This window comes from Salmo salar, chromosome 25 (genome assembly GCF_965601325.2).
Source record: "Salmo salar chromosome 25, fSalSal1, whole genome shotgun sequence".
Lineage (NCBI taxonomy): Eukaryota > Metazoa > Chordata > Actinopteri > Salmoniformes > Salmonidae > Salmo > Salmo salar.
Genome location: NC_138315.1, coordinates 29,997,790 through 30,069,878, shown reverse-complemented (window position 1 = coordinate 30,069,878; position 72,089 = coordinate 29,997,790). Strand labels below are relative to the sequence as shown.

General features: G+C 45.1%; 1 protein-coding gene across 6 annotated transcripts; it reads right to left on the bottom strand.

The window, feature by feature from the left end:
• Positions 1 to 12,118: 12,118 nt before the first annotated feature.
• On the bottom strand, positions 12,119 to 42,259 carry LOC106586515 (A-kinase anchoring protein 11). 6 transcript variants are annotated; one of them, XM_014173904.3, is made up of 15 exons: positions 42,150 to 42,235; positions 39,347 to 39,431; positions 38,365 to 38,461; positions 38,126 to 38,236; positions 37,988 to 38,041; positions 37,756 to 37,887; positions 33,895 to 34,141; positions 30,066 to 33,766; positions 29,758 to 29,916; positions 29,328 to 29,653; positions 23,934 to 24,080; positions 22,127 to 22,210; positions 17,231 to 17,277; positions 16,383 to 16,579; positions 12,119 to 16,222 (listed from the first exon to the last, which is right to left on the bottom strand). In XM_014173904.3, exons 3-15 carry the CDS (start codon positions 38,422 to 38,424, stop codon positions 16,049 to 16,051), a joined length of 5,439 nt encoding a protein of 1,812 aa, XP_014029379.3. In that variant the 5' UTR covers positions 38,425 to 38,461; positions 39,347 to 39,431; positions 42,150 to 42,235; the 3' UTR covers positions 12,119 to 16,048. The 6 variants fall into 6 exon arrangements, with proteins under 6 accessions (XP_014029379.3, XP_014029377.3, XP_014029381.3 ...); XM_014173902.3 differs by lacking the exon at positions 39,347 to 39,431 and having other exon boundaries at positions 42,150 to 42,259; XM_014173906.3 differs by lacking the exon at positions 39,347 to 39,431 and having other exon boundaries at positions 33,895 to 34,138; positions 42,150 to 42,259.
• Positions 42,260 to 72,089: the final 29,830 nt, after the last annotated feature.

The window sequence follows — 72,089 nt, the reverse complement described above, 5'->3', positions numbered from 1 at the left end:
GCAGTTCAGGGCAGTCTGGCCACTCCGGCAGTTCAGGGCAGTCTGGCCACTCCGGCAGTTCAGCGCAGTCTGGCCACTCCGGCAGTTCAGCGCAGTCTGACCACTCCGGCAGTTCAGCGCAGTCTGGCCACTCCGGCAGTTCAGCGCAGTCTGACCACTCCGGCAGTTCAGCGCAGTCTGACCTCTCTGGCGACTGTTGACTGGCGGGCAGCTCTGACGATGACTGTTGACTGGCGGGCAGCTCTGACGATGACTGTTGACTGGCGGGCAGCTCTGACGATGACTGTTGACTGGCGGGCAGCTCTGACGATGACTGTTGACTGGCGGGCAGCTCTGACGATGACTGTTGACTGGCGGGCAGCTCTGACGATGACTGTTGACTGGCGGGCAGCTCTGACGATGACTGTTGACTGGCGGGCAGCTCTGACGATGACTGTTGACTGGCGGGCAGCTCTGACGATGACTGTTGACTGGCGGGCAGCTCTGACGATGACTGTTGACTGGCGGGCAGCTCTGACGATGACTGTTGACTGGCGGGCAGATCTGATGAAGACTGTTGACTGGCGAGGCTGGGTTGACGCACTTGTAGCCTGGTGCGTGGTGCTGGTACTGGGCTTACCAGATTATGTACACGCACCTCCAGGCTAGTGCGGGGAGCGGGAACAGGACGAGTCGGACTGGGTTGACGCACTTCCGGGTCCGCACGAGAGACAGGAGCTGGAAACCCAGGGCTATGGAGGCGCACAGCCGGTCTAGATCTTACCTCCTGCACAACCCGCCTTGGCTGGATGGAACTAGTAGCCCTGTACGAGCGGGGTGCTCGTACAGGGCAGACTGGGCTGTGCAGGGGCCTGATGGTAGCCGTGCGTAGAGCGGGAGTTGGGTAGCCTGGTCCTCGGAGGCGTACCGGCGACCAGATGCGCTGCGCAGGCATCCTCCTACCAGGCTGGATGCCCGCTCTAGCACGTCACCTGCGAGGGGCTGGAATAACGCGCACCGGACTGTGCGTGCGTATGGGTGAGATAGTGCGCTCCTCAGCGAAACATAGCGCTCTCCACCCCATACGCTCCTCCATATAACCACGAGTAGCTGGCTTCCGGCTCTTCTTACGCCTAGCCAAACTACCCGTGTGCCCCCCCAAAAATTTTTCTTGGGGGTGCCTCTCGTGCTTCTCCTTCAGCGCGTACTTGGCCTCGTACCACCGCCTCTCTGCCTTGGCTGCCTCAATTTCCCACTGCGGGCGTCGATAATCCCCAGCCTGGTGCCAAGGTCCGGCCCCGTCCAGAACTTCCTCCCAAGTCCACTTCTCCCGCCAGTCCAACTCGAACTCCGTCTGCTCCTTCCTCTGCTGCTTGGTCCTTTGGTGGTGGGTGATTCTGTCACGGCTGTTGTCGGTGAATGAGGACCAAAACGCAGCAGGTACGTGAATGCTCATCTTGATTTTTAATTATCTTCAAAATGAACGTACAAAATAACAAACCACGAACGATCAACAAAAACAGTCTGGTAAGGCACAAGGCGAAACACAGAACAATCACCCACAAATCACACATACAAACACACCCTAATATATGGGACTCTCAATCAAAGGCAGATAGACAACACCTGCCTTCAACTGAGAGTCCCAACCCCAATCAACCAAACATAGAAACACACAACCTAGACTAACCATAGAATTAACTAAACATAAACCAAAACCCGGAAATACTAAATCAAACACCCTTTATACAAACACACCACCCCGAACCACATAAAACAAATACCCCCTGCCACGCCCTGACCAAACTACAAAACAATTAACCTTATATACTGGCCAGGACGTGACAATATGAAAATTGAAATAAATTCATTAGACCCTAATCTATGGATTTCACAACTGGGAATACAGATATGCATCTGTTGGTCACAGAGACCTTTAAAAAAAGTAGGGGAGTGGATCAGAAAACCAGTCAGTATTTGGTGTGACCACCACTTGCCAAATGCAGCGCGACACATCTCCTTTGTATAGAGCTAGTTGGTCAAGCTGTTGATTGTGACCTGTGGAATGTTGTCCCACTCCTTTTCAATGGCTGTGCAAAGTTGCTGGATGTTGGCGGGAACTGGACCAATCTGTCGTACACGTTGATCCAGAGCATCCCAAACATGCTCAATGGGTGACATGTCTAGTGAGTATGCAGGCCATGGAAGAACTGGGACATGTTCTGCTTCCAGGAATTGTGTACAGATCCTTACGACAATGGACCTCAGGATCTCGTTACGATATCCCTGTGCATTGAAATTGCCACCGATAAAATGCAATTGTGTTCGTTGTCCATAGCTTATGCCTGCCCATACTATAACCCCACCACCACAATTTATTTAAATGTATTTTATTTAACCTTTACTTAACACTGTATCATATCTCCAGGGCTGTGGTGTTTGAAGTGACCACAGAGAGGAAGAAGAGGTTAGGTTAAGAGGTTTTGGGAGGGAGATTGATGTCATGTACCGGGCAATCTGTTCACAATGTTGACATCAGCAAACCACTCACCCACACGACGCCATACACGCTGGCTGTCATCTGCCTGGTACAGTTGAAACCGGGATTTAACTGTGAAGAGCACACTTCCCCAGCGTGCCAGTGGCCACTGAAGTTGAGCATTTGGCTACTGAAGTCAGTTACGACACCGAACTGCATTCAGGTCAAGACCATGGTGAGGACGATGAGCTTCCCTGAGACGGTTTGTGACAGTTTGTGCAGTAAATTCATCGGTTGTGCAAACCCACAGTTATCAGCAGCTGTCTGGGTGGCTGGTCTCAGACGATCCCACAAGTGAAGAAGTCGGATGTGGAGGTCCTGGGCTGGCGTGGTTACACATGGTCTGGGGTTGTGAGACCGCTTGGACGAACTGCCAAATTCTTCAAACGACGTTGAAGGTGGCTTATGGTAGAGAAATTAATATTAAATGCTCTGGCAACAGCTCTGGTGGGCATTCCTGCAGTCAGCATGCCAATTGAATGCTCCCTCAACTTGAGACATCTGTTGCATTGTGTAGTGTAACAAAACTGCACATTTTAGAGTGGCCTTTTATTGTCCTCAGCACAAGGTGCACCTGTAATGATCATGCTGTTTAATCAGCTTCTTGATGTGCCACATCTGTCAGGTGGATGGATTATTTAGCAAAGGATAAATGCTCACTAACAGGGATGTAAACAAATTTGTGCACACAATTTGAAAGAAATACGCTTTTTGTGCTTATGGAACATTTCTGGGATCTTTTTATTTCAGCTCATGAAACATGGGACCAACACTTTAAATGTTGCGTTTTATATTTTTGTTCAGTATAGTTTTAGATTGTGGGCGGGTTTATGAGTGGGTGAGTTGGGGTGGTGAATGCAGAACAGTATTAGAGCAGACAGTGGGTTGTGGATGGAATCACAGTCCCCTGGTGGAGATACAAACATGGCATCAGAATCACATTCACTGTTTATTTACTAATGATGTTTCAGTATTAATGCTGCTGGTAGGGTTTCCTACCATGGGACAAAAAGTTTCAAGAGAGCAGTATCACACCATGACCATGACTCCCATCAGGATGTGTATGTGTGTGGAGAAAGAGAGTGTGAGTGTGTGTGTAGGGGAAGCAGCAGTCTACTGCCCTCTGAATGACCTCTGGTTGAGAAATATGATGTCTACAACACACACACACACACACACACACACACACACACACACACACACACACACACACACACACACACACACACACACACACACACACATTTGCCTGCAAAAAAACCAACACGAACACACACCAAGAGAAATGCATCTCAGCTGAAGAATGCTGTGGGTCTGAGGGCTGCCCAGCCTGTAATTATCCTACTGATGTAGTTGTGTGTGTATGGTAAACATCATCTCTGTGATTCGCCTGTCAACATGACATAAACACAGCCGGTCTTTGCTTCACCAGGACCCCTGCATTACATCACTTCTTTCATCTGCCTCTTCATCTCTCCATTTTACTACTCCCTCATCCCTCTCTCCCCTCTGAAGGTTTCCTGCCTGTGTGGATTGGTCACACTGTGCTCCAACTGTAACACTAACAATAGTGAACCCATAAGCTAACTACAGTAACTACAGCAAACATCGATCTAAACTGCTGCCTGTGTCACTATGTTTGGCCAATTGTCATTACCTGCCATAGTATATTACGACTGCTTATGGCAAGTGACAGAACACCTGCTGCTCTGTGTGAACTGTGAGAGAGAAACAAAGAGAGAGAGAAAAAGATATGTGAGAGGCTGATACTGACTGGAGGGATGTGAGGAGGCATGTTCTGTGTGTTTGTAGCTTTGGATTTTTAAGTTGACCTACTTAGTGCCGTTCATCTTCAAACCACATCTCTCTGGTGAAACATTAATTCAGACAATAGGATGTCTGCTGCCAGGCCAGTTCCAGCTCCACTACAGTAACCTGCTCTTCAGAATCTGGGAGGTACAACTCTGGGGCAGGATCAACAATGACATCAATCTCCCTCACAAAACCTCTGAACCTAACCTCTCCTTCCTCTCAGTGGTCACTTCAAACACCACAACCCTGGAGATATATGGCTGTGATGTGTGTGTAATGTACAAGGTGTGTGTGTGTGTTTGGGATGTGCAGGGAATGTGATAGTGGCCTGATGCATGCATGTATTGTATAACATAATGTCCTAGGAGTGTCATCTGAGGAAGATTGTCAAAGGTTAGTGCATAATTTTAGCTGGTTATCTGCTTTTGGTGACGCCTGTCTTTGAATTGACAAAACATTACACACAGCTATTTTCAATGTACTCTCCTAACATAACCTAACTTTATGCTTTCGCCGTAAAGCCTCTTTGAAATCGGACAATGTGGTTGGATTTAGGAGATGTTTATCTTTCAAATGGTGAAAAATAGTTGATTGTTTGAGAAATTGAAATTATTAGATTCTTGCAGTTTTGAATTTCCCACCATGGTCTCTTGACAATAAATCCCAATACCGGGCAGGGATCCTCAACAGGTTAATAAAAAATAAAAAACATACCTTATTTACATAAGTATTCAGACCCTTTGCTATGAGAATCGAAATTAAGCTCAGGTGCATCCTGTTTCTGTTGATCATCTTTGAGATGTTTCTACAACTTGATTGCAGTCCACCTGTGGTAAATTCCGTTGATTGGACATGATTTGGAAAGGCACACATCTGTCTATATAATGGTCCCACAGTTGACAGTGCATGTCAGAGAAAGAACCAAGCCATGAGGTTGAAGGAATTGCCGTAGAGCTCCGAAACAGGATTGCGTCGAAGCACAGATCTGGGGAAGGGTACCAAAAGAATTCTGCAACACTGAAGAACACAGTGGCCTCAATCATTCTTAAATGGAACAAGTTTGAAACCACCAAGACTCTTCCTGGAGCTGGCCACCTGGCCAAACTGAGCAATCGAGGAGAAGGGCCTTGGTCAGGGAGGTGACCAAGAATCCGATGGTCACTATGACAGAGCTCCAGAGTTCATCTGTGGAGATGGGAGAACTGTCCAGAAGGACAACAATTTCTTTAGCACTCTACCAATCAGGCCTTTATGGTAGAGTACCAGCCGGAAGCCACTCCTCAGTAAAAGGCACATGACAGGCCGCTTGGAGTTTGCCAAAAGGACTCTGACCATGGTCTGATGAAACCAAGATCGACCTATTTAGCCTGAATATCAAAACGTCAACCTGGCACCATCCCTACGGTGAAGCATGGTGTTGGCAGAATCATGCTTTGGGGATGTTTTTCAGAGGCAGGGACTGGGAGACTAGTCAGGATCGAGGGAAAGATGAATGGAGCAAAGTACAGAGATCCTTGATAAACAATCAATCAATCAAATGTATTTATAAAGCCCTTTTTACATCAACAGATGTCAAAGTTCTACACAGAAACCCAGCCTAAAACCCCAAACAGCAAGCAATGCAGATGTATAAGCTTGGTGGCTAGGAAGAAACCTAGAGAGGAACCAGTCTCTGAGGGGTGGCTAGTCCTCTTCTGGCTGTGCCGGGTAGCGATAACAGTACATGGCCATTAAGGCCAGATTGTTCTCCAAGACGTTCAAACGTCCATAGATGACCAGCAGGGTCAAATAATAATCACAGTGGTTGTAGAAAGTGCAACTGGTCAGTACATCAGGAGTAAATGTCACTTGGCTTTTCATAGCCGGGCATTCAGAGGTCGAAACAGCAGGTGCAGTAGAGAGAGAAAGATGAAAACAGCAGGTCTAGGACAGGTAGCACGTCCGGTGAACAGGTCAGGGTTCCATAGCTGCAGGCAGAACAGTTGAAACTGGAGCAACAGCACGACCAGGTGGACTGGGGACAGCAAGGAGTGATCAGGCCAGGTAGTCCTGAGGCATGGTCCTAGGGCTCAGGTCCTCCGGGAGGGGAGGGAGAGAATTTGAGGGAGGATACTTAAATTCACACAGGACACCGGATAAGGCAGGAGAATTACACCAGATATAACAGACTGACCCTAGCCCCCCTGCACATAGACTATTACAGCATAAAACTTGCTCCAGAGCACTCAGGACCTCAGACTGGGGCGAAGGTTCACCTTCCAACAGGACAATAACCCTAAGCACACAGCCAAGACAACGCAGGAGTGGCTTCAGGACAAGTCTCTGAATGTCCTTAAGTGGCCCAACCAGAGCCCGGACTTGAACCCAACCGAACATCTCTGGAGAGACCTGAAAATAGCTGTGCAGCAACGCTCCCCACCCAACCTGACAGAGCTTGACAGGATCTGCAGAGAAGAATGGGAGAATGTCCCCAAATACAGTTGTGCCAAGCTTGAAGCGTCATACTCAAGACTCAAGGCTGTAATCACTGCCAAAGCTGCTTCAACAAAGTAATTTGAAAAGGATCTGAATATTTATGTTTCAGTTTATTTATAAAATACATTTAAAAAAATGCTTTGTTATCAGTGGTATTGTGTGTAGATTGAGATTTTAGACTTCTTTTTAATCCATTTTAGAATAAGGCTGTAACGTAACAAAATGTGGAAAAAGGGTCTGAATACTTTCCGAATGCACTGTACCTGTCTATTTGTGGAAAAATCACCCTGATTAACTCTTTAGTCATATCCCATTTGACCTATTTGCTTATGGTCTTGTCTACACCCAGTGATCTTTTTTAAAATAAAATGTAAAAAATAAATTTATTTGGAACGGCAAGCCAGACCAAAATTAAATGGGCCTATTTATATAATGAATATGAATTCAGAGGGCAGAAATGATTAAATATTAACGCATTAGACCTCTCACTAGAAGCTTCAGTCATACAAAAGTTGTACTTAAATCCAAACTGGTTCTCTAGCAGATTAGTCCGAACGTCTCACCCCATGTTCAAGAATGGCCTTTTCCCCTTTATTCAGATTACAACCTCTCACTCGGTTATTTGAATATAAAATAATCTCCAAAATATCTCTATTTTTAAAAATAGCCATATAAAGTTGGTTGCAATTTCAGTTTAATCCACCAGAAAAGACAGAACAAATAATACAACAAATAGTGTGGTTAAACGCAAATGTACTAACTGATAAAAAATTAAAAAATTAAAGTAAATAAAATAAGTATAATCTTTGTAAATTATATCATAAATAGGACTGGTGGAGTTGTCACACATGTTGCTAATAAAAATATGGAAATTACTGCTCTACCCAAAATAACAACCAACTAATTGCAGCATTACCGCAAAAATGGAAGAGGCAAGCAGAAGGGGGAAAATGTAAAGAACTTGTCTGTTGGCCCTGCATTAAAGACCAAACTTGGTTAACTTGTTATGGATAGGGGGCAGTATTTTCACGGCCGGATAAAAAACGTAAAAATCTGATTTTGGTGAGTGCTAAACTTGGTGGGTGTCTAAATAGCTAGCCCTGTGATGCCGGGCTATCTACTGAGAATATTGCAAAATGTGCTTTCACCGAAAAGCTATTTTAAAATCGGACATAGCCAGTGCATAGAGGAGTTCTGTATCTATAATTCTTACAATAATTGTTATGTTTTTTGTGAACGTTTATCGTGAGTAATTTAGTAAATTCACCGGAAGTTTGCGGGGGGTATGCTAGTTCTGAAAGTCACATGCTAATGTAAAAAGCTGGTTTTTGATATAAATATGAACTTGATTGAACAAAACATGCATGTATTGTATAACATAATGTCCTAGGGTTGTCATCTGATGAAGATCATCAAAGGTTAGTGCTGCATTTAGCTGTGGTTTGGGTTTATGTGACATTATATGCTAGCTTGAAAAATGGGTGTCTGATTATTTCTGGCTGGGTACTCTGCTGACATAATCTAATGTTTTGCTTTCGTTGTAAAGCCTTTTTGAAATCGGACAGTGTGGTTAGATTAACGAGAGTCTTGTCTTTAAAATGGTGTAAAATAGTCATTTGTTTGAGAAATTTAAGCAATAGCATTTCTAAGGTATTTGAATAACGCGCCACGGGATTCAACTGGCTGTTGAGTAGGGGGGACGATTTCGTCCCGCCGACCCTAGAGAGGTGAACCTCTTACATCTAGACGTTCCGCTAGCGGAACACCTGCTCCAATATCCAATGATAGGCGTGGCACGAATGACAAATTCCTCAAAAATCCCAAAACTTCAATTTCTCAAACATATGACTATTTTACACCATTTTAAAGACAAGACTCTCCTTTATCTAACCACACTGTCCGATTTCAAAAAGGCTTTACAGCGAAAGCAAAACATTAGATTATGTCAGCAGAGTACCCAGCCAGAAATAATCAGACACCCATTTTTCAATCTAGCATATAATGTCACAAAAAACAAAACCACAGCTAAATGCAGCACTAACCTTTGATGATCTTCATCAGATGACACTCCTAGGACATTATGTTATACAATACATGCATGTTTTGTTCAATCAAGTTCATATTTATATCAAAAACCAGCTTTTTACATTAGCATGTGACGTTCAGAACAAGCATTCCCACCGAACACTTCCGGTGAATTTACTAAATTACTCACGATAAACGTTCACAAAAAACATAACAATTATTTTAAGAATTATAGATACAGAACTCCTTTATGCAATCGCTATGTCCGATTTTAAAATAGCTTTTCGGTGAAAGCACATTTTGCAATATTCTGAGTAGATAGCCTGGCCATCATGGCTAGCTATTTTGACACCCACCAAGTGTGGTACTCACCAAACTCAGATTTACTATAAGAAAAATTGGATTACCTTTGCTGTTCTTTGTCAGAATGCACTCCCAGGACTTCTACTTAAATAACAAATGTTGGTTTGGTTCAAAATAATTCATAGTTATATCCAAATAGCGGCGTTTTGTTCGTGCGTTCAAGACACTATCCGAAGGGTAAAGAAGGGTGACGCGCCCGGCGCGTTTCGTGACAAAAAAATTCTAAATATTCCATTACCGTACTTCGAAGCATGTCAACCGCTGTTTAAAATAAATTTTTATGCAATTTTTCGCGTAAAAAAGCAATACTATTCCGACCGGGAAAGCGTGTTTAGGTTCAAAGACGAAAGAAAATAAAAACATGGGGTCGACTCGTGCACGCGCCTCAGCCCATTGTCCTCTGATAGAGCACTTGCCAAAAGCGCTAATGTTTTTCAGCCAGTGGCTGGAATTACATCATTCAGCTTTTTTCCGCCTTCTGAGAGCCTATGGGAGCCGTAGGAAGTGTCACGTTACAGCAAAGATCCTCACTCTTCAATAAACAGAGTCAAGAAGCGCAAGGAATGGTCAGACAGGCCACTTCCTGTAAGGAATCTTCTCAGGTTTTTGCCTGCCATATAAGTTCTGTTATACTCACAGACACCATTCAAACAGTTTTAGGAACTTTAGGGTGTTTTCTACCCAAAGCCAATAATTATATGCATATTCTAGTTTCTGGGCAGTAGTAATAACCAGATTAAATCGGGTACGTTTTTTTTATCCGGCCGTGTAAATACTGCCCCCTACCCCCAACAGGTTAAAGAAAATTATGACAAATAAAAAAGTATACCAGTTTAATTTAAGGAACAAAAAAATTGACAGCTACAGATTGCAAAATAGTTGAGATTTTCGATGTACCGATTCCATGTTACATGGTTTATGAACTGATAAAAACAACGCCTGATTCAAAACTTAGAATTTTTTGCAACCAATATGTTATATTGGGGATACAACCATCCCATCACCGCAAATTCTGCTGCGAAGAGACAATCATTAGAGCATTTGTTTTGGTGCTGTCCATATGTAGTTTGTTTTTGGTTATAGGTCCAGGAATGGCTGAAGAATTGCAACATTTACCTGGAACTAATGCTGCAGATAGCAGTACTGGGTGATTTGAAAAGTCATAGACAATCAATAACATAATACTTTTAGCAAAAATGTTTATTTAATTTACAATCTGTAGAAACTATGAGAATAGAAAGGTTCTGGACTTTTGTAAAACATCACAGCACAGTTAAAATAGGGCAAATATAAATCCAATATGGATGGTGTTAAGAGAGAGATTGGAGGGGTTGAGTGGAGCTGAAGGGTGGGACAATTTAAAAAAAATTATTTAACCTTTATTTAACTAGGCAAGTCAGTTAAGAACAAATTCGTATTTACAATTACGGCCTAGGAACAGTGGGTTAATTGACTTGTTCAGGGGCAGAACAACAGATTTTTACCTTGTCAGCTCAGGGACTCGATCTAGCAACCTTTCGATTACTGGCCCAATGCTCTAACCACTAGGCTAATAAGATAACTCATGTAAAATATACTGTGTCCATAAAATGTATATAGGTTCAGAACTTTTGTGAAACAGCAGATAAATATGGCAAATAGAAATGGATGGTCTTCAGAAATAGATGGGAGGGGTTGAGGGATAAGAGTAAAAACAAAACTATTGTAAAATACATTGTGTCCGTAAAATGTATTTAGTATGTATACGCGGAAAGTAAAAGCCTAAGTGTTATTGTTCATTAGTTTACTCCAATTCGGGGAGGGGTAGTAGGGTTACTGGGAAAGAATAAAGGGAAATAGATTTAAAAAAAGATGAATAGATGATGTAGCTGGAGTTCCCCTCACAGACACAAAGCCCTGACTTAAACCCCCCTCCTCCTCTCCAGTGGTCTCTCCCCACAACATTGCCGTTTGTTGGTGTAAGGAGGGAAGTGATGTCACTGGCCTGTTGAATCACGGCCGACCCAGGGGTGGATTCCAGACCTGGGCCCAGCCCGTCTGACGTCAGAGGCAGACCACACCAGTCACAGCCTGAGAGTCAGATATCAATAATGTAAATAACAAAATACCGAATACGCACCCGAGAGGGTGAGGCGCTGTCTAACAGAACTTTGTGGTTCCAATAGCTCAGTTGGTTGCACATGCGCCGCTCAGGCCCTGAGGAGTCCGATGCCCATGATCAAATAAGAGCGCACACCCTATAAAATGAGGTGCTGACAGACTATGATAAAGATATGAAAGTCCTCATTGCAGCGCAAGTTCATTCACTTGGTCCCACTTGAAAATCCAGGCTTCTCTGACTGGCAGAGATGTGCCTCTGTTACATTCCAAAGCTTGTGTATCACAGTGATAAGCCTGCAAATAGCTTTCCCCCCCCCATCCTGTCAGAAAGACAGACACTAGCTACCATTCATCTCAGGCCTCTGGGGCAGAAAAGCACAATGACAGTAACACTAATGCCTAATTACAGACATATGGATGGGAGGGAAACCATGTGTAATTATATACAGTACCAACAATGGCTGTCTGTGTGGCAGCATGGATGAATAAACACCTCCGAAAAACACTTGTCAGGAACAGAAGAGTTCGGCTTGGTTAAGTAATCTCACGGTTTCCTCTTAGAATTACAAATGATCCGTTTGTGGTACAACCGTTGACATGACGCAAGTGAAGCTACTGCTTGTTTGAATGGCAGTTCTGAGAAAAAGCCCCCCCCCCCCCCCCACTCCAAAATAAGCCCAAAACACCTGGACGAGGTGCATGCAAGACCAAAAGCAAGTCTTACTTAAAGTCAACTTTAATGATTTCCAGCATAGCCTAAAAGGGACAACATTCTCTACATCACACAAATCTGTATACTAGGTAGATAATTAGGCAGAATCAGAATACCAGAGCACATGAAAAAGCTTTATTGTTACACACAGCTTAAACAATGACAAATAGTGCTTCGACGTCAAGCTTAGAATGTGTGAGCTTTTTAGCAATGTCACTAGAAGGGGACTAGTAGTGTTCTCACTGTTATAACTTACATAAATTAGCATTAAATATCTTATTTGACAAGATTTTACAAAGAAGCAGGAAAAATACAGGATCGAGTAAACACAGGTTGCCTTCTGCTGTGCAAGACAAGATGATAGTAACACTGCAACACTGACAGTAACAAAACAGACGTATACACCTGATAGTACATTTGAACTGTGGAGTCATTTCTCTGCAGACGCACATTCAGCTTTAAATAACACATAGGGCCAGGCAGGCGGCCAGGCAGGCGGTCAGACAGGTGGCCTGTGAAGGAAAACATAGGAATGTACAGGTACACTAAATACATTGATCGATACAGGAGGGCCAGACAGATGAGCTGTCTATATGTTTACAATCACAACTCAACATATTACAATCCCCCTCAGAGACTCAGGAAACTGATATAATGTAGCATAGTTGGCTAACTCTTACAGGTTCTATATACTCTCTCCTCCATACATTCCTCTTTGATTACATAGATTTTCTCCTATTAATACCTACTTTTCCCCTATACATTTTGGGAATGTATTTTTTTTACTACAACTTTTTAAAGTACTTTTGATTAAGTGTTCAGATACGTTAAGGTAATAAACAATGTGAAACATTTCCTTCATATTTCACATGGATCAGCAACATTTGGCAGCTCAGAGAATCAGTGTTAATACACAAGGCATCAGCAGTGGCCTACTATTGTACTGTATGCTGTCAGGGAGTTTGACAACGTGGAATCTATACTGTATGCTGTCAGGGAGTTTGACAACGTGGAATCTATACTGTATGCTGTCAGGGAGTTTGACAACGTGGAATCTATACTGTATGCTGTCAGGGAGTTTGACAACGTGGAATCTATACTGTATGCTGTCAGGGAGTTTGACAACGTGGAATCTATACTGTATGCTGTCAGGGAGTTTGACAACGTGGAATCTATACTGTATGCTGTCAGGGAGTTTGACAACGTGGAATCTATACTGTATGCTGTCAGGGAGTTTGACAACGTGGAATCTATACTGTATGCTGTCAGGGAGTTTTAACTGGGGATAATGCACAGCTGAAGTGTCATTGGGGCTCGTTCAAGGACAGGCAAGTCAATATAATAATATTCAAGTGATGAAGAGCATGAGGATCAGGCCATACTGCTACTAAACACTGAACAGCTCTGCTGATGGTGTAGCTATAGTACAGTGCAGAAATATAGAAAGGGTTAATGAACTAGAATCTGTTCCGTTGTTACCGTGACGGCAGCAGCAGAACAGCCAAACTCAACGGTTCAATGTGGGCATGCAGACCATGGTATATTTAAGCAATAATGCATGAGGAGGTGTGGTATATGACCAATATACCACGGCTAATGGCTGTTCTTATGCACGTCGCAACTCAGAGCGCTTGGATACAGCCCTTAGTCGTGGTATATTTGCCATAAACAACAAACCCCGGAGCTGCCTTATTGCTGTTATAAACTGGTTACCAACATAATTAGAACAGTAAAAATAAATGCTTTGCCATACAGACTGTCAGCCAATCAGCATTCAGGGCTTGAACCACCCAGTTTATAATACAGCGTAGAGATGCCACAGCATGGTCAATATCCCCATAATTTCACATTGTCTGAAATTCCCTTAATAATACAAATCATCATCACAGCGTGTCACAATGCCAGAGATTCCTTTAGGGTCTGTGTGTGTTGGCTACTGTGGTTGACTGACTGTGTGTGACTAAGGTTAACCTTAACAGGATATGGGGCCACTCACTCAGAAGTGTCATCACGTTGTGGTATCATCTATAAGGAGGTAGAAGCCTGGGGCAACCAGAGTGGAAATGCCCATCCTCACCTCACCTCCCTAAAAGTGCATTCATAGCAGGAGTAGTGCCGGATGTGTGTGGTGTGTGTGTGTGTGTGTTTCTGTGTTGGGGGTAAGAGAGGGAAGTTGCGGGGGTCAGATGCCCTAAGCTGTGTGTGCCCTGAGCTAAAAACCGGTCAGTTGTGGTGGAGAGGTGCAGACTGAGAACATGTCTTTAATTAGGACAACTACTGTGTGTGTGTCACAGGATGTTCCCAGCAGTGGACAAGGCCCTTCTAGATAACCAGCACATCACATGGATAAAGCACGCACGCTATAGTAGGAAGTCTCTACTGTAGCTAATGGCAACATAGAGCTCACTGATAATCAAGGCTTCCTTCATATAATAGAGCACTTTCTCATATTTCACTTCAAATCTTAAAAAATCTTAGTAACATCCTTTACAAATAAAATGTTTGATAAACAAATCTGCTGCTAGGTTCATTGCGTATTTTACACTTAGAGCATGGGAGACACACAGATACTATATCATGAAATGGATATTATAGGTGAATGCACCAATTTGTAAGTCGCTCTGGATAAGAGCGTCTGCTAAATGACTAAAATGTAAAATGTAACCCATTATATTGAGACCACTCATATGTTGTAAACAATTATCTTTTCAAAGGACATGTGATCTTAAACTCAGTTATACTCATCGTAAAGGCTGTTAGAATCAACATGCACTTGTATTCATGTGAGTCTATTTGTGTGAGTATTCGTGTATGTGTAGTCATTCGAGGTTGAGTGCATTCGTGTGAGTGTATGTGTATTCGTGTGAATGTATGTGTATTTGTGTATTCATGTGAGTGTGACTGTATTCATGTGAGTGCATTCAGTCTATTTGTATTCATGTATGTGTATTCATGTGAGTGTATGTGTATTCATGTGAGTGTATTCATGTGAGTGTATGTGTATTCATGTGAGTGTATTCATGTGAGTATTGTTGGTCCCCAATCATGTGGAAACACCACCACAGAGGAGAGCTAAGGTGATGACATTATCTGGCCTGCAGCTATGGGGATTCCCTAACAGAAAACACTTTCAATTCATCACTTTCTCCCTCTCCCTTTCACTGACATTTCTCAACCCATAGCTCTCGATCTAACACGGTTCAGCCCCCCGTGTCCGTATGTCTGTCAGGTTTCCCTTTCTCTCTGTAACAGAGGTTAAGGTTACTCTCTCGCTCTCCCCTGGAACAGAAGGTTCCTGTCTGTAACAGAGGTTAAGGTTACTCTCGCCCTCTCCCCTGGAACAGAAGGTTCCTGTCTGTAACAGAGGTTAAGGTTACTCTCTGTAGCACCAGCGTGGGAGCGCTTTAACAAAGCCAGTCGTCAACGACAGCACACTAATCAACACGTGATATACAGACCAATATTAAAGGGATACTTTAGGATTTCGGCAATGAAGAGTCAGATAAACCAATGGATACCGGATATGCTTCTGCGTGCAGTTTGAAAGTTGCTAACTAGTGTTAGTGCAATTGCTAACTAGCATTAGCACAATGAGTGGAAGTCTATGGGTAACTGCTGGCATGCTTGTCATTGCGCCAATGCTATCCGGTTGTTCATCTGACTGAGGAAGTAGAAAATCCAGAAGAATCCCTTTAAAAACAACCCCAACAAAACCAGAGAAGAGAGAAGAAAATACACAATTGCTTTCAGTCACGGCATTCAAGATGCCCACAATAATAAGAATAGCTTTTTTTAATAGCGTCCTCTGGGTAACGATGGGGGTACAGCCCTATAAGGGACAGGATCCACAGTACGAGGAGGATAGATTGGGGGTTCGGGGTTTGGCAGGTACGCTGCACATCACTGAGAAGTGATGGGAATCTTCATAGGGTTTAGTTTAACAGGTAGTGCTCACTATGTAGCAGGCTTCACAGATATACTGTACAGTAAGCAGTGTTGGGGAGAGGTAAGGAGGGAGGGGAGGTAGGAGAGGTGCAGTCAGCCTAAGCGTGCTCCAGGAGCCACGGGAAGAGGGGAGTGTGGTGGGATGCTCTCCCCGCCTCTCTGGGTTCAGACTGGGGTGGGGCGTGGGTCTCCTCACAGTAACGCAGCAGGGCTTGGAGCAGCTCTCCCACCTTCCACTTCCTCTCCTTCAGCCTCTGGACCACCGCAGGCAGCTGGAAGGGCAGACAGAACAAAGCTCAGCAAGCAGTAACTAATACACACCGCAGTAATGACTGAGGTACCACTGTGTGTGTGTGGGTGTGTGTGTGTGTGTGTGTGTGTGTGTGTGTGTGTGTGTGTGTAATCCTTTGGTCGTGGGTTAAGGTTACTCACCTGCTGCAGCTCCCTGCTGTCACTAGGACTCAGCTGAACCATGGGCAGGTCAGCCATGGAGGCTGCCGCCCACTGCAGCATGCTCCTGAGCTGTGGGTCAAAGGTCATGTGCTGTGGGTCAGGGGTCATCTCCCTGAGCTCAGAGTTTACCACCAGGAGGTGCCTGTAAGCCTGAGCCTGGCCCACACGCACTGAACCTGAAGGGGGAGAGAAGAGATATCAGCTTCCTCACACTCCTGTCTCTGTCTGACAGTCGTCCCTATAGTACAGTAATATATCATCCCAACCAGCTCTCCCTGCGTTTCCTCTCCTCTGGTGGTGGGCCAAGCATGTTTCCCACGATCCCTCCCCCATTTGGCTGGCTGGGCCTGACACAGCCTGGAGCCTTAACCCCTCAGTCCACTGGGGAATCTGGTCTGACAGGCAGAGACCTCAGGCAGAGACCTCAGGCAGAGACCTCAGGCAGAGACCTCAGGCAGAGTAGATGAATGAGTGGCAGTGTGGCTGAATGTGTGGGTGGTGGGTGAATTCCCCTCCTAGCAGCACAGACACACACACAGCGCCAAGTCTAACCACTCTTAATCTATAGCAGGGAACTACGTATTACCACACAGGACTTAGGACAGGGATGTCTTCATGCTGCTCAGGTGCATGCTGAGGTGGTTCTGTTTGTAGTGTGGCTGTGCAACATGGTAAGGTATGTAGGTAAGGTATGTACTGTTTGCAGCTGATAAGGACCAAGTTACTATCAAAGGTTTCATGTAGAAATTAGAAAGAGAATATAAAGCAGCCTATTTGCCATCGATATCCGGTGCAGTTAATGATAGAAGTAACTAACTATGTCATACCGCAGGATTCATCCTTGGTCTCGAGCTCCTTGTCCTCAGTGCCTTCGCTGTGGAGTGAGAAATATTACACTGGTAAGAGAACTGACCAGCACAGGACCATTGTAGACACAGAGAGAAGAGAGGGAGAGAAAGAGCGTGCAGAGAGAGAGGGACAGCAGATAGAAAACAGGAAGGAGAGTGAGACAGAGCAGATAGGAGAGAAGAGGGAGGAAGAAGAGTGAGAGAGAGAGCAGATACAGATACAGAAGCGAGAGGAGAGAAGAGTGAGAGAGCAGATAGAGAGCAGATAGAGAGAGGAGAGAAGAGTGAGCAGATGGGAGAGCGAGCAGGCAGAATCTGGAGCCACACAGCATGCAAGAGGATACTGCGAGACAGACCACAGCTCCACATGCAAACTGGCATATAGCAAATCTGAATTCCATATAGGTTATAGTACTGCAGACAGAAGTAGTGCACTATCTATTCCTTAGGACATTACATTAGTGAACTAGACCTGGGACATTACATTATAGTGAACTAGACCTGGGCAATATTGACAAAAATCCATATCGCGATAAATTGCCTGAATTAATGCGATAACGATAAATAGAACAATACGTTTATAACAGTAATGTGCATGACTGTCTGTTTTAATTATCCTTTAAAACTACTAGTTTGATGGTTGTAGCCATCAACTGTCCCGTTAACAATCAACCATATTAGCAAACTTATTTCATTTCCAAACTTCACATTTCTCTAGTACAGGCTACTTCTCGTAATGAACAATATCAGCATAATCCCTGCGATAAATGATTGGTATGGTTGGTGTCGATCATTTGATTTATTGTCAGCAACTCCCAGCATGCTCATCTCTCCCAGTCCCCTGACTTTAGCTCTCCCCAACCGACCATTACAGTGGAAACAGTCAGAGCTTCTCTCATAGTCCTACATTCCTACCCTAGTGACTATTCACTCTTCACTATGCTTAACCATTAGCAGGAGACTTAGAAAATCATACTTTCCATATCTCTACTGTACATACACTACCAGTCAAAAGATTGAGAACACCTACTCATTCAAGGGATTTTATTTATTTTCACATTGTAGAATAATAGTTAAGACATCAAAACTATGAAATAACACATATGGAATCATGTAGTAACCAAAAAAGTGTTATACAAATCAAAATATATTTAAGATTCTTCAAATAGCCAACTTTTGCCTTGAGTGCTTTGTACACGCTTGGCATTCTCTCAACCAGCTTCACCTGGAATGCTTTTCCAACAGTCTGGAAGGAGTTCCCACATATGCTGAGCACTTGTTGGCTGCTTTTCCTTCATTCTGCGGTCCGACTCATCCCAAACCATCTCAATTTGGTTGAGGTCCAGGGATTGTGGATGCCAGATCATCTGATGCAGCACTCCATCACTCTCCTTCTTGGTCAAATATCCCTTACACAGCCTGGAGGTGTGTTGGGTCATTGTCCTGTTGAAAAACAAATGATAGTCCCACTAAGCACAAACCAGATGGGATTGCGTATTGCTGCAGAATGCTGAGGTAGCCATGCTGCTTCAGTGTGCCTTGAATTCTAAATAAATCACAGTGCCGCCAGCCAAGCACCCCCACACCATAACACCTCCATGCTTTACGGTGGGAAATACACATGCAGAGATAATCCGTTCACCCACATAAGGACATGGGGTTAGAACCAAAAATCTCAAATTTGGACCAGACCAAAGGACAAATTTCCACCGGTCTAATGTCCATTGCTCATGTTTCATGGCCCAAGCAAGTCTCTTCTTTATATTGGTAGTCTTTAATAGTGGTTTCATTGCAGAAATTCAACCATTAAGGCCTGATTCACACGGTCTCCTCTGAACAGCTGATGTTGAGATGTGTCTGTTACTTGAACTCTGAAGCATTTATTTGGGCTGCAATTTCTGAGGTGCAGTTAACTCTAATGAACGTATCGTCTGCAACAGTAGTAACTCAGGGTCTTCCATTCCTGTGGCAGTCCTCTTGAGAGCCAGTTTCATCATAGCGCCTCATGGGTTTTGCGACTGCACTTGAAGAAACTTCCAAAGTTCTTGAAATATTCCGTATTGACTGACCTTCATGTCTTAAAGTAGTGATGGACTGTCATTTCTCTTTGCTTATTTGAGTGGTTCTTGCTATAATATGGACTTGATCTTTTACCAAATAGGGCTATCTTCTGTATACCCCCCTTACTTTGTCACAACACAACTGAATGGCTTAAACACATTAAGAAGGAAAGACATTCCACAAATTAACAAGGCACACCTGTTAATTGAAATGCATTCCAGGTGACTACCTCATGAAGCTGGTTGTGAGAATGCCAAGAGTGTGCAAAGCTGTCATGGCAAAAGGTGGCTATTTGAAGAATCTCAAATATATTTTGATATGTTTATGACTTTTATGGTTACTACATGATTCCATGTGTTATTTCATAGTTGATGTCTTCACTATTATTCTACATTGTCGAAAATGGTAAAAATAAAGAAAAACTCTTGAACGAGTAGTAGGTGTTCTAAAACTTTTGACCGGTAGTGTATACATAATGCAAATATTTACAGTGTGATGTGTCAAGTGGTAAACTTGTAAAACTAAATCTACAGTTGTACATGTATTTACAGAGCCCAGGACGACAGACAACAGATTCCATTACACTTGGATCATTAACCTCTCCCATTGTCTAGCCTATACGGTATATAGATAGGACTTTCCTCCTGAAGTAGGGTGGCTTTCTCATTGTACTGTCTACTGGCTAGATATCCCTTACCGCAGGACTAGGGTGGGAGGTCTAAATGAGTCTGTTGTCATCAGTTTCCACTAGTTGAGGAGAGTCTGAGGAGAGCTCTGGTCAGGGTGTCTGCTTCTCACTCAGACATGCAGCATGCAGACAGACAGACAGAGAAAGCTGCTTCAGCCCTTCCCACAGCTACTTCAGGACACATGCAGTAGGCTTACACACACACACACACACACACACACACACACACACACACACACACACACACACACACACACACACACACACACACACACACACACACACACACACACACACACACACACACACACACACACACACACACACACACGAAAAATTATGTGAACCCTTTGGAAATACCTGGATTTCTGCATAAATTTCATCTGATCTTCATCTAGGTCACAACAATAGACAGTCTGCTAAACTAATAACACACAAACAGTTATATGTTCCAATGTCTTTATTGAACACACTGTGTAAACATTCACAGTGCAGGGTGGGAAAAGTATGTGAACCCTTGGATTTAATAACTGGCTGACCCTCCTTTGGCAGCAATAACCTCAACCAAACGTTTTCTGTAGTTGCGGATCAGACCTGCACAACGGTCAGGAGGAATTTTGGACCATTCCTCTTTACAAAACGGTTTCAGTTCAGCAATATTCTTGATGTCTGTTGTGAACTGCTCTCGAGGTCATGCCACAGCATCTCAAATCGATTTACTTCTGTGTTTTGGGTCGTTGTCCTGTTGCATCCCCCAACTTCTGGCGAGCTTCAATTGGTGGACAGATAGCCTTACATTCTCCTGCAAAATGTCTTGATAAACTTGGGAATTCGTTTTTCCGTCGATGATAGCAAGCTGTCCAGGCCCTGAGGCAGCCACAAACCATGATGCTCCCTCCACCATACTTTACAGTTGGGATGAGGTTTTGATGGTGTGCTGTGCCATTTTTTCTCCACACATAGTGTTGTGTGTTCCTTCCAAACAACTCAACTGTAGCTTCATCTGTCCACAGAATATTTTGCCAGTAGCGCTGTGTAACATCCAGGTGCTCTTTTAAAAACATCAGACGTGCAGCAATGGTTTTTTTGGACAGCAGTGGCTTCTTCCGTAGTGTCCTCCCATGAACACCATTCTTGTTTAGTGCTTTACGTATCGTAGACTCGTCAACAGAGATGTTAGCATGTACCAGGGATTTCTGTAAGTCTTTAGCTGACACTCTAGGATTCTTCTTAACCTCATTGAGCATTATGCGCTGTGCTCTTGCAGTCATCTTTGCAGGACGGCCACTCCTAGGGAGAGTAGCTACAGTGCTGAACTTTCTCCATTTATAGACAATTTGTCTTACCGTGGACTGATGAACATCAAGGCTTTCCAGCTTTATGTAAGTCAACAATTCTTAATCTCAGGTCTTCTGAGATCTCTTTTGTTCGAGGCATGGTTCACATCAGGCAATGCTTCTTGTGAATAGCAAACTCAAATTTTGTCGTCTCATTGATTGGACTCCAGGTTAGCTGACTCCTGAGTCCAATTAGCTTTAGGAGAAGTCATTAGCCTAGGGGTTCACATACTTTTTCCAACCTACACTGTGAATGTTTAAATTATATATTCAATATAGACAATAAAAATACAATAATTTGTGTGTTATTAGTTTAAGCACACTATGTTTGTCTATTGTTGTGACTTAGATGAAGATCAGATCAAATTTGATGATCAATTTATGCAGAAATCCAGGTAATTCCAAAGGTTTCACATACTTTTTCTTGCCACTGTACACACACACAGATTCCATTGACTAAGCTAATTCCACTAGTGTGCTGACAAAGTGGCGACACACAGTGACAAAGACATGCTCTGTCCTCTATGGTTATCTAGAGGGATCTGTAGAGGGTAGAAGCTGTTGTCTCATACACAGATACACAGTCACATTCTACAGCTTTGCTGATCACAGCTCTGACATCATGCAGTGATTAGGGGTGTAAGCAGAAGTTGGCCCTAACTACTGAGACAGGGTCAGATGATGTAATGGTAACGGTTAGGATATGGGGATAGGATCTGATCCTAGATCTGGAGCTATAAAGAGACTAGCGGTTAGAATTAGCACTGTTAGCTGTATGTACGGACCGACCTGTCGGAGGGAGAGAAGGACAGGTGCTCTTCATACACCTCTCCCTCTAACCCCAGGCTGCTCCAACTACTGCTGTTCCCATTGCTGCAAGAGACAAGACCATTGCTCAACACTGGGAGCTAACACTGGGCACACACAAACACAGTCTGAGGCGATGGAAACACAAAGGTCTTCCTAAGCGTTATCAAGCAAGTCTGTCTTACCTGGAAAAAACAACTGTTCCATTATTAATGTTGTCCATCTAAATGTGAGGCTTGGTATAGGCTTGGTCCTGAAAGAACTGTCAATCAAAGCAACAACTGATGACTGGTAATGATGTGAGATCACTGCATTCTCCACCAGGACATCCAGACGGCAACTGGAGCACCACATCCATCACAACACACTGCATCACTATAATTAGTCCCCATTATCAGGCTGGCTGGTACCTGCTCTGGTATGGAGAGAATGATGTGGCAATCTAAAAATAACTCCGCCTATGTCAATCAGCTCATTAATGACCCAGCTAAAACCGAAGTGTCTCGGGAGCTGTGGTTTGTGAGAGTGGTATGCTGAAAGGTCGTTCAAGTTCGAATCGTTTTGAAATGGAGCCGTTCCTTTCCTGGGTTATTTGGTTTATTTGTTGACAAATGGGAGATGGTTGGATAGGTCTTTTGATGGACTTTGTTCCTGTGGAAAGGGCCTGGGGCAGAGAAAGAGACAGGCTGCTACAGACACAGCCTTTAGTAAATATTATGATACCTTCACTAGGTCCTGTTGGCCAACATAACTAGCTGCTCTCCTCACACATTCTCCCTTTCACTATCTGGGGAGAGAAGTGTACATGTGTACTGGGTCTGTTCCATAGAGATCGCAGACTGAGACTTGGAATGTCAAGAACTCTACTCCTACCCTGAGACTATAGACTGGTGAGACCATGTCACTCTCAGAGCATTACACCAGATTCACACCAACAGACCTGTGTGTGTGTGTCTATCAGAAAGGAAAATACATTTCTCTTAAAAAGCTAGACATTATCCTTATGCAGTTACTCAAACAATCTCAGCAGAACTCGGCATTTAACAGCCATTTAAAATCTAGAACATTGACACGAGGAGAGACTATATTTGCTCAAATCAGAGTTAATCGTTTCATGGCAGGGGAAGGTACTAGAGCCCTCAAACTCAACTCTGGACCTCAAAGCCAGTTCCTTTGCGTTTTTTTAATCATTCCCCTCTAACCAGGGATTGATTGAGACCTGGTAAGAGCGTAATAGCACTATTCTAGAGGTTTCCAAATGATACATTCTGCTGTCAGTGACCTAGTGACTTCACATCCTCCAGAGGCCTGCTAACGTCAGCCTGACAGGTAACATGGAGGAACCGGTCTTGTACCGATCTCAACTCAGTCTCACAGGATCAAACCAGCTAATCACTAAATCACCACAGTCACCTTAAAACCACATGGGAAACACCATTTGATCTCTCGACTGAAAAATACATCTATTTCTCATTGGCAGTGTAGCCAAAGCGATGATGACTGACTTGCATTCATTAGTTTCAGCATTCATTTAAGTCTAGGCTGAATGCCACAACCATAGTCGAAAGCTCTACTATTCATATCATCCATCTGTGGACATTGAACATGGGTTAGAGTCATTCGCTGGTGTGTGAGAGACAACAGTGCTCATAGACAATAGAGAAGTGTTTCAAGAGGTGAATCATTAGTCAGCTAATCTAGACTAGAGACATTTAATTTAGCCTTCAGAGAAACTAAAAGAATAGAGCAGAATAGTTTGAGACTACATGATGTTCAGTGTGTTCTCTACCTGTCGCTGAGGTGCAGGAAGCTGCTGGTCTCGTCAGGGTGTTCGTCCTCGAAGCTGAGGCGGGACCAGCTGCCCAGGCTGTCGTCTCCCACACTCAGACTGAGCTGCTGGGACACCGAGGACTCTGTGGCCTCCCTGCCTGGGAAACTACCACAGGGACAGGGGAGGGAACCAGACACATTAATAAAGAATTTTTATACATAGGGATACAGAGAATAGTTAGTTATCAAGATGGTGAACCCCTTCTTGGCTCCTTTACTATGGTTGCGTAAGCTGGTCAAATACGGAAAAGAAAAATGTTTGGACTCACTCTACAATGAATTGACCAATATGGTGCGTCACAAGAACTTGCCTTACCTATTACTAACCATTGCAGTTAACCCATAAGGAAATCCACGTGAACAGTCATAGAAACTTACAGAAATTGTCTCCGCATGTGATTGTAACATTAGTGCTAGTCACAGAGTGGTGGTGTTGTGTCTTAAAAATGTTTAAAAGGAGAGCCTCACACTCTAGGAGCTCAGATGCAATCATTTAACCTAATAACAAGCTGTCTTCATCAGGGTATAATGACAAACACTGCCTGTCACTAGTTTATATAGTGTCAAAGGACACACACAGGTGTGGCTTGATATCATTGATTTATTTACAGATATAAATAGAACATATAAAAAGCATGAATGGATAACCTACGATCATAGATACAATTTTCTACATAGGCCTGTAAACATTTACAATGAATAGGAAAAGCACAATAATCACAAGAATGGCTTCAGATCAAAGTCTACGTTGAGACTGAAGGGAGCAAGGGTCTTTAATTTAAAGATCCAGGCAGCCTCTCGTTTCAACAATACATTGTCAAGATCACCCACTCTCCTAGACAGGGTGACGCGTTCGATGCCGAAATAGCGAAGGTTTGCTTCCAAAAAGTGGGCCGCAATTGGTTACGTCGAGATTTTGCACCTAATGGTGCTACGATGTTCCCGAGATTCATACTTTTAATTCGCGCTTCGTTTTACCCAAATCATTTTTACCACAAGGACCAGTTAGTGGCAACAAAAAGTATTTGAACCCTTTTGGAATGACCTGAATTTCTGCATAAATTGGTCATAAAATTTGATCTGAGCTTCATCTAAGTCACAACAAAAGACAAAAACAGTCTGCTTAAACTAATAACACACAAACAATTATACATTTTCATGTCTTTATTGAACACACTGTGTAAACATTCACAGTGCAGGGTGGGAAAAGTATGTGAACCCTTGGATTTAATAACTGGCTGACTCTCCTTTGGCAGCAATAACCTCAACCAAACGTTTTCTGTAGTTGCGGATCAGACCTGCATAACGGTCAGGAGGAATTTTGGTCCATTCCTCTTTACAAAACAGTTTCAGTTCAGCAATATTATTGATGTTTGTTGTGAACTGCTCTCGAGGTCATGCCACAGCATCTAAAAATCGGGTAGAGGTCAGGACTCTGAATGGGCCACTCCAGAAGGCGTATTTTCTTCTGTTGAAGCCATTCTGTTGTTGATTTACTCCTGTGTTTTGGGTTGTTGTCCTGTTGCATCCAACTTCTGGCGAGCTTCAATTGGTGGACAGATAGCCTTACATTCTCCTGCAAAATGTCTTGATAAACTTGGGAATTCATTTTTCTGTCAATGATAGCAAGCTGTCCAGGCCCTGAGGCAGCACAGCAGCCCCAAACCATGATGCTCCCTCCACCATACTTTACAGTTGGGATGAGGTTTTGATGTTGGTGTGCTGTGCCTTTTTTTCTCCACACATAATGTTGTGTATTCCTTCCAAACAACTCAACTGTAGCTTCATCTGTCAGTAGCGTTGTGGAACATCCAGGTGCACTTTTGCAAACTTCAGACGTGCAGCAATGGGTTTTTTTGGACAGCAGTGGCTTCTTCCGTAGTGTCCTCCCATGAACACCATTCTTGTTTAGTGCTTTACGTATCGTAGACTCGTCAACAGAGATGTTAGCATGTACCAGGGATTTCTGTAAGTCTTTAGCTGACACTCTAGGATTCTTCTTAACCTCATTGAGCATTCTGCGCTGTGCTCTTGCAGTCATCTTTGCAGGACGGCCACTCCTAGGGAGAGTAGCTACAGTGCTGAACTTTCTCCATTTATAGACAATTTGTCTTACCGTGGACTGATGAACATCAAGGCTTTTAGAGATACTTTTGTAACCCTTTCCAGCTTTATGTAAGTCAACAATTCTTAATATCAGGTCTTCTGAGATCTCTTTTGTTCGAGGCATGGTTCACATCATCATCTGCACATCGATCACGCCAGTGTTAACCTGTTGGGGCTAGGGGGCAGTATTTGCACGGCCGGATAAAAAACGTACCCGATTTAATCTGGTTACTACTCCTGCCCAGTAACTAGAATATGCATATAATTATTGGCTTTGGATAGAAAACACCCTAAAGTTTCTAAAACTGTTTGAATGGTGTCTGTGAGTATAACAGAACTCATTTGGCAGGCCAAAACCTGAGAAGATTCCTTACAGGAAGTGGCCTGTCTGACAAGTTCTTGCCCTCCTTGATCATCTCTAACAAATAATCTCTGGCATGACGTGACACTTCCTACGGCTCCCATGGGCGCTCAGAAGGCAGGAAAAAGCTGAACGATGTAATTCCATCCCCAGGCTGAAACACATTAGCGCGTTTGGCAAGTGCTCTATCAGAGGGCCATTAGACTGAGGCTCGTGCATGAGGGGATAGCATGCTTTTACTTTCACTGTCTTTGTAATAAAAAACGATTTCCCGGTCGGAATATTATCGCTTTTTTACGAGAAAAATGGCATAAAATTTGATTTTAAACAGCGTTCGAAGTACGGTAATGGAATATTTAGAAATGCGCCATGCTCGTCACCCTTATTTACCCTTTCGGATAGTGTCTTGAACGCACAAACAAAACGCCGCTATTTGGATATAACAATGGATTATTTGGTACCAAACCAACATTTGTTATTGAAGTAGAAGTCCTGGGAGTGCATTTTGACGAAGAACAGCAAAGGTAATAACATTTTTCTTATAGTAAATCTGACTTTGGTGAGTGCTAAACTTGCTGGGTGTCTAAATAGCTAGCCCTGTGATGCCGGGCTCTCTACTTAGAATATTGCAAAATGTGCTTTCACCGAAAAGCTATTTTAAAATCGGACATATCGAGTGCATAAAGGAGTTCTGTATCTATAATTCTTAAAATAATTGTTATGTTTTTTGTGAACGTTTATCGTGAGTAATTTAGTAAATTCACCGGCAGTGTTCGGTCGGAATGCTAGTCACATGCTAATGTAAAAAGCTGGTTTTTGATATAAATATGAACTTGATTGAACAAAACATGCATGTATTGTATAACAATGTCCTAGGTGTGTCATCTGATGAAGATCATCAAAGGTTAGTGCTGCATTTAGCTGTCTTCTGGGTTTTTGTGACATTATATGCTAGCTTGAAAAATGGGTGTCTGATTATTTCTGGCTGGGTACTCTGCTGACATAATCTAATGTTTTGCTTTCGTTGTAAAGCCCTTTTGAAATCGGACAGTGTGGTTAGATTAACGAGAGTCTTGTCTTTAAAATGGTGTAAAATAGTCATATGTTTGAAAAATTGAAGTTTTTGCATTTTTGAGGTATTTGAATATCGCGCCACGGGATTACACTGGCTGTTGAGTAGGTGGGACGCAAGCGTCCCACCTAGCCCATAGAGGTTAATGCTAAATTGTAATTATTTCTTCACTATGGCCTATTTATTGCTTTACCTCCCTGATCTTACTACATTTGCACACACTGTATATAGTTTTTTAGATTGTGTAATTGACTGTACTTTTGTTTATGTGTAACTCTGTTGTTTTAGTCGCACTGCTTTGCTTCATCTTGGCCAGGTCGCAGGCCTACCTGGTTAAATAAAGGTGAAATAAAATAAATAAACAAACATCAGGCAATGCTTCTTGTGAATAGCAAACTCAAACTGTGAGTTTTCTTTTTAATATGGCAGGGCAGCTCTAACCAACATCTCCAATCTCGTGTCATTGATTGGACTCCAGGTTAGCTGACTCCTGACTCCAATTAGCTTTAGGAGAAGTCATTAGCCTAGGGGTTCACATACTTTTTCCAACATGCACTGTGAATGTTTAAATTATATATTCAATATAGACAAGAAAAATACAATAATGTTTGTTATTAGTTTAAACACACCATATTGTTGTGACTAAGCTGAAGATCAGATCAAATTGTATGACTAATTTATGCAGAAATCCAGGTAATTCCAAAAGGTTCACATACTTTTTCTTGCTACTGTCTAAGATAAATAACTGCCTTATCGGAGCACATGATAACACCTTTGATATGGATCTGTTTCCCTGTTTGAGGGTGTTTGAAGGATCTACATTTGTAAGTGCCATTGCATTGAGCACAGCCATTACACTTGTAATTTCCATCCGGTAGAGGTGCAAATAGACCTTGCGCAGGGGTATTTTGGTGTGGTAAATCAGAGTTTACCAATTGATCTCTGAGATTTCTGCCCCGCGAGAATACGACCAAGGGAGGGTCCGAAAACACATGACCGATACTGTTATCGTATTTTAGAATGTGCCAATGTTTGTGAACGATTCCCTTAATTTGTTCAGAGCGCTTTGAATAGCGGGTAGTTAGAACGCAAGAATGCTTCTTTTTGCGAGACTGTCCTTGAAAGAGATCATGTCTCGATTTGTTTTGGATTTTCTCAATGACAGTATTAATCTGAACATTTTTGTACCCCCTCTCCTTGAATTTTCTTTGCGTCTCAGACATATTTCTGTCGAAATCTGATCGTTTTTTGCTAATTCTTTTGATTGGACAGAATTGGCTGTAGGGCAAACTGTTTTTCAAGGGAAGCGGGAGACAATTATCAGCCCTCAACAAACTGTTAGGATCAGTAGGTTTCCTGTAAAGATCAGTGTATAGAACATTATCCTCACACAAAATCAGAAGACAAAGAAAACTGATTTGACGTGTCAGATTGCATAATAAATCTCAGGTGCTCAGAACAAGGGTTAAGAAAAGCATGGAATGCCTGGAGCTGTTTTGCATCACCCCTCCATAGAACCAAAATATCATCAATATACCGTTTACAAATAATAATGTTAAGCAATAATTTTTGAGAGGACTAAGAATTGACTGTTTCTCCATGTAACCCACATACAAATTAGCATAGTTAGGAGCCATGGGGGATCCCATAGCAGTACCCTTCGTCTGAATAAAGAAATCATTTAGAAACATGAAGTAGTTGTGTGTGAGTACTATTTCAGCCAATGTTAAATTGCATGCACTGGAAGGTAGTTATATTCCATGGTTTCAATTCCGGTGTTGTGTCTTACAGACGTTGTCACAGTGTATTGGTACCTGAGGTTGGTGGTCTGGCATGTGTTGGATAGTGCTGACGTCATGATCTCGGCGGTCAGGCTCTCGGCGAAGCTGTACCCGTCGTGTCCGATCCCGCTGTCGGCGTTCAGGCTGGTGTTGCTCAACTCGCGCTTGGCCCCCTCCATCGCCGTAGTGACCATCTCCTCTGCGAACACGGCCCTGCGGTCCAGATTGATGTGGATCTCAGGGATCTCCAGGCCGCATACCCCCACATCCCCTTCCAGCCTCCCCCTCCTCCTCTGGCCTGCTCCTCCACCGAGGAGGTGCTGCCTGTTGGGCCGTGAGCAGAACAGACACTCCCTGACCTGGAAAAACAAACAACATGCATACTCAAGGACTGTACCTAAAACAAAAAATGGTGGGTGCTAGATCCTCATAAGTAATCCATAGAAAACAGAGACTTCCTGACCTGGCAGTACTGGCAGGTTGTTTCCCCCAGTGCAGAGCCCACTGCTCGCCTCTCAGAGTGGTGGTGTCTGTATGGACCCTGCTGGGCTGGGTTTCCTGCCGAGGCCAGGCCCATCTCCAACGTGTCATCCACTATGTTCCTGGCATAGTGCTCCAGAACCTGCAGAGACAAACGCTGGGAATTAGAGCAAGCTGATGTGATGCTACAATGCAATGATGATAGAATGAATCAGACTTCTTAATTTAACATCTCCATGTTAACAGTATCTTTCCCTATTCAAATACAAATATTAAATAAACTAAACTAACCTCCATGACTCCACTGCTGTAGCCGCCGTCGTACAGGCTGCCTGTGCTGTGGTACTGCCTGCTATTCCCCTCCTTGGACAGCAGGGGGCATGAGAAGGAGTTCCTGATCAGGCTCTCTGCCATGTCCTCCAGCTTCGACTTCTTATACAGACACGAGTCAGTCCGGGACTTGGGTAGTCGGACCGACGGCACACAAAGTTTGCGTGTGACATCACAGGTGATGTTGCACGCCAACGACTCTGCGAAGTTCACCAGCTCCATGTACTCCCTCTGGCTCCCATCGTCAATGTCTCTGGAAGGAGATCCCACTCTCCCTGCTTCGTCCCTGGGTACGGATGGCTCGGCATTGGGTCCCCTGCAGCCATTCTGCTGGAGCCTCCTGGAGTGGTGGTGCCTGGAGGAGGATGGTCTCTTCATGTTGCGGGCAGCATGGGCCAGGCCCAGTTTGATGGAGCGGTAGGCCAGACGGCTAGCATACTGATCCAGGACCAGCTCCCTGCTGCCTCCCTCTTTCTTTAGCACCCTGATGAGGTAGCCAGCGTACTCATCTGTCACACTCTCACAGCTGGGGTAGTCAGAGGACAGGCCAGAGCTGGGGGTAGAGGTGGATGGGTGGAGGACAGGCAAGAGGTCATTGGACCACTGTTCAGCCAGACGACCCACCCTGCAGTCTTTGCTGTGTTCACTGGGCTGGGGTTGGTAGTGGTGAGGGCATTCCACCGACTGCTCCTGGCTGCCTTGTTTGAGCGCACTGTGGTGACACTGACCTGACCACATTATCCTCTTCACGTCGCTGATCACCTCTCCCGCCACCTCGCCAGCGTATATCCACAGCGTGTTCAGAGTCTGCGCTGAGAACTGGGCCATGCTGTCTCTCCGCTCCTCCCTGCCCTCCACCGTCCTTCTACCTTCATCATCCACTCCTCCCAGGGTGTCTATCTCTGTCGCCATGGAGACGATGTGGCACGCCAGGCGCTCTGCGTAATGGAGGGCTCCCTTGTCGGCCATCTTGTGTCCTCCATCCAAGAGGTTGAGCTCTGGCTGCATACGGCTTCCTGTCTCAGTTACAGAGTTAACCCCTTCTACTCTACCCTCTTCCTCTTCCTCCTCCTCGTTCCCGTCTGCCTCCTCAGACAGAGACCTCATCAGTTTGAGCATGAAGTCAGCCTTGTCTGTCTCAGAGGTGGATTCTTTGGGCTCGGGCCCTGGCTGGTAGTGTGGGGTGGGAGGAGGGGTGGCGGTGGAGAACTCCTTGGCCAGTTTGCCTTTCAGCTTCTTGGAGAACTGCTTGATCTGTTTCTCCTGGGACACCTCGCTGGGCTGCTGGGGGGTCGAGGGTGGTGTACCAGGGGTCCTGTTGGACTTGTGACCAGGGCTGCGAACCATCTCCTCGCAGGTGGCCATCTTCCTGCCTCCCCAGCCTCCCATCTCCAACCCTGGCACCTCTAGAGTGTCCATCATCACAGGCCGGGTCTCAGCGACTGCTCTGCTGGTCTTGGAGCCTGCCTCAAAGTTCACTCCTCCCGGGGTCTGAAAGGGAGGGTGGAGAGAGTAGAGGGAGGTCTGGTCAGTGACACTACCCTCCTGTCCGGATGGAGGTCCCCGACCAACTATGGTCTTAGAAAGGAAGTCGGCACAGTCCTCCACCTTCTTCTTCATCTTCGTGGCAGTCATCAGTTCACATGCTTCACTCACTATCATATCCACCATGTTGCCAGAGAAGTTGTGAAAGCGGGTCTTTGACAGCAGGTCAGTTTGTGTGGCAGCAGTAGCATCAGAGGACGTTGTGGTCACCACTCTGTTCTCTGAGCTGCAGCTCCTCTTGGGGCTGGTCTGAGCCAGGCTGGTCTTACACTGGCAGATCTCCTCTGAGTCGTGGAGGTGGGAGATGGCCTGGCCTGCCTGGGGGACCGGTACACAGCTGGCCATTCCAGACACACAGAACAGCGCCTTCTTCACCGTACAGCCATCCTCGCCTGATGGACCTGGGCCTTCCTCGGCTGGGTTAACGTGGAAAGCCTGGTGGCCTGCGGCGGTACTGCAGGTGGTGTGTGTGTCGACAGCGCTGACGTAGCAGATGTTGTCCACAGAGACACTGATGGCTGCCTGGGTACTGAAGGCAACATCAGCCTGGGACAGTTCTATGAAGGCCTCCTGGAGGACAGACTCTGAGAGGTCCGAGGCATAGGAAGACATCACTTCCTCATCGTCGTCCTCCCCCACCCCGAAGGACCAATCGCTGGGGGTGAGGGGGGTGGAGGGATGGGAGAACTGACACACTTCCATCATCCCCTCAAACACCAGCTCCTCTGCCAGGTCAGCGGCAAACTGCGTCACCGTGCTGTTGAACATCTGCTTCTTCACCATCAGGAAGTCTTTCAGAGCCCCTGACACCGCCTCTCCCACCAGGAATCCAGCCAGTCCGTTGATGGCCCGTTCCTTCAGGACGTAAGCATGGCGCATGCCGATCTCCTGGAAGGCCATCTGGAAGACAGACGAGGTGAGTCTGGCGGCCAGGTGGCAGAGCGTGGTGGTGCAGGAGGACATTCCCTTCTGCAAGTCTCTTAGGGCGCTGCCCAGGCTCATCTCTACCAAGTCTGTAGCGAACCTCTGGATGCCATCCTTCAGAGACTGGGGCTTCTGCTGCAGCTTGGAGAGAGTCACCGTCTCCTGGATCTCAGACAGCTTCATGATGTGTCCAGACTGGTTCTGGAACTCCTTGTGACAGACACAGCTCAGGTTCTTGTTGTCGTTGAGATTCACGGGAGACTGGTATCCACACACAGAGCCCAGGATCTCCTTGGACAAACTGCTGGCAAAGTCTGAGTAGGTCTTGTAGAGGGTACACAGGTCCTGGGGTTTCCGTAGCTCTGAAACGTCTCCTACCTCTCCCTCAGTCTTCCAGAAGAAATCCAGAGCTCCTCCGTCTCCCAAAGGGCTGAAGGCTGAGGAGCTGACAGGGCTGAAGAGAGGACCTCCACTCTCCTCACAGGAGGTCCGGGCCGGCCGGGGGGAGTCAGGGGATCCGAAGGGAGAGCCAGGGGGAAGGGGGCTTCTGAGCGGGGTGGGTTTCTTCACATTGGCCGGTAGGGTGCGCTGGTCGAAACGGTGGGGGTTCATGGTGGAACAGCTTCGGGACACTTTCTTGGACCCCGATTTGCCAGTACCAGCTTCAGAGTACTTCTTCTTCTGATCTAGGCTGGTGGGGGTAATGGAGGATGTCGGGTCTAGAGGTAGAGTGAGTGTACAGCTCTCTGAGCTCAGTTCGTCTAGGTCATCAAACTGGTCAAAGCTGTCGAAGAACTCGCTGACCTCAGAGTCAGAGTCCTCCACCCTGTCTGTTGGCCCCCCAGGGATCTGAGGGATGTCCAGTGTCGCTTTGAGACTCTTCTGGTAGCCAACCTCATCTAGAAAGATGATTGGACTAGGGCTTGAGCCATCCGATTCCTCTGAGTCGCTGACAGGTCGCGTGGGGGAGGGGAGCTGGGCTCTTGGGCTGTAGAGGGTCCACTGGGACTCTGCTCCTCTGGAGTGCTGTACGGTAATGGACACCTCTGGGGGAGACCTGCGATTGGTTAAGGACTTCCTGGGGGCAGAGCTGATTATGATCCTGGAACCTGATAAATCCTTGTTTCTCTTGTGGGCGGGGACAGTCTGGGAGGCCACATCACGCTGGTTTCCATGGAGATAAGAGCCATTGGCTAGGGAAAGAGACAAGAGGGATAGAGAGCAGTGGTAACCGAGACTGTCTTAATTTAAAAAACACTTCAGATTATGCAACACATCAAGCTCTATTGAACATCCCACTACATAGTTGTGATGAACCTACAGTTGTCCTCCTCCTCCTCCAGGTGTTCCAGAGCGGTGACAAAGTCGTCTTCGATGGACGACACAGACTGGTTGGTGTTATCGTCCTCGGGCTGGCAGGACTCAGCTGTGCCCTTATGGAGGGCCTGGAGCTCCAGAGCATAGCGGACCCCCGCAGCGTAACGCCCCAGAAGGCCCACCAAGACACCAACAATGGCCTGGCTGGGGCTGGGTCTCAGAACACACACCGCCTTCAGCCAGCACTGCTGCTGTGGAGGAGAGAGAAAAGACTCAGTTTGCTGGCTGCCTTGTTGATTCTTACTGCAAATGAACAATCAGCTCTTTGAGGAATAAAAAACTAGAACACTTGCCACTGGTAAACAGAGTCTGCAGACTGTCAGTGCCTGCCATGTCCGGGAGTGCATCAGACCAAAGCTTTCTAACCATCTGAGTGTTTCTGGATATGTAAACTCACAGGAATTCACAAAGGAGTTTTCTATTCTTCTGTCTGTGTCTTACAGAGAGAGAGAGAGGGGCTCTACTGAGACAGCCCTGTTATGTCTGCATGTGGTCTGATGCGTTGTTGAATATGCAGAATAGAACACTCTGCACCACTATTATCTTGGCCACCGTGGGTAGAGGGGCTGAGTTTTAGTTGTACTGCCTTTCTGTTTATCTGTCTGTCACACACACTGTAACCACACATATGTCTGCATGTCTGTCAGTCACAAACAATGTAACCACAAAGCTGCAGAGCCAGACTGAACACTAGCAGACACAAGGCAGGACAACGTGGCAATCACTGGTGAGAAAACAAGCAGCCACACTATCCCAGAAATCTGTACACCTGGTTGTGGTTAACAGGGTGAAAACACAGAATCTCTCAGACCTTTGCACACAGCCTAAGGAAGGTCCTATGAATCAGCTTGAAAACTACAGTACCGGTCAAAAATGTTGACACCTACTCATTCAAGGGTTTTTCTTTATTTTTACTATTTTCTACATTGTAAAATAATAGTGAAGACATCAACACTATGAAATAACACATGGAATCATGTTGTAACCAAAAAAGTGTTAACCTCTCTTGGGTAGGGGGCAGTATTTTCACGTCCGGATAAAAAACGTACCCGATTTAATCTGGTTATTACTCCTGCCCAGAAACTAGAATATGCATATAATTGTTTGATTTTGATAGAAAACACCCTAAAGTTTCTAAAACTGTTTGAATGGTGTCTGTGAGTATAACAGAACTCCTATGGCAGGCCAAAACCTGAGAAGATTCTATACAGGAAGTGCCCTCTCTGACCATTTCTTGGCCTTCTATAGCCTCTTTATCGAAAACAGAGGATCTCTGCTGTAACGTGACATTTTCTAAGGCTCCCATAGGCTCTCAGAAGGCGCCAGAACGGGGAATGATGACTCTGCAGTCCCTGGGCGGAAAACAGTAGGGGATTTGGAAAGTGGTCGATCTGAGAACAATGACACGGGTGCACGTGAAGACACCATTTTCTTCTTTCAGTCTTTGAACGAAAACATGTCTCCCGGTCGGAATATTATCGCTATATTAAGAGAAAAATCGCATAAAAATTGATTTTAAACAGCGTTTGACATGCTTCGAAGTACGGTAATGGAATATTTTGAAATGTTTTGTCACGACATGCGTCTGCGCGTCACCGTTTGGATAGGGACCTGAACGCACGGACAAAACAGAGGATATTTTAACATAACTATGGATTATTTGGAACCAAAACAACATTGGGTGTTGAAGTAGAAGTCCTGGGAGTGCATTCTGACGAAGAACAGCAAAGGTAATCCAATTTTTCTTATAGTAATTCTGAGTTTAGTGAACGCCAAACTTGGTGGGTGTCAAATTAGCTAGCCCGTGATGGCGATCTATCTACTCAGAATATTGCAAAATGTGCTTTTGCCGAAAAGCTATTTTAAAATCTGACACCGCGATTGCATAAAGGAGTTCTGTATCTATAATTCTTAAAATAATTGTTATGTTTTTTGTGAACATTTATCGTGAGTAATTTAGTAAATTCCCCCGGAAGTTTTCGGTATGTTTGCTAGTTCTGAACGTCACATGCTAATGTAAAAAGCTGGTTTTTGATATAAATATGAACTTGATTGAACAAAACATGCATGCATTGTATAACATAATGTCCTAGGAGTGTCATCTGATGAAGATAATCAAAGGTTAGTGCTGCATTTAGCTGTGGTTTTGGTTTTTGTGACATTATATGCTAGGTTGAAAAATGGGTGTGATTATTTCTGGCTGGGTACTCTCCTGACATAATCTAAGGTTTTGCTTTCGTTGTAAAGCCTTTTTGAAATTGGACAATGTGGTTAGATTAACGAGAGTCTTGTCTTTAAAATGGTGTAAAATAGTCATATGTTTGAGAAATTGAAGTTATAGCATTTTTAAGGTTTTTTAATTTCGCGCCACTCGATTCCACTGGCTGTTGACTAGGTGGGACGATTTCGTCCCACATACCCGAGAGAGGTTAAACAAATCAAAATCTATTTTATATATTTGAGATTCTTCAAAGTAGCCACCCTTTGCCTTGATGACAGCTTTGCATATTATTGGCATTCTCTCAACCAGCTTCATGAGGTAGTCACCTGGAATGCATTTCAATTAACAGGTGTGCTTTGTTAAAAGTTAACTTGAGCAATTTCTTTCCTTCTTAATGCATTTGAGCCAATCAGTTGTGCTGCGACAAGGTAGAGATGGCATACAGAACATAGCACTATTTGGTAAAAGACCAAGTCCATATTATGGCAAGAACAGCTCAAATATCGACAGTCCATCATTACTTGAAGGCATGAAGGCCAGTCAACGCGGAAAATGTCAAGAACTTTTTTAGTTTTTTCAAGTGCAGTCGCAAAAACTATCAAGAGCTATGATGAAACCACCACAGGAAAGAAAAACCCAGAGTTACCTCTACTGAACTTATCCTCTGCAGCCGAGTTAACTGCTCCTCAGATTGCAGCCCAAATAAACATGAGAAATGGACATTAGACCGGTGGAAATTTGTCCTTTGGTCTGATTAGTCCAAATTTGAGATTTTTGGTTCCAAACGCCGTGTCTTTGTGAGATGCAGAGTAGGTGAACGGATGATCTCTACATGTGTGGTTCCCACCGTGAAGCATGGAGGAGGAGGTGTGGGGGTGCTTTGCTGGTGACACTGTGATTTATTTAGAATTCAAGGCACACTTAACCAGCATGGCTACCACAGCATTCTGCAGCGATACACCATCCAATCTGGTTTGCGCTTAGTGGGACTATCATTTGTTTTTCAACAGGGCTGTGACCCAAAACACATCTCCAGGCTGTCTAAGGGATATTTGACCAAGAAGGAGAGTGATGGAGTACTGCATCAGATTACCTGGCCTCCACAATCACCAGCCCTCAACCCAATTGAGATGGTTTGGGATGAGTTAGACCGCAGAGTGAAGGAAAAGCAGCCAACAAGTGTTCAGCATATGTGGGAACTCCTTCAAGACTGTTGGAAAAGTATTCCTCAAGAAGCTGGTTGAGAGAATGCCAAGAGTGTGCAAAGCTGTCATCAAGGCAAAGGGTGGCTACTTTGAAATATCTCAAAAATATTTTGATTTGTTTAACACTTTTTTGGTTACTACATGATTCCATGTGTTATTTCATAGTTTTGATGTCTTCACTATTATTCTACAATGCAGAAAATAGTAAAAATAAAGAAAAACCCTGGAATGAGTAGGTGAGTCCAAACTTTAAGGGTACTGTATATTGAACTCTTATCTACCTGTGAAATACTGTATTTCCTCTGAAGCAGTCTACAGACCTGAGAAACACAGTCTCTCCCCTTTACCTATTAGAAACTTCCTCTCCTGTCATGTTAACCTGAGTAGAAGAGTCCCTCCTGTCGGCTGATCTCCTGCTGTCCTTCAGTAGCAGCACCTCTTCGTTTTTCAGGCTGGTGACATGGAGAGACCTCAGCAGCTCCACCAGGTCCCCCGGGAGAGAAGACAGGGCCTGGGGACAGGGACAGAACACACAAATAACACATTAATAACATCAATTAATAAGACATTAATTGAACTACAGAAGTCAGAGCTGGTGCAGTAACTGTCACCTGTAGAGTTAGATCCTCTCCTTCAGAGTGGCCAGGCAAACACACAAAATGGATCTGAGGGAAGAAAGGGACAAGTCAGGGAAATTCTGCATATCATGAAGTCATAATCAAAGTGTGGGTGAGAGCTGTGACACATACCTCAGTCAAGCATGGAGTGTCTCTGGTCTGCAGCTCCAATCCCACGCTGCACAGCTCCTTTCTGCTGCTCAGAAGGCTCTTCATACACGGAGTCCCGCCGTCACGCACCACCTACACACAATTAGAGGTTAACTCAGGTTACACACATGAACGGCCTCACACACAGCACCAAGCCATCAAGAATTATATTAAATCAACCAATCGATCAGTCAATCAGAAGATGGCATTCTGACTCCAACCTCTTTCCTGGAGGCTCGGGTCCTGAGAGGAACTCCTCGGATACGGGCACAGGCGTCCATGGCAACGCAGGCTCGGCGTGACGGACTAGCCACTCACCTGTAGAAGGAGAGAAAGAGGAGAAGGAGAGAGAGTTGAGATGACGCCAAATACATTTTGATATCATTCAATTCTGACTTACTAACAAGTCTCAAAGATAAGAATGAAAAACAGTGATAGGAGCTATAGGAGGATGGGCTCATTGTAAAGACTGGAATGGAATGAATGGAACGGTATCAAACATACGGAAACCACATTTGACTCCATTCCATTGACATCTGCTCCATGCTTCTGCATCTGCATTGCTTGCTGTTTGGGGTTTTAGGCTGGGTTTCTGTATAAGCACTCCGCTGATGTAAAAAGGGCTTTATAAATATAATGTTATTTGATGATTGATTCCATTCCAGCCATTATAATGAACCTGCCCTCCAGGGACTCCTCCCACCAGCCTCCTCTGCTGTACATAGGACCTGCAGCATGTCTTTCTAACTTATCTCCACACATAACTGTAAGGGGTCAGTAAGGAGCAAGATTGGCCAACATAAGCTTTCTGTATCGCTGCTACATGCTACTCTGCATCACAGCATGATAAAGTGGGTAGTTCCCACTGCCAGCGTAGTGGGAATAGTGAGATACTGTTAGACGAAAAGACTGTTCATCCAATCAACACAAAATAGTGAGATAGGCCTACTGATGGATGACAAGACTCCGTCTTTATCCAGTCTTAACACAAACCCTGAGAAACACAGTCATAACAGGAAGTCAGCTGTAGAGGTCAGATGTACAACAGCACAGCCCTCAGTCACATCAGTAAAATAAAGACTGCTGGAGATGAACTGAACTGAGGCACTGAAACAACACTCAGATGAAGTGAAATACATTTAGAGATCAGGTTTCTGTCAGGTTTCCAGCAGCCTTAGATGTTGGCATAGTAACTATGTATACCTGACACCCTGCTTCAGGCCCAAGGCCTGCATGGACGATCAAACAGCCGTAGAGAGAACTGGGGTGTGGACCTGGAGTCTGAACACTAACCCAGGGAAGAACAAAATATTTATAGTGAGTGAGGAAGAAAGTTTCCCAAGAAATGTGAGCTGTTCTTTGACGTGCTGTCCAAAGCAGCTGGTTGAGTATGAGTCTAGACGATTAGTCTCTGACAGGATCACTGTCCTCTATGTATGGGAACCAACCAGCAGAAATAATGGACAGCCCACTTGCTCACCCCCCCCCCCCCCCCCCCCCCAGGCTGTTCTGCTATGCACTGACCCCAATGAACTAGGAAGTCTAACAGGTGCCCCCCCAGGCTGTTCTGCTATGCACTGACCCCAATGAACTAGGAAGTCTAACAGGTGCCCCCCCAGGCTGTTCTGCTATGTACTGACCCCAATGAACTAGGAAGTCTAACAGGTGCCCCCCCAGGCTGTTCTGCTATGTACTGACCCCAATGAACTAGGAAGTCTAACAGGTGCCCCCCCAGGCTGTTCTGCTATGCACTGACCCCAATGAACTAGGAAGTCTAACAGGTGTCTTAGCTCTCGGTTTCTATGTTGCAAGTTGTATTTCCTCATGATGACGGTTTGATGATGCTCAGTTCATCTAACCTATAGCATTTTAGTAAAATAAATAAGACATTTAGGCTTACATTCATGTTCAAATCACAGACTGTACCCACGAATGTACTGTTATGGAGTGTAGGCGAGCCTAGTCCTTTAACATCCAAGCTTTGCCACTGGGCGGCAGACAGGTTTGTGAATAGACGGTATATGTTTTACATTACCATCTAAGAATGGGCTAACAGTGCACAAGAAGCCAATGCTGAGACCATGTCAAACTGTGGGGATATGGCAAAATAGAAACCTACTACTGGTTTAGGGTCTTTGTAAGCAGCTTTGGAGATGTAGCAGCACAATCTGCCATGGCAGGAATTGTGTAAGAGCTAAAATAGGTCAGTCTGAGGCGTTTCAGCATGAATGTGTGGCTATGTGGGTGGAGGGGTGAAAGGGGAAGAGGAATGCAGCAGCACACAGGACTGAAACTACAGCTGACAGTATTCAGAGAACCCTTTCAGTGGACCGTATATGCTACATGACCAAAAGTATGTGGACACCTGCTCATCACACATCTCATTCCAAAATCATGGGCATTAACATGGAGTTGGTCCCCCCCTTCGCTGCTATAACAGCCTCCACTCTTCTGCGAAGGCTTTCCTATAGATGTTGGAAAATTGCTGCAGGAACTTCCTTCTATTATGCCACAAGAGCATTAGTGAGGTCGGGCACTGATTTTGGGCGATTAGACCTGGCTTGCAGTCAGTGTCCCAATTCATCCCAAAGGTGTTCGTTGGGTTTGAGGTCCAGGCTCTGTGCAGACCAGTCAAGTTCTTCCACACCAATCTGTACAAACCATTTCTGTATGGACCTAGCTTTGTGCATGGGGGCATTGTCATGCTGAAACAGGAAAGGGCCTTCCCCAAACTGTTGCCACAAAGTTGGAAGCACAGAATTGTCTAGAACGCCATATGCTGTAGCTTTAAGATTTCCCTTCCCTGGAACTAAGGGGCTTAGCTGAACCATGAAAAACAGCCCCAGACCATTATTCCTCCTCCACCAAACATTACAGTTGGCACTATGCATTGGGGCAGACAGCGTTCTCCTGGCATCCGCCAAACCCAGATTTGTCCATCAGACCGCCAGATGGTGAAGCGTAATTCATCACTCCATTGAACGCTTTTCCAATGCTCCAGAATCCAATGGCGGCAAGTTTGACACCACTCCAGCAGAGGCTTGGCAATCTTAGACTTGTGTGCAAGACAGGACAATGATAGATCTGAAAGCCCATGCATGCCAAGCTCCTATCGTACAGCTGTTGTTGGTGTAGCTACAACATCATCTGCTGGGCTGATACTAGGAACTGCATTCAATAAAGTCTACTGAAAATAGGGGGAGTGGTAGCTAGCTACTTTTGCTAGCAATCTTAATTCTTGCTATTGTGTGATGAGGGACGAGCGGGGGTTATTTACATGGCAGCTCGATTCAAGATCAGGCTGGAAAATAAAGAATATTGTATAGCAATTTCCTAACTACATATTCACATTGTATGGGGAGGTGGTGACAGGCCTACGTGCTATGAAACCACAATCACATAACTAACTGCCATGGCTGACCACAACAAGCAAGCTAGCTGATCAAGCAACGAGCTAGCTAGCTTAATTTACCATTAGAATTTACTCCAAATACGTTTGATTAGTAAACAACGTTTAGTTTTATCTAACGTGTCTTTAGTCAGTATCTTATTAATTAATAACTGTAGCCACATATTGCTAACTGGCAATCAAGCTTCACGTTGTGGCAGGCCATCACACGAGCAGTGTCGCATTTTCACACAGGATGGAAATGGAAATTATTTATTTGACGTGACATCCCAATACACAGCTGTGTCTGTCACATTTTGATTCAGCGTCGACACTGCGCAAATCAATAACTTATTTTAGCGAGCTACTTAGTTAGTGTCAACAAGATAGCGTGACTAACTGTCAAACACTTTAACTACTAACGTTAGCTAGCTAGCAATGGGCCTCGGTCCCATCATCATGTCACGTTACACTAACGTTAAAACAGCTGGCTAGCTGGCGTTAACATATAGCTACAAATCATTGCATAACTGGCTACATCCTGAATATACAATAATGTATCGTCGATTCACCACAACATCGTCTTTCAACCTCCCACTCCAGTCCTGTTATTCCCACCGTTTAGCAAGTGTTGAAGCTAGATGATGTTCCAACAAAAGTTAATTCCATGAAAACAAGACTGATTCAGGCAGTAGTAATCACCCACAGCGCTAGCCACAATAGTGGAATTTGCGGTTTGCCTTCAAAATAAACGTCCCCCATTGACAGTGATACAAATAGTGACATCCTGCTGTATTTGGACTAGATAACACTAAACAAGGTCAGCATTTTGTTATTTAACTTTAACAGAAGACAATAATTGGCTAATTTGACACAAAATAAGAACAAATCTGTTGAAATCACACTGTGGATGTATTAGACTTTTGAATTGCGTTAGGAGTACACCTACAGTGATCTCCGAAAGTATTGGGACAGTGACCATTTTGTTGTTTTTTTGGCTCTGTATTCCAACACATTGGATTTGAAATAATACAACGACTATGAGATTGAAGTGCAGAGTGTCCGCTTTAATTTGAGGGTATTTTCATCCATATCGGGTGAACTGTTTAGAAATTACAGCACTTTTTGTGCATAATCCCCCATTTTAGGGAACCAAAAGTATTGGGACAAATTCAGTTATGTGTATAAAAGTAGTCAAAAGTTTAGTATTTTATCTCATATTCCTAAAACCCAATGATAACATCAAGCTTGTGACTCTACAAACATGTTGAAAGCATTTGCTGCTTGTTTTGGTTGTGTTTCAGATTATTTTGTGCCCAATAGAAATTAATAGTAAATAATGTGTAGTGTCTTTTTTGGAGTCACTTTTATTGTAAATAAGAATAGAATATGTTTCTAAACAGTTCTACTTTAATGTGGATGCTACCATGATTACGGATAGTCCTGAATTAATCGTGAATAATGATGAGTTAGAATGTTCCCATGTAACTTCCCATGTTATTGTAATGGGAAGAGGTTAGCATGTCTTGGGGGTATGATTTTTGTGCATCTGTAGCTTTCTCACTCATCATTATTAACGATTTATTCAGGACTATCCACAATCATGGTAGCATCCACATTAATGTAGAAGTGTTTAGAAACATATTCTATTCTTATTTACAATAAAAGTGACTCCTGTTACATCTGCGCCTGCCACACCCTCTACTGCTCATCCTGTGTCTCCCTAATCTGCCGCCACTCCCCCAGTGCGCGCTCTCTCTCTCTCTCTCTCTCTCTCCCTCCCTCTCTCTCTCTCTCCCCCTCTCTCTCTCTCCCTCTCCCTCCCTCTCTCTCTCTCTCTCTCTCTCTCTCTCTGTGTGTGTGTGTGTGATTGTGTGGGCGGAGACAGGTGTGCTGGAGGCAGAGCAGATCCCCACCAGCTGCAACCTGTTCGATAATCAAGACCTCTACAAATACTCTGTCATGCCACTTCCACGCTGCCAGATCGTAACCGCTGCTCATTCTGTCCGCTCTAACGCTGGTCCCTGTCTCCAGTTCCACAGCTCATCAGTCCTGCTACCCTGTCCTGGACCCAAGTTTTGAGGTAGTATGCAATTGGCATGCTGACTGCAGGAATGTCCACCAGAACTTTTAGAGAATTTGGCTGTACACCCCCCCCCCCCCCCCCCCCCCCTACTGGGTCCTTGGATTCCTCTCTGGACCTGCTTACCCAGCCCCAACTCCCTCGCTCCATCCTCAGCACCTGGCTCCCTGCAACCCTCCTGAGCTTTCCCTGTCCTGCACCCCATCTTCCCTCTGTTTATCAATAAATACCTTGGTTAATTTATCCCAGTCTCCTCGTCTGAGTCTGCTCTTGGGTTCACCTGCTCCGGCCGTGTAGCAACTCCAAAATGACACAATATATTATTTGAAAACAAAAAGGAGATCAGCACACTCTAGGAGCTCAGATACAACAATTTTATTACCAATGTTTTGACAGCCAAGCTGTCTTCTTCAGGGTGTAATGACAAACACTGTGGGTCACTAATTTATACACACTGAACAAAAATATGAACAAAACATGCAACGACTTTACTGAGTTACAGTTCATATAAGGAAATCAGTCAATTTAAATAAAGTCATTAGGACTTAATCTATGGATTTCACATGACTGGGCAGGGGCGCAGCCATGGGTGGGCCTGGGAGGGCATAGGGCAGCCAGGCCCAGCCAATCAGAACACATTTTTCCCCAAAAAAGGGCTTTATTACAGACAAAAATGCTCCTCAGTTTTATCAGCTTTTCTGGGTGACTGGTCTCAGATGATCCCGCAGGTAAAGAAGCCAGATGTGGAGGTCCTGGGCTGGCGTGGTTATACGTGGTCTGCGGTTGTGAGGCCAGCTGGATGTACAGCCAAATTCTCTAAAATGACGTTGGAGGCGGCTTATGGTAGAGAAATTAAAATTATATTATTTGGCAACAGTTCTGGTGGACATTCCTGCAGTCAGCATGCCAATTGCGCGCTACCTCAAAACTTGAGATATCTGTGGCATTGTGTTGTGTGACAAAACTGCACATTTTAGAGTGGCCTTTTATTGTCCCCAGTACAAGGTGTACCTGTGTAATGATCATGCTGTTTAATCAGCTTCATGTTGGTAGAATGGCGCTGGAGGGGATGGCTAACATTTTACGTGCTCCTAACCAACAGTTTTTTTGCGTTTTTTTTGACTGTGTGATAACGCTCTCGGAAGCCGATGTGAACAAGACCTTTAAACAGGTCAATATTCACAAAGCCACGGGGCCAGATGGATTACCAGGACCTGTACTCAAAGCATGCGTGGACCAACTGGCAAGTGTCTTCCCTGACATGTTCACCCTCTCCCTGACCGAGTCTATAATACTGACATGTTTCAAGCAGACCACCATAGTCCCTGTGCTCAAGGAAGCGAAGGTAACCTGCCTAAATGATTACTGCCCCGTAGCACTCATGTCGGTAGCCATGAAGTGCTATGAAAGGCTGGTCATGGCTCACATCAACAGCATCCTCGCGGATACCCTAGACCCACTCCAATTCGCATACCACCCTCGAACAGATCCACGGATGACGCAATCTCTATTGTACTCCACACTGCCCTTTCCCACTTGGATAAGAGGAATACCTACATGAGAATGTTGATAATTGACTACAGCTCAGCGTTCAACACCATAGTGCCCTCCAAGCTCATCACTAAGCTCAGGGCCCTGGGACTGAACACCTCCCTCTGCAACTGGATACTGGACTTCCTGATGGGCTGCCCCCAGGTGGTGAGTGTAGGCAACAACACATCCGCCACGCTGACCTTGAACACTGGGGCCCATCATGGGTGCGTGCTTAGTCCCCTCCTGTACTCTCTGTTCACCCAAACGCTGTCATTAAGTTTCCTGACGTCACAATGTGGTAGGCCTGGTCACCAACGACGATGAGACAGACTATAGGGAGGAAGTCAGTGACCTGGCAGTGTAGTGCCAGGACAACAACCTTTCTCTCACCGTCTGCAAGACAAAGGAGCTGATCATGGACTACAGGAAACGGAGGGCCGAGCACACCCCATCCACATCGGCGTGGCAGTAATGGAGCGTGTCGAGAGCTTCAAGTTGCTCTGTATCAACATCACTAAGGAACTAATGTGGTCCACACACATCAACAAAGTCATAAAGGCACGACAAAGCCTCTTCCCCCTCAGGAGGCTGAAAAGATTTGGCATGGGCCCTCAGATCCTCAAAAAGTTATATAGCTGCACCAATTGGGAGCATCTTCACTGGCTGCATCACTGCTTGATATGGTAACTGCTTGGTATCCGACCGCAAGGCGCTACAGAGGGTAGGCGTACGGCCCCGTACATCACTGGGGCTGAGCTTCCTGCCACCCAGGACCTCTATACCAGGTGGTGTCAGAGGAAGGCCCTAAAAATGTTCTAAGACTCCAGCCACCAAAGTCATATACTGTTCTCTCTGGACCGCACGGCAAGCGGCACATATCTGCATTATCATGTTGCCTAGTCACTTTACTCCTACCTACAGTACAATATACGTATATCAATTACCTTGTACACATCGACTCGGTACTGGTACCCCGTGTATATAGCCAAGTTATCGTTACTCATTGTGTATTTATTCCTTGTGTTTATTATCTTTCTATAAATGTTACATATCCCTGCATTGCTGGGAAGGGCCCGTAACTAAGAATTTCACTGTTACTCTACACCTGTTGTTTACGAAGCATGTGATTGTGGACTACAAGTAATGGAGGGTTCAACCATTGTCTCATTTTACCCCAAGGCAAAACATTTTATTATATTAGCCCACACAGTTACAAGAATGCACTTTCATGCTAGGTTTAGGACCTCATTTTGAAGCTTACAGAGATCCCAACTGATGTATAGAATAATCTTAAAATTATCTACTTTTGTTTAGACACAAGCATCATGAAACCTCTAACACAATAATTGCATTTAACTTGGTAAAAATCCGTTTTTTGGACCTAACTTGCTTACCACTTTTTCTATGTGGTTTCTTCTTTCACAGACTCCATGAAATTGTGACCTCTTCCTAAACATTTGGTCAAATTACAAGTTTTGTGTATGATGTCCTAAAAATAATGGTGGCTCAACTTACCCCTTTGGCTCAACTTAACCCACTCTCCCCTACTAGACTTTAGTTGAAAATCCAACTGCTTCAAAGACACAATGTAAACAATAATGAACTGGCATAGCTGTGATGAGCCTTCACACATTTAAACCAGCCCAAAGCCTGCCTTGACCTGCCAAAAAACTTCAAAAAGGCTGAACGGCCTGCGGCTCGAAAAGAGCAAGTGTTATTCTTCAATCTAATGTATTCTACATTTTCTTGTAAATCGTTAATGGGTTGACGGTTTGTGTATTTTCCAGGAGCTTGCTCGGTTGTCTTGCTAAAAAGAGATTAGGGCATTTTTCAGTTTATCATATATTGGCTCAAATGAGTTACTGTTTTTCGCTTCTCTCTGGAAAATTGTTTCTTTAAATAAATACTTATTAAACATTATTTCTGCGGCAATTTGCCATTATTGGGTATCTTAAATGTTATCATCGAATAGGCTGATACCTATGGATCTTGAGTCCATGAAATGGGGGAAGGCTGTACATTGCAATGTGAATGTTCAACACCCACAATAGGATGAATAGTGAGGTGATTTCCCACAGTTAAAGTTCCCTAATATGATGACGTTGACACTAATATTTATGTAAACTTTTTCGGTTGGTATCACTGAGTAGGCTGATACCCCATTTCATGGACCCAAGTTCTATATGTAAGCCTGTACAGTGCATATACAGTGCCTTCGGAAAGTATGCAGACCCCTTGACTTTTTCCACATTTAGATACATTACAGCCTTGTTCTAAAATTGATTAAAAACCTCTTAAGGATCCGACCCTTTTTTTCAATTTTGCCTAAAATGACATACCCAAATCTAACTGTCTGTAGCTCAGGACCTGAAGCAAGGATATTCATATTCTTGATACCATTTGAAAGGAAATGTGAAATGAATGTAGTTTGAATCACTTTCAATGGGTAACTTTTATTTTGAAGTCAAAACGCTTGTTTCACTATTGTTGATAGTCCTTAATGTGGCTAGCTTCACACAGGTCCACACACCGCTCGCTTTCTCCGGGAGGAAGAAAGCGCAGCCAGACTAATCGATTGCATGATATCCATAGAAATAGAGCTAACACTATTTAATTGTAATTAATAATATTTATATGGTCATATCCATGGTTATATCTGAGATAAGATGCCATGCCAAGCATGAAAAATCCAGTATAAAATAAACTCGTCCAACCCTGGTGTCAACCCTGTTTTTGTCCTCTATCCATCGTTTTTGGAATTGTCTATGCTCCCTGATTGTCTAGCTTTCATTTCGGTGGTTATTAACTAGCTGGACACAGTCAAGGAACTTTAGGAATGTAGATCCATTATAATTTCTACACAGTTTCGATTTGGCTTTAGTCATTTTAAAGAACACTCAACAAACATGCAACATGTAAAGTGTTGGGCCCATGTTTCATGAGCTGAAACAAAAGATCCCAGAAAGGTTCCATATTCACAAAACCTTATTTCTCTCAAATGTTGTGCACAAATTTGTTTACATCCCTGTTAGGTAGCATTTCTCCTTTGCCAAGATAATCCATCCACCTGACAGGTGTGGCATGTCAAGATGCTGATTAAACAGCATGATCATTACGCAGGTGCACATTGTGCTGGGGACAATAAAAGGCCGCTCTAAAATGTGCAGTTTTGTCACACAGCACAATGCCATAGATGTCTCAAGTTTTGAGGGAGCGTGCGATTGGCATGGTGACTGAAGGAATGTCCACCAGAGCTGTTGCCAGATAATGTAATGTTCATTTCTCTATCATAAGCCGCCTCCAACGTCGTTTTAGAGAATTTGGCAGTACCGGCCTCACAACCGCAGACCATGTGTACGGCGTCGTGTTGGCAAGCGGGTTTGCTGATGTCAACGTTGTGAACAGAGTGGTGGCAGTGGGGTCATCAGTTGCTTTCACTTTGCTAATCGAGACTATGCCCTGAAAAGAAAAAGCTAGAAACAAACTAAGCCTATTCGTCTAACAAAATGCAAGTAAAAAAACCAGCATATTTCAAACATCGTAAATGAATAGGTTTATGCTTTAAATACCTCAAAAGTGATCAGCCTCTGTGTTTTACAAACAACCCACTGGGCAAAAACTGTTTCAACAAAACACATTCAATGTGATGACGTTGAATCAACGTGGAAAAGTGATTGGATTTGCAAAAAGTCATAAAGTAAGGTCATTTCGTATTTTCGCTGCTGCTAGGGTCCCCCAAGCCCAAAAACTGATTTGGGGTTTCAATTTAATTGATAGTTAGGGTAGTAGAATGCACAACGCACAATTACGAAATGTGGTAGTGCATCAGCAGTTTTCCTTTTGTTTTGTCAGTCATTGACTGTCACTCAATTAGTAAGCCCATGTCAGCTAACATTTTATTGATTGCTCGGTAAGTTAGTCTAGCCAGATATCTAAACCTTACAGTAATCATGGCCTAATTACTGACCGGGCACACAAGGCATGAGCCCAGGGAGTCTGACCTCCAGCGGGCCCCTATTGATTTTGTTAGTGATTCTCACTCAGATATCATATGAACATGGCATAAGTCATGGCAGAATGTTTAGGATTGCAGGAAATTAGCTTTAAAACTGGAAAAACGTTCCCTCCATCCCATCGCAAAATGTGAAGAGGATGGCACAGTGTAGAATCGCATGAAATTCGTTTTTAAGCTGCCAAATCTTCTCTGTGCCCCATAGAAAAATTGGTAGAATTGCAGAAAATGTGCTTTAAACTGCAACATTTTCTCGACGCCCTATGGCAAAATGTGTGGAATTGCAAGAAATGTACTTTAAAGCTGCACATTTTTGCACAGTTTTGCTGCGAGGTGGACCCCCCCCCCAACCAAATCTCGCTTAGGGCCCTCAAAATGCTAGAAATACCCTGAATAAAGGCTTGTTTTTTCAAACAATAAGGCTGGTTTTATAAACAATTGTCAGGAGGCATGCTGGTGTTTCATTGACAGAATGTAAACCATTAAATGTGCATTAGAGTTAGTGGATAAAATAAGTGCTACAGTGATACTCCACACAGACGCATTGATCTCTTCAGTCAGCTGAGCAACTACCCACTAAACCTTTTTCTTTCTACAATTTATTTTAAAAACATTTTACTTTCAGCACCTTCAATACTCTGCAATTATAAATAAAGACATATAAAGGTTGTGGTGGTATAGAGTAGACTGCGAGGGGAATGCTAGTATTGGACTGTATGTGTGTCTAAAACACTCCATCAGTAGGCTAGGTCTTGTGTCTGATTCCTCCCAATTAGCCAGTTAATCATAGGGTTTCATAGGGTTTGACTATGAGTGAGTGGCTCTCAGCATTTTCATTATTAAACTCCTAGCTTTAGGGAGAGGTGCTAATGAGAATCAACTTCAGCTAATTCCAGTGTTTTCATTCTGGGTGAAATGGCCAGGGTTAGAGTAGTAGTTTGTCCTGGTGATTAATGCACTATAGCTCTCCCCTGCAGCCAGGTGCACTTCACTGACAGACCAGCAGGTGGTAGGGTTTCACAGGCACAGGCATGTTCTAATGTGGGGCATCATCATCAGAGGACCTCAGCTTTAATGGTTCTTGATCACAGCAGGTTGTTGGGACCTTAATTGGGGAGGACGGGCTCGAGGTAATGGCTTGAGCGGAATTAGTCGAATAGTATCAAATACATCAAGCACAGAGTTATTCTCGCTGTTCCAGCCATTATTATGAGCCGTCCTCCCATCAGCAGCCTCAACTGTTCTTGATGTACGCAGGGGCCGTCTCTGGCATTTCTAACACACCGGACCATTTCTTTCCTTGAGGCCTTGATACGGGCCCATTTCTTTCATTGAGGCCCCCACACGGGCCCATTTCTTTCCTTGAGGCCCCCATCATTTTGCGCAAAAGACAGGCTAAAATGCACCAGCCCAGTCAACCCCTGCATGTACCCTTCCTTTGTCACATATGAATACTTTGACTACTTTTAGAATTTATATCTTTTCAAGCCTCCTCAAACTACTGATTCTTTTTTGGAGACAATTCAGTGCCAAGAAAAAGTATATTTTATTTGCTAATTTAATTGCGAATGTCAGCATGAATGATGTCCCATATTGATGAGAGCGACGGCCTCTCTTGGTGAAGCATTGGGAGGTTGATACTGGATTAGCTTCGCTTGCTTTACAGCTGTCAGTTCCCCACTCAACACCCTTCTTCTCTTGTCCATCTCACACCTCTGACACATCCACCATCAATGGAATAGAAGAAAAGTTATATATACATTTTTTATTAATCTTATTGCCTTGTTGCCAATGTGTAACACTCCATTTCTTTCCTCACTCCTGAGCTCAGTTAACCGGGTAAGGTGGTTTTACAAACATGGCTGAAAAGCTGGGCGTAGTATCTCTGATGGTCTGGTGAGAAGTGAGTTCTGATAGTGGCCTGATTCCATGTCTCTTAGAACTGTGTGTGTGTTGATGTTGATAGGTGGGGTGCTGACCCACTGCTTTGGGATCATGGGGGGCATCCGAGCCTTACAAAGAGCCTCACTATCTGGGACTCCAATGTGTAACGCCAAAACACCCACCCAGATAACAATAGTAACACATTTCTCAATAATGAAGAGTAAAATCAGAGCAAATTGAAAAAGAAGCCTCTCACCAAAGAGATAGGTGACATCTGATGTTTGGAATGTTTGATTAGACTGTTGGAATTGAAGAACTACGGCAGGCAGAAGGTGACCCAGACCCTGACCTGGGTCACCTTCTGCCTGCCGTAGACCCTGACCTGGGTCACCTTCTGCCTGCCGTAGACCCTGACCTGGGTCACCTTCTGCCTGCCGTAGACCCTGACCTGGGTCACCTTCTGCCTGCCGTAGACCCTGACCTGGGTCACCTTCTGCCTGCCGTAGACCCTGACCTGGGTCACCTTCTGCCTGCCGTAGACCCTGACCTGGGTCACCTTCTGCCTGCCGTAGACCCTGACCTGGGTCACCTTCTGCCTGCCGTAGACCCTGACCTGGGCCACCTTCTGCCTGCCGTAGACCCTGACCTGGGTCACCTTCTGCCTGCCGTAGACCCTGACCTGGGTCACCTTCTGCCTGCCGTAGACCCTGACCTGGGCCACCTTCTGCCTGCCGTAGACCCTGACCTGGGTCACCTTCTGCCTGCCGTAGACCCTGACCTGGGTCACCTTCTGCCTGCCGTAGTTCTTCAATGTTCCATTCTTAGAATTTACGCATTCTAATTCTATGGCCATGTCTAACAACCACTGTACCGCGACAATCTAATTCCAATGGGCATTAGTGCATGCAAAGCAACTATACTGGACACCATAACCCTATAGTGAGGACTGCAAAAAATGATAGTGTGATTAGGTTAGGTATACCATTTTAGTGACGTTAATCTGCTGGTCCTGACTGTGTTGGACTCTTACCCATAAAACCATGCCTCCCCTCTTTTTAGCATTGTAGGCTTCACATAGCCTTCCAACGCCAGCTGTTTTGCTCAGTTTCGTCTGTTTGTAGTTCAGCTTTTATGACCATCCCTATACTGTTGTTACTGTGAGAAGTGAGATGGTGGCCATAGCTGGTAGTTTTCCCTCTTTTTTTTGGGAAGATGGATGCCTTTTTCTGGGTAATTAGTAGGCAGTCATCATTAGAACAATTTTCAGCCAATCCCATTGTCCCTGAGGTTACACATCTAGCCAATCACTCTAATTGCACAGTTCAGACTTATCTAGATGACATCTATTGACTTTGTCAATTAATTTAAACTGTGAAATTGAGTGGGTTTTCTATCATCAGACAAAGGAGAGTAAATGCACCCCATTCCAGTCTTCCTAACCTAACAGATCTGACTGTGTTGTCAGATTCTGGCCAGAAGGGGGCAGTAGTTGCCCACCCAGGACAAGTCATGTCATATATTCCCCTCGTATTTATGTCCTTTATCTATATGTTGTTATCACAGGAGGCTGCTGAGGGAAGAATAGCTCATAATAATGGTCGGAACGGCATCAAACATCTGCAAACCAGGTGTCTGATGTATTTGATACCATTCCACTGATTCCGCTCCAGTCATTACCACAAGCCCATATTTTTTTATTTAACCTTTAACTAGGCAAGTCAGTTAAAAACAAATTCTTATTTTACAATGACAGTCTACCCTGGCCAAACCCTCGCCTAACCCGGACGACACTCGGCCATTTGTGCGCCGCCCTATGGGACTCGCGATTATGGCCGGTTGTGATCGACCCAGGGTCTGTAGTGACGCCTCTAGCACGGAGATGCAGTGTCTTAGACCGCTGCGCCAGTCTGGAGCCTTCGAAGGTTTAGGTACCACCAACCTCCTGTGGTCTTTATGCAGGAGTATACTGCTCTTTCAAGTCTCACTGAGCATTACGGAACAGTATCCAACCATATTCAGGTGGAGGGAACATTTGTTACTGTCATTCTCGTGAAAGAAAGTGAGAGATACTTATGGTGCATAAGATGACAGACAGAACCCTAGCCATTAACATATAAACATTCTCCTATTGTCTCCCTGATTTGTAGAAAAAACGATTGTGTGGTAAAAGGCTCATATAGGTTTGCTGTGAGAAAGACAAATGAATAGGGGAGGTGGGATGGGATTATGTCTCAACTGCAGCACTGTTGGCAGACTAATGTCACACTTTTTACTGTTTTTTTCAATTGTTTAAGCACAATTTTGAAAACAGGGCCCGGTTTGTCAAAACACTACACACAATTAGCACAACCCTACACCAAAGTAGCACAACACTTCAGATCATTTGCAAAATGGAACACGTGTCAAAACTATACACAACTTCATAAAAACAATATTTTGTTACCATACGAAACACACACATTTCATATGACTTCAATCTTTTTGAACTAGTTACACACTGCTGTTGCTAACCTAAAACACTTTTAGCAAGTCTAATTGTCAGTGATTAGAGTACTGTAAATGAAGTACACAGAGAAAGTGCAACTATACAAACATTACACAAGACCAATGCTGCAGACTGAGGAAAATATCATTTATTTCTCTCCATATACCCAAATCAGTCAACATGGAGAATCACAACAAAACATGTCCCAGTTTTCATGCTACTACAGTAGTGTGCATAACACTGTTAGCTCAGCAAACAGACAAACAAACATAAAATACTGTATCCAGTACAGGTTACAATTACAGTAAATGACAAAACATAAAAAATAATCTGAAAAAAACAGACAATATTGTACAGAAAATACTACAGTAAACATACTATACATTATCTCTTCGCCTAGCTGGATCTGGCCAGAGAATTTCATCAACATCACAAGCAATATCCTCATTAGCAAGACAACACGGGAAGAACCGTCTTGAATGTCGAATCCATCCTTGCACAGCTGCGGCGTCGACTTGGTCACAGGCGTCCTCTATGGCCTGAATGAGGAGTACCTGAGCCTGGGGCTGGAGATTGTAAACCGTCCACCGCCATGCTGAGAAAAACTCTTCCATAGGGTTTAGAAACGGAGAGTATGGTGGAAGGTGTAGTACTGTCAACTGTGGATGGTGTTGAAACCAGTTCTGGACCAAAGCAGAGCGGTGGAATGACACATTGTCCCAGATGACAGTGTATTGCATCTGGTGCATTTCATTACCTGCTGTGACGATGTGGTGCAATCGGTCCAAAAACGCGAGAATGTGAGGTGTGTTGTAAGGGCCCATTTTGGCATGACGGAGGAGAACCCCATGCTGTGAAATGGCAGCACAAAGGGTGATGTTACCCCCACGTTGCCCTGGGACATTGATTATAGCCCTGTGGCCAATGATATTTCTGCCTCTCCTTCTTGCTTTTGTGAGGTTGAACCCTGCCTCATCAATACATATGAATTCATGCAGGATTTCCTCAGCATCCATCTGCAAAACTCCCTGAAATACAGTGAAAGACAGTCAATGTAAAAAAGTCATGTGTACAGTATGCAACATCACAGTGCTAAAGTGAACATACTCATGCCGCAGCCGTTTGACCCTCTCTGAATTCCGTTCAAAAGGCACTCGATAAAGTTGTTTCATTTGAACCTGATGTCTTTTCAGGATGCGTGCCAGTGTTGACTGAGAGACCTGATGGACATTATTGAAAATGGCATGGTCACCGATAATGTTGGCTTGTAGTTCTCTGAGCCTGATAGCATTGTTGGCCAAAACCATGTTTATTATCTCCCTCTTGTTCTTGCATGAATATGGGCCCCCTTCCTCCTTGTCGTTCCCGACCCTCAATCCTATGTAGAGAATAATACATGTAACTTACTGTACAATGTCACAGGAAGGGGTATCACAAGTGCTGATATGGTGCATACAATAAGCGGCTGATTACTCTAACTGTAGACAGATCTTTTACCTGTTTTCCTGTCAAAAAGTCCTTATGACAGATGCCACTGTATATCTGCTACGATTTGGCTGAACTCTGTCCAGCCTCCCTCAGCATCAATCTGTGGTTCACAACATGGTCCACTAGTGTTGCACGAATGTCATTTGATAAGTTTGGTCCTCTTCTTCTTTGTGCACCTTCTCCTCCTGCTTCAGGTCTTCCTCGACCTCTGGCTCGGCCTCTGCCTCTTCCTCTACCTCTATCTCCTTCTCCTCCTCTGTGTACTCCTCCTCTCACCCTCACTCTTCTTCTGACTCCTTCCATTTTGGTTGAAGGCAGGTGAACCTACCTGCTGCATTTTTATAGTGCTTAAACCTGATTGGTGTGTCTACAATTTAGCAATCATGTGTTTGTGCACCTGATGGCTGTGTTTAACAGATTGGCTCATAGGTGTGGTCATTTGACAGTCAGTGCTTTGGAATTGCAAGGAAGTGACATCATGATATACTTCTGTGTCTGATGTATACAAGTGTATTTAGTGTTTTGCAAATCAGTGTGTGTAATGTTTTGCAAATAGTGTGAAGCTGACAATGTGCTTACAGTTGTGCAAATCTAGCCTTGTGTTTTGCTCCTTGAGTGTAAGGTTTTGCTAATTGTGGGAAAAGATACATTTTAGTGTGTAAGCAATCGTAAAAAACTGTAATATAGCATGGCCATACAGAATCCCCTGAGTGTGCTCTCAGCTGACCTACTGCTCAATTGATTCTGGAGCTGTGGTGTGTGTGTGTGTGTGTGTGTGTGTGTGTGTGTGTGTGTGTGTGTGTGTGTGTGTGTGTGTGTGTGTGTGTGTGTGTGTGTGTGTGTGTGTGTGTGTGTGTGTGTGTGTGTGTGTGTGTGTGTGTCCAGCAGTTACTGTCTCTACTGTCTGTTTTCTGACACACAGCCAGTCTGGGGAGATAACCATACAAAAGCAATCACTGAATTACCAGCATCTTAACATTTTCTACTGCTCAGGCAATTATCTCCTGTCTCCTGATACAAAGCAATGCAGACACACACACACACACACACACACACACACACACACACACACACACACACACACACACACACACACACACACACACACACACACCACACACACACACACACACACACACACACACACACACACACACCGCTTAATCTGTGATGCCAGTGTTCTGCAGTGAAAATGATTGCTTTTAGGTTAGTGGGTCCTGGGAGATGTGTTAAATATGTTAATACAGCTGTAAGGAAGATCAGAGGCTCAGAGAGACTCCGAGCAATTTCACTGTTCAGACCATGGCCAAGAAGAGGGATACCCCCAGAAACCCCATAACCCCTCGCCCCTTCCCCAAATACACATACAGTACATCAAGCCGCTCACCCCCAGCCCCTCACCCCCAGAGACTTACAGGGTTTGTAACTCAGTCCTGTTCCCTGACTAGACACCTGAGAGCGCAGCAGTCCCCCTAGGGCCTAGCTTACCTCTATCTTAGTGGATGCTACTAGAAGGGTCTTGTTTTACAAGCACCTGGCTGGGTAAAATGCTGATATAGAGTATCACTAGGTAAAGACAGTACAGACAGACCATAGGCAGCACAGGACAGGATTTATCTTCATAATGATGTTGGAGTTAAAACAGTTGTAATAGCGGTTAGGAAAGCTTTGTCAGGTGTTATTTATGAGATGAATTTAATCAGGTTTAATTGATGCATGAATATTTAACTGTTTACCTCTAACCCGCTGTGGTGTAGCAGCCTCCAGGGATAGAGGGATCAGTAGGGTAGAGTCAACCTGATCAATGTTTTAAACTCTTAAAACAATGTTTCGGCAAAAATGTCTGAAAATATCTGAATTATTTAATGACCGTAATATCTAATCAGACTTTTAGATTAGCTGTTTAATATCACATAATTATCCTCATGATACCGATAGGGGTTTTCAGGCAGTACATGAGTGTATCCATATGGTTTGGTTCTGTACAGTGCATAGTGTTACATCTAAGCCTAATCACCACATGGTATTCCCTTTGTATATCAAATCAAATCAAACTTTATTTGCCACATGCGCCGACTACAACAAGTGTAGACCTTACCGTGAAATGCTTACTTACAAGCCCTTAACCAACAGTGCAGTTCAAAAAGAGTTAAGAAAATATTTACCAATATAAAAAAGAAAAAATTATAAAAAGTAACACAATAACATAACAATTACCAGGCTATATATAGGGGGTACCGGTACCAAGTCAGTGTGCGGGGCTACAGATTAGTTGAGGTAATTTGTATATGTAGGTAGGGGTGAAGTGACTATGCATAGATAATAAACAGCGAGTAAGGAGCCTGTTGGTCCTAGACTTGGCACGCCGGTACCACTTGACAATTTTATGGTCTTTCCTCTGACACAGCCTATTATATAGGTCCTGGATGGCAGGAAGCTTGGCCCCAGTGATGTACTGGGCCGTACGCACTTCCCTCTGTAGCGCCTTATGGTCAGCTGCCGAGCAGTTGCCATACCAGGCGGTGATGCAACCAGTCAGGATGTTCTCGATGGTGCAGCTGTAGAACTTTTTGAGGATGTGGGGACCCATGCCAAATCTTTTCAGTCTCCTGAGGGGAAAAAGGTTTTGTCGAGCCCTCTTCACAACTGTCTTGGTGTGTTTGGACCATGATAGTTCGTTGGTGATGTGGACACCAAGGAACTTAAAACTCTCGACCCGCTCCACTACAGCCCCTGTTAATGGGGGCCTGTTCGGCCCGCCTTTTCCTGTAGTCCACGATCAGCTCCTTTGACTTGCTCACATTGAGGGAGATATTGGTTGTGCTGGCACCACACTGCCAGTTCTCTGACCTCCTCCCTATAGGCTGTCTCATCGTTGTCAGTGATCAGGCCTACCACTGTTGTGTCGTCACAAACTTAATGATGATGTTGGAGTCGTGTTTGGCCATGCAGTCGTGGGTGAACAGGGAGTACAGGAGGGGACTACACACACACCCTTGAGGCGCCCCAGTGTTGAGGATCAACGTGGCAGATGTGTTGTTGCCTACCCTTACCACATGGGAGCAGCCAATCAGGAAGTCCAGTATCCAGTTGCAGAGGGAGGTGTTTAGTCCCAGAGTCCTTAACTTAGTGATGAGCTTCGTGGGCACTATGGTGTTGAACGCTGAGCTGTAGTCAATGAAAAGCATTCTCACATAGGTGTTCCTTTTGCCCGGTTGGGAATGGGTAGTGTGGAGTGAGATTGAGATTGCGTCAGCTGTGGATCTGTTGGGGCAGTATGCGAATTAGAGTGGGTCTAGGGTACCCAGGAGGATGCTGTTGATGTTAACCATGACCAGCCTTTCAAAACACTTCATGGCTACTGATGTGAGTGGTATGGGGCGGTAATCATTGAGACAGGTTATCTTCACTTCCTTGGACACAGGAACTATGGTGGTCTACTTGAAACATGTAGGTATTACAGACTGTCAGTGAAGACAATTGTCAGTTGGTCCGCACATGCTTTGAGTACACGTCCTGGTAATCCGTCTGGCCCCGAAGCTTTGTGAATGCTGACCTGTTTAAAGGTCTTGCAAACATCGGCTACCGAGAGCGTTATCACACTGTCATCAGAACAGCTGGTGCTCTCGTGCACGCTTCAGTGTTGCTTGCCTTAAAGCGAGCATAAAAAGCATTTAGCTCGTCTGGAAGGCTCGCATCACTGGGCAGCTTGCGTCTGGGTTTCCATTTGTAGTCCGTAATAGTTTTCATGCCCTGCCACATCCGATGAGCGTCAGAGCCAGTGTAGTAGGATATGTACAGTTGAAGTCAGAAATGTACATACACTTAGGTTGGAGTCATAAAAAAAAATTAAAACTCGTGTTTCAACCACTCCACAAATTTCTTGTTAACAAACTATAGTTTTGGCAAGTTGGTTAGGACATCTACCTTGTGCATGACACAAGTAAGTTTTCCAACAATTGTTTACAGACAGATTATTTCACTTATAATTAACTGTATCACAATTCCAGTGGGTCAGAAGTTTACATACACTAAGTTGACTGTGTCTTTAAATAGCTTGGTAAATTCCAGAAAAGTATGTCATGGCTTTAGAAGCTTCTGATAGGCTAATTGACATAATTTGAGTCAATTGGAGGTGAACCTCTTTGCTTGACATCATGGGAAAATCAAAAGAAATCAGCCAAGACCTCAGAAAAACAATTGTAGACCTCCACAAGTCTGGTTCAACCTTGGGAGCAATTTCCAAACACCTGAAGGTACCATGTTTATCTGTACAAACAATTGTATGCAAGTGTAAACAACATTGGACCACGCAGCCATCATACCGCTCAGGAAGGAGACGCGTTCTGTCTCCTAGAGATGAACGTACTTTGTTGCGAAAAGTGCAAATCAATCCCAGAACAACAGCAAAGGACCTTGTGAAGATGCTGGAGGAAACAGGTACAAAAGTATCTTTATCCACAGTAAAACGAGTCCTATATTGACATAACCTGAAAGGCTGCTCAGCAAGGAAGAAGCCACTGCTCCAAAACCGCCATAAAAAAGCCAGACTATGGTTTGCAGCTCCACATGGGGACAAAGATCGTACTTTTTGGAGAAATGTCCTCTGGTCTGATGAAACAAAAATAGAACTGTTTGGACATAATGACCATCGTTATGTTTGGAGGAAAAAGGGGGAGGCCGAAGAACACCATCCCAACCATGAAGCATGGGGTGGCAGCATCATGTTGTGGGGGTGCTTTGCTGCAGGAGGGACTGGTGCACTTCACAAATTAGAGGTCATCATGAGGTAGGAAAATTATGTGGATATATTGAAGCAACATCTCAAGACATCAGTCAGGAAGTTAAAGCTTGGTCGCAAATGGGTCTTCCAAAGGACAATGACCCCAAGCAGACTTCCAAAGTTGTGACAAAATGGCTTAAGGACAACAAAGTCAAGGTATTGGAGTGGCCATCACAAAGCCCTGACCTATAGAAAATGTGTGGGCAGAACTGAAAAAGCGTGTGTGAGCAAGGAGGCCTACAAACCTGACTCAGTTACACTAGCTCTGTCAGGAGGAATGGGCCAAAATTCACCCAACTTTTTGTGGGAAGCTTGTGGAAGGCTACCCGAAACGTTTTACCCAAGTTAGACAATTTAAAGGCAATGCTACCAAATACTAATTGAGTGTATGTAAACTTCTGACCCACTGGGAATGTGATGAAATAAATTAAAGCTGAAATAAATCATTCTATCTACTATTATTCTGACATTTCACATTCTTAAAATAAAGTGGTGATCCTAACTGACCTAAGACAGGGACTTTTTACTAGAATTAAATGTCAGGAATTGTGAAAAACTGAGTTTAAATCTATTTGGCTAAGGTGTATGTCCGACTTCAACTGTACGTACGGTCACTGTGTGGACGTCGTCGTCGATGCACTTATTGATGAAGCCGATTACTGAGGTGGTTTACCCCTCAATGCCATTGGATGAATTCCGGAACATTTTCCAGTCTGTGCTGGCAAAACAGTCCTATAGCGTAACATCCACTCAATCTGACAACTTCCATATTGAGCGAGTCACTGGTAGGTCCTGCTTTAGCTTTTGCTTGGATCGAATTATGGTCAGATTTGCCAAATAGAGGATGGGGGAGAACTTTGTACGCATCTCTGTGTGTGGAGTAAAGGTGGTCTAGAGATTTCTTTCCTCTGGTTGCACATGTGACATGCTGGTAAAAATTTGCTAAAACTGATTTAAGTTTGCCTGCATTAAAGTCCCTGCCCACTAGGAGCGCCGCTTCTGAATGAGCATTTTCTTATTTGCTTGTGGCCTTATAGAGTTGGTTGAGAGCGGTCTTAGTGCCAGCATCGGTCTGTGTTGCTAAATATACAGCTACGAATAATATACAGTGGGGGAAAAAAGTATTTGATCCCCTGCTGATTTTATACGTTTGCCCACTTACAAAGAAATTATCAGTCTATAATTTTAATAGTAGGTTCATTTGAGCAGTGAGAGACAGAATAACAACAAAAAAATCCTGAAAAACGCATGTCAAAAATGTTATAAAATGATTTGCATTTTAATGAGGGAAATAAGTATTTGACCCCTCTGCAAAACATGACTTAGTACTTGGTGGCAAAACCCTTGTTGGCAATCACAGAGGTCAGACGTTTCTTGTAGTTGGCCACCAGGTTTGCACACATCTCAGGAGGGATTTTGTCATTAAGGTTTCGAGGCTGATGTTTGGCAACTCGAACCTTCAGCTTCCTCCACAGGTTTTCTATGGGATTAAGGTCTGGAGACTGGCTAGGCCACTCCAGGACCTTAATGTGCTTCTTCTTGAGCCACTCCTTTGTTGCCTTGGCCGTGTGTTTTGGGTCATTGTCATACTGGAATACCCATCCACGACCAATTTTCAATGCCCTGGCTGAGGGAAGGAGGTTCTCACCCAAGATTTGACAGTACATGGCCCCGTCAAATGATGCGGTGAAGTTGTCCTGTCCCCTTAGCAGAAAAACACCCCCAAAGCATAATGTTTCCACCTCCATGTTTGACGGTGCAGATGGTGTTCTTGGGGTCATAGGCAGAATTCCTCCTCTTCCAAACACGGCGAGTTGAGTTGATGTCAAAGAGCTCCATTTTCGTCTCATCTGACCACAACACATTCACCAGTTGTCCTCTGAGTCATTCAGATGTTCATTGGCAAACTTCAGACGGGCATGTATATGTATTCTTGAGCAGGGGGACCTTGGGGGCGCTGCAGGATTTCACTCCTTCACAGCGTTGTGTGTTACCAATTGTTTTCTTGGTGACTATGGTCCCAGCTGCCTTGAGATCATTGACAAGATCCTCCCGTGTAGTTCTGGGCTGATTCCTCACCGTTCTCATGATCATTGCAACTCCACGAGGTGAGATCTTGCATGGAGCCCCAGGCCGAGGGATATTGACAGTTCTTTTGTGTTTCTTCCATTTGCGAATAATCGCACCAACTGTTGTCACCTTCTCACCAAGCTGCTTGGCGATGGTCTTGTAGCCCATTCCAGCCTTGTGTAGGTCTACAATCTTGTCCCTGACATCCTTGGAGAGCTCTTTGGTCTTGGCCATGTGGAGAGTTTGGAATCTGATTGATTGATTGCTTCTGTGGACAGGTGTCTTTTATACAGGTAACAAGCTGAGATTAGGAGCACTCCCTTTAAGAGTGTGTTCCTAATCTCAGCTCGTTACCTGTATAAAAGACACCTGGGAGCCAGAAATCTTTCTGATTGAGAGGGGGTCAAATATTTATTTCCCTCATTAAAATGCAAATCAATTAATAACATTTTTGACATGCGGTTTTCTGGATTTTTTTGTTGTTATTCTGTCTCTCACTGTTCAAATAAACCTACCATTAAAATTATAGACTGATCCTTTCTTTGTCAGTGGGCAAACGTACAAAATCAGCAGGGGATCAAATACTTTTTTCCCCCACTGTAGATGAGAACTCTTGGTAGATAGTGTGGTCTACAGCTTATCATAAGGTACTCTACCTCAGGCGAGCAATACCTCGAGAGTTCTTTAATATTAGACATTGCGCACCAGCTGTTATTGACAAAAAGACACACCTCGACCCCTCGTCTTACCAGACGTAGCTTCTTCTCTGTTCTGCCGGTGCATGGAAAATCCCCTCCGCTCTATATTATCTGTGTCGTCGTTCAGCCACGACTCGGTGAAACATAAGGTATTACAGTTTTTAATGTCCCATTGGTAGGATAATCGTAGTTGTAGGTCAGTACCCCCCCCCCCCCCCTCCCAAAGGTGCGGATTCCAAACGCACAACCTTAAACAAAAACAAAAACAAAAAAACAGGGATGGTTAGGGTGGGTGTCTAATGTCGGTGGCGGCTCTGGTGCAGGACGAAGAACCTTCACATCCCGCGGATCCTCCTGCATCGGAGGCGGTTCTGATGCGGGACGAAGAACCCTCACATCCTGCTTATCCGCCAGCAGAGGAGGCTGCTCCGGTTCGGGGCATAGTCCCCGCTCCGCCAGCTGATCCCTCTGCTTTCGTGTCACCGGACCGTGGATCATCGGCGGAGACTCTGGACCAGATAATCTTGTTTCTCATGGTCTGAGAGACCTTTTGGTGCCTTTTGGCAAACTCCAAGCAGGCTGTCATGTGCCTTTTACTGAGGAGTGGCTTCCGTCTGGCCACTCTAGCATAAAGGCCTGATTAGTGGAGTGCTGCAGAGATGGCTGGGTTTTGGGAAGTTTTTCCCATCTCCACAGAGGAACTCTGGAGCTCTGTCAGAGTGACCATCAGGTTCTTGGTCACCTCCCTAACCAATGCCCTTCTCCCCCAATTGCTCAGTTTGGCTGGGCGGCCAGCTCTAGGAGGAGGGTTGGTGGTTCCGAACTTTTTCCATTTAAGAATGATGGAGGCCACTGTGTTCTCAGGGACCTTCAATGCAGCAGACATTTTTTGGTACCCTTCCCCAGATCTGTGCCTCGACACAATCCTGTCTCGGCGCTCTACAGACAATTCCTTTGACCTCATGGCTTGGTTTGTGCACTGACATGCACTGTCAACTGTGGAACCTTATATAGACAGTTGTGTGCCTTTCCAAATCATGTCCAATCAATTGAATTTACCACAGGTGGACTCCAATCAAGTTGTAGAAACATCTCAAGGATGATCAATAGAAACAGGATGCACGTGAGCTCAACAGGAAAGGGTCTATGTAACAACTGTCTTCAAAAATGGACCAAGGCGCAGCGGGAATGTGGATACTCATAGTTTTTTTAATAAACTTAAGTAAAGCATCCACAGGCAAAAACAATAAACGATACTCACGAAGAAAGGAACTGTTTTGCAGGCACACAACATGCAGTGCAAAAACAACTACCCACAACCCCAAAGAAAAACACACACTACTATATAGGACTCCCAATCAAAGCAACTCAACACACCTGCCTTCAATTGGGAGTCCAATCACCCACACAACATTTAACAAACACAAACCCCCTGCCACATCCTGACCAAAACTAACACAATTACGCCCTCTGCTGGTCAAGACGTGACAGTACCCCCCCCCCTCAAGAAAAAACAAACCCCCAAACAAAAAAATATCCCCCTAAACAATAAGGGAGGGAAGGGAGAGTGGCTGCCGTCACCGACGGCACTGTGCTACACCCTCCCTCCCCAACCCACCTATCCTGGAGGTGGCTCAGGTGCAGGACGTGGACCTCGCTCCACCTTCAGCGTCGCCCACTTCGGTGGCGCCGATAGCTGCCCCGGGCAGACGGGCCACTCGGGCTGACCCTGGCAGACGGACCACTCTGGCTGGGCCGGAAGACATGCGGGCCACGGGCTGGGCCGGAGGACAGGCGGGCCACTCGGGCTGGGCCGGAGGACAGGCGGGCCACTCGGGCTGGGCCGGAGGACAGGCGGGCCTCTCGAGCTGGGCCGGAGGACAGGCGGGCCTCTCGGGCTGGGCCGGAGGACAGGCGGGCCTCTCGGGCTGGGCCGGAGGACAGGCGGGCCTCTCGGGCTGGGCCGGAGGACAGGCGGGCCTCTCGGGCTGGGCCGGAGGACAGGCGGGCCTCTCGGGCTGGGCCGGAGGACAGGCGGGCCTCTCGGGCTGGGCCGGAGGACAGGCGGGCCACTCGGGCTGGGCCGGAGGACAGGCGGGCCACTCGGGCTGGACCGGAGGACAAGCGGGGCACCCTGGCAGATCCGGGCAGGCGGGCCACTCTGGCAGCTCCGGGCAGTCGGGCCACTCTGGCAGCTCCGGGCAGTCGGGCCACTCTGGCAGCTCCGGGCAGTCGGGCCACTCTGGCAGCTCCTGACTAGCGGGCGGCTCTGGCGACTCTTGACTGGCGGGCGGCTCTGGCGACTCTTGACTGGCGGGCGGCTCTGGCGACTCTTGACTGGCGGGCCGCTCTGGCGACTCTTGACTGGCGGGCAGCTCTGGAGACTCTTGACTGGCGGGCAGCTCTGGCGACTCTTGACTGGCGGGCAGCTCTGGCGACTCTTGACTGGCGGGCAGCTCTGGCGACTCTTGACTGGCGGGCAGCTCTGGTGACTCTTGACTGGCGGGCAGCTCTGGCGACTCTTGACTGGCGGGCAGCTCTGGCGACTCCTGACTGGCGAGGCTGGGCTGACGCACTAGACGCCTGATGCGTGGGGCTGGTACTGGACGTGCCAGCCTGGAGACACGCACCTCCATGCTAGTGTGTATAGCGGGAAACACCGGACCCTCGAGGCGCACTGGCGGTCTTGAGCGCAGGGTTGGCATCACCCCTTCCGGCTCGATGCTCACCTCACCCTGGCACATGCGGGGCGCTGGTACAGGGCGGACTGGCCTGTGCGTATGTATAGGCGAGATGGTGCGTACCTCAGCGTAACATGGCGCCCTCCACCTCATACGCACCTCCCTGTAATCACGGGTAGCTGGCTTACGGCTCTTCCTTGACCTGGCCAAACTACCCGTGTGCCCCCCAAAAAAATGTATTGGGGGTGCCTCTCCGGCTTCCTCGCCAGCCGTGTTCCAGCATAACGTTCGCTCCCTTTACCTGCTGCCTCCGCTCTCCTGGCTGCCTCCACCTGTTTGTTGCGCTCTCTCTCCTCATAGAATCGCCTCTCCGCTCTCGCAGCTTCAATCTCCCACTGTGGGAGGCGATAATCCCCAGCCTGAGTCCATGGTCCCTCTCCGTCCAGGATTTGTTCCCACGTCCATTGGTCCATCATGTTGTACTCCTGTGGCTCCTTCCTCTTCCGCTGCTTGGTCCTTTTGTGGTGGGTAGTTCTGTAACAGCTGTCTTCAAAAATGGACCAAGGCGCAGCGGGAATGTGGATACTCATAGTTTTTTTAATAAACTTAAGTAAAGCATCCACAGGCAAAAACAATAAACGATACTCACGAAGACAGGAACAGTTTTGCAGGCACACAACATGCAGTGCAAAAACAACTACCCACAACCCCAAAGAAAAACACACACTACTATATAGGACTCCCAATCAAAGGCAACTCAACACACCTGCCTTCAATTGGAAGTCCAATCACTCACACAACATTTAACAAACACAAACCGCCTGCCACATCCTGACCAAAACTAACACAATTACGCCCTCTGCTGGTCAGGACGTGACAGTCTAAGATATCTAAATAAGCTTTTTTAAATGTTTTATCTAAAAACCTTTGTCATTATGAGGTACTGTGTGTACACTGATGACGAAAAAATTCACTCAATCAGTTTTAGAATAAGCCTGTATCGTAACAAAATGTGGAAAAAGGGAAGGGGTCTGAATTCTTTCCGAATGCACTTTATGCATATGTTGGTCACAGATACCTTCAAAGAAATGTTGGGGCGTGGATCAGAAAACCAGTCAGTATCTGGTGTGACCACCATTTGCTTCATGCAGTACGACACATCTCCTTCTCAAAGAGTTTATCAGGCTGTTGATTGTGGCCTGTGGAATTTTGTCCCACTTCTCTTAAATGGCTGTGCGAAGTTTCTGGATATTGGCAGGAACTGGAACACGTTGTCCAAACATACTCAATGGGTGACATGTCTGGTGAGTATGCAGGCCATGGAAGAACTGGGTCATTTTCAGCTGTACATATCCTTGCTACATGGGGCCATGCATTATTATGCTGAAACAAGAGGTGATGGTGGTCGATGAATGAAATGACAATGGGCCTCAGGGTTTCGTCATGGTATTTCTGTACATTCAAATTAACATTAATAAAATAGAATTGTGTTCGTTGTCAGTAGCTTATGCCTGCCCATACCATAACCCCACTGCCACCATGGGGCACTCCATTCAACAACGTTTACATCAGAAAACCGCTCGCCCTCACACCGCAATACACGATATGTGCCATTTGCCCGTTACAGTTGAAACTGTGATTAATCCGTGAAGAGAACACTTCTCTAGCGTGCCAATGGCCACCCAATGTAAGCATTTGCCCACTGAAGTTGGTTAAGAAGCTGAACTGCAGTGAGGTCAAGACCCTGGTGAGACTGTTTCTGACAGTTTGTGCAATTATTTGGTTGTATAAACCCACAGTTTCATCAGCTGTCCGGGTGGCTGGTCTCAGACGATACCGCAGGTGATGAAGCCAGATGTGGAGGTCCTGGGCTGGCGTGGTTTCACGTGGTCTGTGGTTGTGAGGTGGTTTAGACGTACTGCCAATTTCTCTAAAATTACATTGGAGGTGGCTTATGGAAGAGAAATTAACATTCAATTTTCTGGCAACAGCTCTGGTGGACATTCCTGAAGTCAGTATGCCAATTGCACGCTCCCTCAAAACTTGAGACATCTGTGACATTGTGTTGTGTTAAAAAAACTGCACATTTTAGAGTGGCCTTTTATTGTCCCGAGCATAAGGTGCACCTGTGTAATGATCCTGCTGTTTAATCAAATTCTTGATATGCCACACCTGTCAGGTGAATGAAGCAACATATGATGAGTGAAAAGAGTTTGTGCAAAAAGGGTCAACGCAGGTAATCCGGGTAACTAGTTGGTTAACTACTGTATTTAGCAGTCTTATGGCATGGGTGTAGAAGCTGTTCAGCATCCTGTTGGTTCCAGACTTGGTGCATTGGTACCGCTTGCCGTGCAGTAGCAGAGAGAACAGTGTATGACTTGGGTGGCATTGACAATTTTTAGGGCCTTCCTCTGACACCGCCTGGTATATAGAGGTCAAGGATGGCAGGGAGCTCAGCCCCAGTGATGTAGTGGGCCGCACGCACTGCCCTCTGTTACGTCTTGCGGTCGGATACCAAGCAGATGCCATAGCAAGCAGTGATGCAGCCAGTCAACCACAGGAGGTTGGTGGCACCTTAATTGGGGAGGACAGGCTTATGGTAATGGCTGAAGCGGAATAGGTGGAATGGTATCAAATCCATCAAACCCATGGTTTCCATGCGTTTTATGCCAATCCATTTACTCCGTTCCAGCCATTATTATGAGCCGTCCTCCCTAAGCGGCCTCCACTGCAGTGAACATGCTCTCAATGGTGCAGCTGTAGAACGTTTTGAGGATCTGAGGGCCCATGCCAAATCTTTTCAGCTTCTTGAGGGGGAAGATTCGTTGTTGTGCCCTCTTCAAGACTGTGTTGGTGTGTGTGGACCATGTTAATTCCTTAGGGATGTGGACACCAAGGAACTTGAAACTCTCGAACCGCTCCACTACAGACCCGTCGATGTGCATGGGGGTGTGCTCGGCCCTCCGTTTCCTGTAGTCCTCAATGAGCTCCTTTTACTTGTTGAGGGAGAGGTTGTTGTCCTGGCAGCACATTGCCAGGTCACTGACCTCCTCCCTTTAGGCTGTCTCATCGTCAACGGTTATCAGGCCTACCCCAACCAGTCTGTTGTGTCTGGCTCTCCCCTCCCCTCTTCTCATGTTCTCAGTAATTGGCCCTGATTGAATTTCATTGTTTTCACAAAGTTGTCAGTGAGAATTAATGAGGAGTGTTTTTCTCTTCCGCCGGCAGAGCGAGAGAGATAGATGCTTCAGGAGAATTGTCCATTGTTTGAGGTCTCTCTCTCTCTCTCCCTCTCTCTCTCTCACCCTTTCTCTCACACACCTAACCCTTAGATGCTGTTCTGAAGTCAGTTAGCATTTCTCCTCCTGATGGTTAAGGTTAGGATATGGGTAGTGTAGTATGTAGAGGAACTGTCCAATGTCCTCCCACCATCTCAGCAGTGGAGAGCTGTAGAGATCATACTTAAACACAGAGACTGGATGATAGACACATGCAGCTCACAGAGAGCCATACTGTACTGTACTCTGCTGTGTACATCTTGTATCATCTCTGACCCCAGCTGAGTCATTGCTAATCTCCCATATGAGACCTCGGTCAGGGCTAGAAATTACAGGTATCCGACCATCCTTGAAAAAGTAATTTCAGTTAGCATCAAAGTCACTTTTTCCCAGCTGGCCCGACTGCTGAAATGGGCTCGGTCTGTCTTTACTGTTAAATAGACTACTTAAACTCTATAGGAGGAAAATGCATTAACACACTCACTAGGTTACATACAGTACTACACACTCTCTCTGTGTGTTCAAAGCCCCGTCCTGCTCCAGACCTCTACTCCCACTACAGGGCATACACACACAGAACCGCTCTAGTTTTCTAGAACATTCCTCAGATTTTGTGTGTGCCTGTGTAAAGCTATAAAATGTGTGTGTGTGCGAGTATGTGGCGTGTGTGTGTGTGTGTTCATGTGTATGTGAAACTATGTGACACTGCTAATGAGTAGTCCAGTGTGTACGGCAGCTGCCAGGGAAGTGTTCGGGAAGACACAGTGTTGTTGTAAACAGGCGTTAGTCAGAAGCCTGCAGATTAGACTCATACACTACTGGGATACTCTGACCAATACTGTCACAGACACAAACATAGGACCCTGAGTGTGAGAGCAGGACTGTGTGTTGGGGGGGGGGGGGGGGGGGGGTTGGTCACTCTGCGTCTCTCTGATAGTCTCAGAGCTGTAATTCCTGGCTGGTTGAGTCATGTGGAGCATGCTGGGTAGTTTTGGGCCAAACAGCCTTTTTTGGGAATGTCATGTGAGCGCTCCAATGCTGTCTCCCCTGGAAATCTGGAGTTGTCTGGAAGTCTAAAAGTTGTGGAATGTGAGTCGGCTGAAGGCCAGGGGCTGGTTGGGAATAACCGGGCTAAATCTCTGGGTTCTCAGGGCCAAACCCTAGAATACCCCTAGACATTTATCTGAGGCCAGTTCTTTAGTTTTCCCTCCTAATTGTTAAGGTTGGGAAATGTGTGAGGTAGGCCTAAGATGATCCTAGATCTGAAGGCAACTTCCCTGGAGCCCAAACTCCACAGACTACAGTACATTCAGAGAGTGCATGGTCCACTCCTGTCATACAGTAGCTTGGCACAGAGCATGAACGGAGTGTTTTTTAATTAGTGCTGTTGACCTACAGTGCACCTTTACAGAGTTTACATTCATTATTCCACGTGCACTTATCAGGAAATAGAGCAGAATGTGTCAGAACGTTTCTCTCATCCCCTCCATCTCTCTGCTTTATCACTCACAACAGATAATATACAGGCTCAGTGTTACTGCAAATGCAAACTCAGCAGTGCAGAAACAGACAACACACACACACACAGCACCCATTATACAGTATTCCCAGATGTGTGAGGAATGGTTGATGGATAATTCCTTGTGTTAATGTTATTCCCAGGGCGGTGTTGAAGAGACTGATGGAACGGCTCTGATTCTGCTCCAGGAACATCCCAGGAGACCATAGGATTTCATGGGCTGTGTGTGTGTGTGTGTGTGTGTGTGTGTGTGTGTGTGTGTGTGTGTGTGTGTGTGTGTGTGTGTGTGTGTGTGTGTGTGTGTGTGTGTGTGTGTGTGTGTGTGTGTGTGTGTGTGTGTGTGTGTGTGTGTGTGTGTGTGTGTGTGTGTGTGTGGGATTGCACCAGCCAATAGCCTACATCAGACCCAACATACTACAGAAAGACATAAAGACTATGAGCTCAGGACATAATACAGCAATTTAGAAGTATCTGGTGTGTTTAAGGCGACTGGCGTGAATACCACTGTTTTATTTGTATGCCAATGAAAGCTATGCAATAGATGCAGAGATACTGATGACTTGCTGTAGGGCAGATCTTTGATGCAGCAGTCTGAAACTAATCACCAAGTCGTACTATGTACAGCACAGTCTGAGATACTGTACTCTTTGTAGTGAGGTGTCATGTGAAAGAAAGAGAGCGTTAGGAGATATAATCATACTAAACATGAGCAGACTTACTTTACAGCTGCATCAAGCACACACTCTCTTTCTCTCACACACACGCAGACACGCACGCATGCACACACACGCTAAACAACAGCAGAGTCATGTTACAGCTGCAATGCCAGGAGATCAAACACTGACTTACAACATCCTGACACTGAACTGGTACAGCAAAAGCTGTGTGTGTGTATGTGTGTGTGTATGTGCATGCGTGCGTGTGTGCATGCGTGCATGCACTCTGTGTGTGTGATGGCTCACATGTGGGCACCATATCATGCAGGAAGACTCAATGCTGCAGCACTTTGAGAATACTGATTGGAATATGTTTAAAGATTCATCCACCCAGGACTCATCCATCAACATTGAGGAATATACTTCGTCAGCCACAGGCTTCATTAGAAAACGTGTTGATGATGTTGTACCCACTATAACAAGCCGGACATACCCCAACCAAAAACCCTGAATGAACGGAGAAATCCGTACCATGCTGAGAGCCTGATCTGCAGCATTCAATATCAGCAGAACGAACCCCAATGACTTTGTGGGTGGTGCGTGAGGCATACAAGGCAAGCAGGTAAGAGCTTCGCAAACCCATTAGGGACGCAAAAAGACAATACAGACTCAAACTTGAATTGATGTTTGACAACTCAACCTGCATTGACTCAAGTGTGTGAATACTTATTTGAATTCGATATTTCTGTATTGAATTTTCAATACATTTTCACTTTGTTATTATGGGGTGTTGTTGTGTGTAGAAACAAATAATATTGAATCCATTTTGAATTCAGGTTGTAACACAACAAGATGTGGAATAAGTCATGATGTCACAACTTCTACCGAAGGTGGCTCCTCTCCCTGTTCGCGCGGTGCTCGGCGGTCGTCGTCGCCGGCCTACTAGCTGCCACCGATCCCCTTTTCCCTTTTCGTTTGTTTTTGTCTGTCTTGTGTTGCACCTGTTTTGAGTTGAGTTGTTTAGTGGGTTATTTAGTCTTGCTGTTCTAGGTTGGGTTTTGTGCGGGATTGTTTCGTGTTACCTGTCGTGGGTTTGGGGGTTACGTATTCCTCTTTATTCTATTGTGGACTGGCGTTTTATTCTGGACTGCGTTCCGGGCCTTTTGGGGTGGACATTTTTGTCTGGTTGGGTTTTCCTTATTTCATGCCTGTTCATGGTGGTTTGGACTCTGGAAATAAAACACTCTACTATTGCATATTTGGTCTCCTGCGCCTGACTTCACCCCACCACTAGTGAATACTGACACATGAATACTTTCTGAAGGCACTGTACTGGGCTGTACGAACTACCATCTATAGCACCTTGCAGTCCCTCAAGTGGTGATGCA

What these genes read in the sequence shown, in the direction of transcription:
- LOC106586515 (XM_014173902.3), bottom strand. Translation starts at nt 38,424, where the DNA reads ATGGACGCCTGTGCCCGTATCCGAGGAGTTCCTCTCAGGACCCGAGCC. An exon ending in GAGAGGATCTAACTCTACAG is followed by an intron (nt 37,888 to 37,987) that starts GTGACAGTTACT and finishes CCCTGTCCCCAG; the next exon opens with GCCCTGTCTTCTCTCCCGGG. An exon ending in GACCAAGGATGAATCCTGCG is followed by an intron (nt 16,580 to 17,230) that starts GTATGACATAGT and finishes CTCCCCCTTCAG; the next exon opens with GTTCAGTGCGTGTGGGCCAG.